At 44.7% G+C, this 71,553-nt stretch overlaps 1 protein-coding gene across 1 annotated transcript; it reads right to left on the bottom strand.

Moving 5' to 3' along the window:
• Nucleotides 1–11,497: 11,497 nt before the first annotated feature.
• mamdc2a (MAM domain containing 2a) lies at nt 11,498–46,688 on the bottom strand. The gene is made up of 14 exons (XM_055887602.1): nt 46,296–46,688; nt 45,627–45,743; nt 34,372–34,622; nt 31,139–31,223; nt 30,490–30,627; nt 29,943–30,199; nt 21,359–21,452; nt 20,124–20,270; nt 19,227–19,492; nt 19,037–19,133; nt 15,692–15,847; nt 15,251–15,510; nt 13,789–13,876; nt 11,498–12,325 (listed from the first exon to the last, which is right to left on the bottom strand). Exons 1-14 carry the CDS (start codon nt 46,324–46,326, stop codon nt 12,264–12,266), a joined length of 2,049 nt encoding a protein of 682 aa, XP_055743577.1. The 5' UTR covers nt 46,327–46,688; the 3' UTR covers nt 11,498–12,263.
• Nucleotides 46,689–71,553: the final 24,865 nt, after the last annotated feature.

Below are 71,553 nucleotides of genomic sequence, written 5' to 3'. Positions count from 1 at the left end.
AGCGTGTTCTGAGCAATAGACTGTATGGGAATATAGCGTGTTCTGAGCAATAGACTGTATGGGAGTATAGCGTGTTCTGAGCAATAGACTGTATAGGAGTATAGCGTGTTCTGAGCAATAGACTGTATTGGAGTATAGCATGTTCTGAGCAATAGACTGTATTGGAGTATAGCATGTTCTGAGCAATAGTATGGGAGTATAGCGTGTTCTGAGCAATAGACTGTATGGGAGTATAGCATGTTCTGAGCAATAGTATGGGAGTATAGCGTGTTCTGAGCAATAGACTGTATGGGAATATAGCGTGTTCTGAGCAATAGACTGTATGGGAGTATAGCGTGTTCTGAGCAATAGACTGTATAGGAGTATAGCGTGTTCTGAGCAATAGTATGGGAGTATAGCATGTTCTGAGCAACAGACTGTATGGGAGTATAGCGTGTTCTGAGCAATATAATGTATTGGAGTATAGCGTGTTCTGAGCAATAGACTGTATGGGAGTATAGCATGTTCTGAGCAATAGACTGTATGTGTCATGCCCTGGCCTTAGTATTCTTTGTGTTCTTTATTATTTTAGTTAGGTCAGGGTGTGACATGGGGAATGTTTGTGTGTTGTTGGTTTTGGGTGTTGTTTATGGTAAAGGGGTTGTTGGGTATAGTATATGGGTTTGTGTGGAGTACATGTGTCTAGTGTTGTCTATGTATGTTTAGTTGTCTAGGAGAGTCTATGGTTACCTGAATGAGTTCCCAATTAGAGACAGCTGATTTCGGTTGTCTCTGATTGGGAGCCTTATTTAGGGTAGCCATAGGCTCTCATTGGTTGTGGGTAATTGTCTATGTCAGAACGTTTGTAGCCAGTGTGTGCACATCGTTATTTAGCTTCACGATCGTTTTGTTTAGTGTTTAAGTGTTTTTGTTTCGTGTGCCTTCTTCACCAATAAAAGGAGATGGCTTATTTTCCAAGTGCTGCGTATTGGTCCGTCAATCCTCCACACGATCGTGACAGAATTACCCACCATAGGACCAAGCGGCATGGAAAGCGGCAACAGGACCTACCTACACAGGATTCATGGACATGGGAGGAGATACTGGATGGTAAGGGGCCGTGGGCTCAACCGGGAGAATATCGCCTTCCTCGTGAAGAGCTGGAGGCAGCTAAAGCCGAGAGGAGGCGATATGAGGAGGCAGCACGGAGACAAGGCTGGAGACCCGTGAGTACAACCCAAAAATTTCTTGGGGGGGGGCCTTAAAGGGAGTGTGGCGAAGTCAGGTAGGAAACCTGCGCCTACTCCCTGTACTTACCGTGGAGAGCGGGAGTACGGGCAGACACCGTGTTACGCAGTAGAGCGCACGGTGTCTCCTGTACGCGTGCATAGCCCGGTTCGGTACATTTCAGCTCCACGTATCGGCCGGGCTAGACTGAGCGTTGAGCCGTATGTCATGAAGCCGGCCCAACGCATCTGGTCACCAGTGCGTCTCCTCGGGCCGGCGTACATGGCACCAGCCTTACGCATGGTGTCCCCGGTTCGCCTACATAGGCCGGTGCGGGTTATTCCACCTCCCCGCACTGGTCAGGCGACGGGGAGCATACAACCAGGTAAGGTTGGGCAGGCTCGGCGTTCAAGGGAGCCAGTACGCCTGCACGGTCCGGTATTTCCGGCGCCACCTCCCCGCCCCAACCCAGTACCACCAGTGCCTCCTCCACGCACTAGCTATATGGTGCGTGTCTCCAGCCCTTTACCACCAGTGTCTAAACCACGCACCAAGCCTCCTGTGTGTCCCCAGAGTCCTGTGCGTCCTGTTGCTGCTCCCCGCACTAGCCCTGAGATGCGTGTCCCCTGCCCGGTGCCACCAGTCCCGGCACCACGCACCAGGCCTACAGTGCGCCTCAGCCGGCAGGAGTCTGCCGTCTGCACAGCGATGACTGAACTGCCCGTCTCCCCAGCGACATCTGAGCCATCCGTCTCCCCAGCGACATCTGAGCCATCCGTCTCCCCAGCGCCATCTGAGCCATTCGTCTCCCCAGCGCCATCTGAGCCATCCGTCTGCAATGAGCCTGCAAAGCCGCCCGTCTGCCATGAGCCTGCAAAGCCGCCCGTCTGCCATGAGCCTACTGAGCCGCCCGTCTGCCATGAGCCTACTGAGCCGTCCGCCAGACAGGAGCCGCTAGAGCCGCCAGCCAGACAGGAGCCGCTAGAGCCGCCAGCCAGACAGGAGCCGCTAGAGCCGCCAGCCAGACAGGAGCCGCTAGAGCCGCCAGCCAGACAGGAGCCGCCAGAGCCGTCCGTCAGACAGGATCCGCCAGAGCCGCCAACCAGACAGGATCTGCCAGAGCCGCCAACCAGACAGGATCTGCCAGAGCCGCCAACCAGACAGGATCTGCCAGAGCCGCCAACCAGACAGGATCTGCCAGAGCCGCCAACCAGACAGGATCTGCCAGAGCCGCCAACCAGACAGGATCTGCCAGAGCCGCCAACCAGACAGGATCTGCCAGAGCCGCCAACCAGACAGGATCTGCCAGATCCGCCAGCCAGCCATGAGCAGCCAGATCCGTCAGCCAGCCATGAGCAGCCAGATCCGTCAGCTAGCCATGAGCAGCCAGATCCGTCAGCTAGCCATGAGCAGCCAGATCCGTCAGCTAGCCATGAGCAGCCAGATCCGTCAGCTAGCCATGAGCAGCCAGATCCGTCAGCTAGCCATGAGCAGCCAGATCCGTCAGCTAGCCATGAGCAGCCAGATCCGTCAGCTAGCCATGAGCAGCCAGATCCGTCAGCTAGCCATGAGCAGCCAGATCCGTCAGCTAGCCATGAGCAGCCAGATCCGTCAGCTAGCCATGAGCAGCCAGATCCGTCAGCTAGCCATGAGCAGCCAGATCCGTCAGCTAGCCATGAGCAGCCAGATCCGTCAGCTAGCCATGAGCAGCCAGATCCGTCAGCCAGCCATGAGCAGCCAGATCCGTCAGCCAGCCATGAGCAGCCAGATCCGTCAGCCAGCCATGAGCAGCCAGATCCGTCAGCCAGCCATGAGCAGCCAGATCCGTCAGCCAGCCATGAGCAGCCAGATCCGTCAGCCAGCCATGAGCAGCCAGATCCGTCAGCTAGCCATGAGCAGCCAGATCCGTCAGCTAGCCATGGGCCGTCCCTCAGTCCGGAGCTGCAGTCCCTCAGTCCGGAGCTGCCATTCCTCAGTCCGGAGCTGCCATTCCTCAGTCCGGAGCTGCCCCTTACCCTGGTGCTGCCCCTTACCCTGGTGCTGCCCCTTACCCTGGTGCTGCCCCTTACCCTGGTGCTGCCCCTTACCCTGGTACTGCCCCTGACCCTGGTACTGCCCCTTACCCTGGTACTGCCCCTTAGTCCGGAGCTGCCCCTTAATGCAATGGGGTTAATGTGGAGGGGGGTCATTTGGAGGAAGCCCAGGAGGTGGTTAGGGACTGTGATGACGTGGGGACCACAACCAGAGCCGGAGCCGCCACCGTGGATGGAAGCCCACCCAGACCCTCCCCTAGACTGTGTAATGGTGCGCCCGGAGTTCGCACCTTAAGGGGGGGGTTATGTCACGCCCTGGCCTTAGTATTCTTTGTGTTCTTTATTATTTTAGTTAGGTCAGGGTGTGACATGGGGAATGTTTGTGTGTTGTTGGTTTTGGGTGTTGTTTATGGTAAAGGGGTTGTTGGGTATAGTATATGGGTTTGTGTGGAGTACATGTGTCTAGTGTTGTCTATGTATGTTTAGTTGTCTAGGAGAGTCTATGGTTACCTGAATGAGTTCCCAATTAGAGACAGCTGATTTCGGTTGTCTCTGATTGGGAGCCTTATTTAGGGTAGCCATAGGCTCTCATTGGTTGTGGGTTATTGTCTATGTCAGAACGTTTGTAGCCAGTGTGTGCACATCGTTATTTAGCTTCACGATCGTTTTCTTGTTTTGTTTAGTGTTTAAGTGTTTTTGTTTCGTGTGCCTTCTTCACCAATAAAAGGAGATGGCTTATTTTCCAAGTGCTGCGTATTGGTCCGTCAATCCTCCACACGATCGTGACAGAATGGGAGTATAGCGTGTTCTGAGCAATATAATGTATTGGAGTATAGCGTGTTCTGAGCAATAGACTGTATGGGAGTATAGCGTGTTCTGAGCAATAGACTGTATGGGAGTATAGCGTGTTCTGAGCAATAGACTGTATGGGAGTATAGCATGTTCTGAGCAATAGACTGTATGGGAGTATAGCGTGTTCTGAGCAATATAATGTATTGGAGTATAGCGTGTTCTGAGCAATAGACTGTATTGGAGTATAGCGTGTTCTGAGCAATAGACTGTATGGGAGTATAGCGTGTTCTGAGCAATATAATGTATTGGAGTATAGCGTGTTCTGAGCAATAGACTGTATTGGAGTATAGCATGTTCTGAGCAATAGACTGTATTGGAGTATAGCATGTTCTGAGCAATAGACTGTATAGGAGTATAGCGTGTTCTGAGCAATATAATGTATTGGAGTATAGCGTGTTCTGAGCAATAGACTGTATTGGAGTATAGCATGTTCTGAGCAATAGACTGTATAGGAGTATAGCGTGTTCTGAGCAATATAATGTATTGGAGTATAGCGTGTTCTGAGCAATAGACTGTATTGGAGTATAGCATGTTCTGAGCAATAGACTGTATTGGAGTATAGCATGTTCTGAGCAATAGACTGTAGACTGGCTTGTGCAAAGGTGGCAACATCAACAATAATTTCACAAAGACAAAAGTACTTGTTTGTAATGTTGCAATATTTTATATCAAAGGTGGCCAACCATCCTCCAGGATAGCGTCTGGGTGTGCAGGCTTTTGTTCCTGCCCTGCTCTAACCACGTTGTATCCATCAGCTGCTCAAAATGACTTTGATAAGCAGACTTGTGTGTTTCAGGGCTGGATCATCATTTTATAATCATATTCTCTAATCCCCAGGCTGGAACCAATATGGCTGAATATCTTTGCCTGGTGAACAAGAGACCCTAACCCTTCGTTCTGACTCTCGGAGACAATCGCTTGGCTCCCTGGCATTCACCGTCATGAAAGGGCAGACTCTGTAGCAGAAGACATTACGTTTCATTGTTTTTGTTGTTTTACATGGATACCTGGTAGGGGTTGGGGGAGTAGAGGGTAAAGGGTGTATTTTCATTCAGCTCCGTTCTTCGGCTTTAACTGGGATTTATACCAAATGGATTGTATGTCTAAAGTTTTAGTTTATTTGTGTGTTTCTTTGCATGATTTCATTTTGTAGCTGAAATTAATATCTGAAAATAAACATTTTGTATTTTATCTACAATTTGGTCATGATTGGACATTTGAAGAATGTCATAGACTGTGTATTAACGTTGTAACAGAGTTTTATTGTTAGAAGTATTTTTACCTTTAGAAAAGTAACAGATTCTGTAATAGAGAGAAGGTGGACATTTTCCCCCCAGCAATAAAGCTAGGAATAACCCACTTCTGGATCAAAAAATACACGAATAACAATAACACAGCATTTAAAAAAAATACATTTAAAAAACACTTTTGGGGTCATTCACGTAACCCAACAGTGGGGGGTCAAAATAACCCAGTGCTGGGTATGTACTATAGAGACCCAGGGCTGGGTATGTACTATAGAGACCCAGGGCTGGGTATGTACTATAGAGACCCAGGGCTGGGTATGTACTATAGAGACCCAGGGCTGGGTATGTACTATAGAGACCCAGGGCTGGGTAGGTACTATAGAGACCCAGGACTGGGTATGTACTATAGAGACCCAGGGCTGGGTAGGTACTATAGAGACCCAGGGCTGGGTAGGTACTATAGAGACCCAGGGCTGGGTATGTACTATAGAGACCCAGTGCTGGGTATGTACTATAGAGACCCAGGGCTGGGTATGTACTATAGAGACCCAGTGCTGGGTATGTACTATAGAGACCCAGGGCTGGGTATGTACTATAGAGACCCAGGGCTGGGTATGTACTATAGAGACCCAGGGCTGGGTATGTACTGTAGAGACCCAGTGCTGGGTATGTACTATAGAGACCCAGGGCTGGGTATGTACTATAGAGACCCAGGGCTGGGTATATACTATAGAGACCCAGGGCTGGGTATGTACTATAGAGACCCAGGGCTGGGTATGTACTATAGAGACCCAGGGCTGGGTATGTACTATAGAGACCCAGGGCTGGGTTACAGAAATGACCAAAATTGACCAATCATTTTTTTGTGTAGTTAACTATAGCTGACTAAGCATTAATGTTGTTATTGCCTTTCCACTGGCCTAAATAAATCTGCACCATTGGAAAGCTGGGATTCCCCTCTATTAAACAATGGCCATGTAATTGCAACAACGTTGAAAATATTCTAAGAATATCATAATTGGCAAATAACTCGCTGTGCATAGATCTCCACTGAAACGTGAATTTCTGAGCCTTATATATAAATATGTCTAGTTAGCAACCTTGCTTTGAAGTAGCCTACCTTATCCATTTGATCCCTGATTCTTTGAATGAGGGAATAATTTCATGAAGACAAAAGTATTTGGTTGTTATGTTGCAATATTTTATATCAAAGGTGGTAACCATCCTTCAGGATAGCTACTGGGAGTGCAGGCTTTTGTTTCAGCCCTGGTCTAACCACACTGAAACCTAAACATCAGCCCTGGTCTAACCACACTGTAGCCTAAACATCAGCCCTGGTCTAATCACACTGTAGCCTAAACATCAGCCCTGGTCTAACCACACTGTAGCCTAAACATCAGCCCTGGTCTAACCACACTGTAGCCTAAACATCAGCCCTGGTCTAACCACACTGTAACCTAAACATCAGCCCTGGTCTAACCACAATGTAGTCTAAACATCAGCCCTGGTCTAATCACACTGTAACCTAAACATCAGCCCTGGTCTAACCACACTGTAGCCTAAACATCAGCCCTGGTCTAACCACACTGTAGCCTAAACATCAGCCCTGGTCTAATCACACTAACCTAAACATCAGCCCTGGTCTAACCACACTGTAGCCTAAACATCAGCTGCTCAACAGGACCTTGATAAGCAGACTTGGGTGTTTCAAGGCTGGATCAAACACCAAGTCTGCACACTCAGCAGCTCTCCAGATGGAGGGTTGACCACATGTTGACAACATGTGACTAACAGTCCAGTTCTACTTTGTGGAGGATTAAGTGCCTTGAGTTGATCAAGGGATCAACGGCAGGAGACGGCAGGCATGCAGGGGACGGCAGGCATGCAGGGGACGGTAGGCCTGCATGGGATCAGACACAGCAGCCTTCCAGTGTCAATAATGGCTACTTTTTCATGTAGGCTATAATAATAGTCATGAAAATGTGGTTCAAACTAATGGAGACATCATGGAAAATGTGTATGAACCCTTAATTAATAGTAAATAACCAGAAATCTTAACGGTAAATAACCAGAGATCTTAACGGTAAATAACCAGAGATCTTAACGGTAAATAACCAGAGATCTTAACAGTAAATAACCAGAGATCTTAACAGTAAATCACCAGAGATCTTAACAGTAAATAACCAGAGATTTTAACAGTAAATAACCAGAGATTTTAATAGTAAATAACCAGAGATCTTAATAGTAAATAACCAGAGATCTTAATAGTAAATAACCAGAGATTTTAACAGTAAATAAATAACCAGAGATTTTAATAGTAAATAACCAGAGATCTTAATAGTAAATAACCAGAGATCTTAATAGTAAATAACCAGAGATTTTAACAATAAATAACCAGAGATTTTAATAGTAAATAACCAGAGATTTTAATAGTAAATAACCAGAGATCTTAATAGTAAATAACCAGAGATCTTAATAGTAAATAACCTGAGATCTTAACGGTTGTCACGCCCTGGCCTTAGTATTCTTTGTTTTCTTAATTATTTTAGTTAGGTCAGGGTGTGACATGGGTTATTTATGTGGGTTTTGTAGTGTTTAGGGTGGTTGTAAGGTTTAGGGGGTTTATTTAGAGTAGTTGGGTTTATGTTTAGTGTAGTTGTCTAGGTGTGTCTATGGTTGAGTGTAGGTGTTTAGGAAAGTCTATGGTTGCCTGAATTGGGTCTCAATTAGAGACAGCTGGATATTGTTGTCTCTGATTGGGAGCCATATTTAAGGTAACCATAGGCTTTAGCTGTTTGTGGGGAGTTGTCTATGTCTAAACGTTAGTAGCTTGTGTGTGCACTTTCGTTTTGTAGCTTTTTTATTTTCACGGTTGTTTTGTTAGTTTGTAAGTGTTTTGTTTCGTTTTGCCTTCTTAAAAAATAAAAGAAGATGGCTTATTTTCCACATGCTGCGTTTTGGTCCGTCTCACTCCCACACGATCGTGACAACAGTAAATAACCAGAGATCTTAAAAGTAAATAACCAGAGATCTTAAAAGTAAATAACCAGAGATTTTAACAGTAAATAACCAGAGATTTTAACAGTAAATAACCAGAGATCTTAATAGTAAATAACCAGAGATCTTAATAGTAAATAACCAGAGATCTTAATAGTAAATAACCAGAGATCTTAACAGTAAATAACCAGAGATCTCTACTGCATAATGTAATTGATGAATTTAGGTGGACATAGTCTAATGGACGGACTTGGAAAGACAGCTCCTGTACTTTCATCCAAAGTCATGCACTGAGAGCAGTGGCCTATTTATTCTGCAACACACTCAACACAAATTGTAAGCATACTAGTTACACTGCCTCCTAAAGACACGATCGACATCAGGTAAAGAGGGTGGACTATCAGCTGATCATTGGTGAGCTCGATTTCTTTTAGTTATTTTGATTTACCTCTCCTTGTCTTTCTGCTGCGCGTATCAGCCAACCAGACCGAATATTGATGATGATGTAGGCTAAATCAAGTGTTAATCAAATGTTATGCTTTTGTAGGAGCTCTGTTGATATTTAAACTAGATAGCTAGCTTACGTACCGGCGCTCTTAAAAATGAGGGGTTAAGGGTTCTTCTAAAATCCTCAAAGTTCTTTGAAAAACCTTTGGTTTCTTGGCACTGAAAATGGCCCCCAAAAAGGTTCTTCCAAGAACCCCATAGGAGGAGGGGTTCATCGAAGGAACCTCCTTAGTTGGTGGGGCTTCTTACAAGAACCTAGCTGCCCCAACTGAAACATTTGGATTTGAAGACAGCTGGTGCAGGCCCTTAAATGAAACATTTTAAGATCTCCTCAATTTAAGGTAAGTTTTGTCCCTAGTATGATCTAAATAGATATTGTTTTATGATACCATCTATCTTTTCATATCTGTGCGAATCTTTCTAAAACAGAAAATTGCCACAATTCAGTGAATATCAATCAACAGAGTTAAAAATATGTAGGCTACAAGAATATGTTGAAGGATAGCTGTATTGGGTGCAGATGATTGAACTACTCACTTTTGTGTCTGTGTCTGCAGGTATACAGCGGCATATAAAGGTATGTTAATTAGTATTGGTATGTTATGCAGATCACATGTACCATCCTCCTCCCTTATCTCTTCAATGAATGGATATCCCAGAGGCCTCTACATTATGGACAAGTGTGTGTATGAAAACCATTATCAAAACAGGTTTTTTCATTTACATTTTCCACAAAAACCAAGGTATGAATACTGTTGTGTGCATGTTTTGTTAATCATCTATATAATTACTATTTTTGGGGATTCACAGACATCACCCTCCCTACAACTCTGATGAATATAACTGGAAACCTGTTAGTGTCACGTTCCTGACCTGTTTTCTCTTGTTTTTGTATGTGTTTAGTTGGTCAGGGCGTGAGTTGGGGTGGGCATTCTATGTTATGTGTTTCTATGTTTAGGTTCATTGTCTGTTAGCCTTATATGGTTCTCAATCAGGGACAGGTGTTATTCATTTCCTCTGATTGAGAATCATATATAGGTAGGCTGTTTCACACTGTTTGTTTGTTGGTTGCTTGTCTTCCGTGTATGTATGTTCGTACCACACGGGACTGTAGCGTTGGTTTGTAGTCTGTACCTGTTTGTGCGTTCTTCGTGTATTTGTAAGTTCTCATGTTTTAGGTCAGTCTACGTCGTTTATTTGTTTTGTAGTTTGTTAAAGAGTTTTCGTGTTTCGTCGTTCTGTTAATAAATATCATTATGTATTCAGCACCCGCTGCGCCTTGGTCCGCTCATTCACCACAAGACTACCGTTACAGTTAGATCACCATGCACTGCAAAATCATTCTGGCTATGGATACGGAGGACATCAACACATTACCATTACCACACCAGAGGATAAACTCATTGGATGTGGGTCTCTGCTGGGAGTTTACCTCATATTTAGATTTTTTTTATTCTGCTTTTCCACTAAAATCACAATAAACACTGACAACTAAAATATTGTTTTAGTGTTATGCTGATTATTATTAATAATAGGGGGGGGGGGGGGGGTAGTTCAAAAATGAACCCTAAAAGTTTCTTCGAGGATCCATTAAAATGGGTTCTTATCGGGGTTCCCTCAGTTTCAATTTGAAGAACCCCTAAAGCCTAAAGGATGCTCCAGGGTTCTTTTCTTTTTACAGTGTGCTCCCTGGTTTTTGGCTAACTGTTTCATTTGTCAGTGTTTTTGGTCAGCTGTGAACTTGGTCAGTCAGTAGCCTTAACTAGTCTGTAGCATTTGACAGAGCCGTCAAGTGAAAGGAACTGAGATATTTGTGTACTCGTGCCACTAAGTTTTACTGTAATCCTATTTCAAACAAGCAAATCTAAACCTGAAATATTTAATACACATGGCTTGTTTTTTTATCTGCTTTGTGACCGTTTCCCTATGAATTCTCCTAGAAACTGATTGTAATTTATGTTACATTATAAATATGCTTTTACAAAAACAAAAATATATATTAAACATCTTGTCATTTTTATTTGTAGTAAAACAGTACTCTATATTTTGCTGCATACATCTGTAAACAAACAGATGGATTGTTTAATCATGTTTCTTGTGTTTGTTAACCAGACTAACTTTTAAACTGTAAACTGGTGACGTCATTAGAAGGCACAACACTGAAAGCAGCAAGTAGGTGAGTTAAAAAGGGACTTTTCTGACCAGCATCCCATTGACAGCCCGACTAGACAAAACCTACAACTGACCCATACCTTAACCCTAACCAAATCCTTAACCCTGACCTGAACCTTTACTGAAATTAAATATTGATTTGCACGTCAGCCACGTTCCTTTAGTTCACGTGTCAAACTCATTCCACAGAGGGCTGAATGTCTGCAGGTTGGCAATCTCCCTTGTACCTGTTTGATGAATTAAGGTCACTGATTAGTAAGGAATTCCCCTCACCTGGTTGTCTAGGACTTAATTGAAATTAAAAATTAAAAAATCCAGCAGACACTAGGCCTTCCATGGAATGAGTGTCACTCCTGCCTTAGCTCTTCCCCGGTGAGGGTACCAAACGCTTCTATTTGCTTTGACTGTCAATCAGACATACTGATTTGGTCAAACAATTCCCCTGACAAGTGTTCTAGGTTCTATTAAAACAAATAATGTGTCTGCATTTAATTCAACGTTTATTTGTAGAGCATCATTTACATACTAAACTTCAGCAGAACATAGCCCTACGTAGAAAAACATGTTTAGAAAAGAAAAGTAAGAAACCTGAGAAAGAGAAGAGTAGCCTATCCCAGTAGACTTTGATATATGAATTGCTGGTTATCTTCTGACTTCAGACCTAAAGCTGGACACAAATCCGTTGTCACAGTGAGGAGTTAGATATCATTGCAATGCATAGTGTAAATGTTAGATACACAATCGATATACAGGTGGGTCAGTGCTTTACAAGTTTAGTCAACATTTTACTATTGCATTTGTATACAGACTATTCATGTATTATTTTAGACAGAATAGAGAATTCTCTGTAGTTATGACCTCCCACCACTAGGGGTCAGACATGAACTATGCAGTAAAAACGTTGAGTTTTTAAAACAATCCATCTTATTTCTGCACTGACAATACGTCAATCGAGGGGAGTAAGAATACATTGACATGCACACATCCAGAAAATATTACGTTTGAACATATTGAATGCTTTTCTACAACAACAAAAAATAAGTTGACTGTACAATGGTCTGTAAGCCTACATTTTATCCTACCTTGTACAAGAAGAAGAAACAGTGGGAAAACTAATGACTGGCACTGAGCATGTCTCTACTCTAGGTAAATGGTCTTGCAGGAGTTACTCCCGTACACACAAGCTCTCACCATTGTCCCCACCCAGTCTTCTATCACAGACAGACACACAGACAATCCAGTGTTTCCCTCAGTACTCAATCTCGTTGAAGTTTTCTGAAAAGCCGGAATATGGAATTGTGTCTCCAGGATCTAGAAGAGAAATTAGAAATATTAACATGCATCCCACAGGAGGTTTGTGGCACCTTAATTGGGGAGAACAAGCTTGTGGTAATAACTGGAGCGGAATCTGTGGAATGGTATCAAATACATCAAACACATTGTTTCCATGGTTTCTATGATTTTGATGCCATTCCATTTGCTCCGTTCCGGATATTATTATCAGCCCGTCTCCACTCAGCAGCCTCCTGTAAATGCATCTGTGAAACAATCTGATGTTGGAAGGGAAGGGAATCGATAACAGTGTCTATCATGATTGGGGTCAATTCCACAAATTCTATTCTAATTCAATTATCTCTCCCTGTATTCAAGTGAATTCAATTAAAATTCTAGGTCAGTCTTTGAATTATCAGAGATAATTAAATTCCTCTTAATTCCGATGTTAGGTCAATTCGAATAATTCAATTCCCAAGTCAATATTATCCCAACAATTCTGCAAACTCCAATTTGAATTAAATTCCCTCCGGTGGATCATGCCACTGTTCAGATAACTTAAGTATACTGAAAATATAGCAGTACAGGTTGCAATGTTTCAAAACCAATATTACAGTACATTTTATATACTATGTTCATTCATTCCATTAACTGGGAAATGTAAAAATATTTAATTTAATTCCATGTCAATTCTCCACTTCATGAGTAAATTTTAAAAAATGAATTGGAATTTCAAATTAAATTGGAATTGACACCTGGTGTCTTTTCTATTGTATATCTGGTCCCCAGCCGGCTCTCACGGAGTAACCTGGGGACGAGGTTATTCTATTCATATTTCTATGTATAAAGAACGGTCTTTTCTATACCTGATAAGTCTATGTACAGGGAATTGTGTATTCTATACATCCTATTTCTATGTATAGAGAACTGTCTTTTCGATACCTGATAAGTCTATGTACAAGGAACGGTGTAATCTATACATCATATTTCTATGTATAGAGAACTGTCTCTATTCTGACTGAGGACCTGTGCTGTACAGAATGCACCAGCCCCTGTCTACACAGCATTACGCTATTCTAACAGGTGCTGTACTATACAGACTGCACCAGCCCCTGTCTACACAGCATTAAGCTGTTCTAACAGGTGCTGTACTATACAGACTGCACCAGTCCCTGTCTACACAGCATTAAGCTATTCTAACAGGTGCTGTACTATACAGACTGCACCAGTCCCTGTCTACACAGCATTACGCTATTCTAACACAAAACAGAAATAGCTCAGTGATTACAATATTAGAGTACAACTTTGCTGTTGATTTAGCCTGTCATTATGATGTCATACTGGTTGTAGTTTCCCCCGATAGAGTATAATGTGTTAACTGTGTAATGTGTGTTCTCAAGTCCTGAAAAACATTTTTCCCCCCCTTTCTTTTTTCCCTTTATCTATTCAGGCGAGTCAATTAAGAACAAATTCTTATTTACAATGACGGCCAGAGAACCTACCTGCTGTGCACGGTCCTTTTTTAAACACAATGTCATCAATTGCGATATCACTTCTTATTGATGGTCCTCGGATCGCTTCGAATATAATCTGGAAAGAAAGGCAAAGAAAATCATCACAAACCCCGTTTCCATCCACAGTTTAAACCCCGTTTCCATCCACAGTTTAAACCCCGTTTCCATCCGCAGTTTAAACCCCGTTTCTATCCGCAGTTTAAACCCCGTTTCCATCAAACCCTGTTTCCATCCACAGTTTAAACCCCGTTTCCATCCGCAGTTTAAACCCCGTTTCCATCCACAGTTTAAACCCCGTTTCCATCCACAGTTTAAACTCCATTTCCAATCACAGTTTAAACCCCGTTTCCATCCACAGTTTAAACCCTGTTTCCATCCACAGTTTAAACCCCGTTTCCATCCACAGTTTAAACCCCGTTTCCATCCACAGTTTAAACTCCATTTCCAATCACAGTTTAAACCCCGTTTCCATCCACAGTTTAAACCCTGTTTCCATCCACAGTTTAAACCCTGTTTCCATCCACAGTTTAAACCCCGTTTCCATCCACAGTTTAAACCCCGTTTCCATCCGCAGTTTAAACCCCGTTTCCATCCACGGTTTAAACCCCGTTTCCATCAAACCCTGTTTCCATCCACAGTTTAAACCCCGTTTCCATCAAACCCCGTTTCCATCCACAGTTTAAACCCCGTTTCCATCCACAGTTTAAACCCCGTTTCCATCCACAGTTTAAACCCCGTTTCCATCCACAGTTTAAACCCCGTTTCCATCCAGCTGTGATGAAAACAGGGAATTTCGGTACAATTTTCTAAATGCTGACAGATCATTTGTTTGGTCGGCATGGCGGGATGTTTTGGAGTCTGTAAAATGTATTATGCGAGAAATGGCGCTGGAAATATCTTAATGCGCAAATATTGACATATATATACACATATAATAACCATCATATCGAAGTAAACTTATCCGCAAAGTCCATTTGGTAGAAACACACCACCGGTGGGAAAATTTGCATATTTTCTTTATGCAGATTTTAGAATATACGCATGAAAATCTGTTGCCAAAACCTAGCAACATTTCTCAAAATAGCATCAATATCAATGAATATGGAATAAAACAGAATATTTATTCCAATGGAGTCTGATGAGACAAATGTGTCCCCATTTCCTCTCCGGAAGTGAGTGAGTGAGTCAGTCAGTCAGTCAGTCAGTCAATGTCACTGTGTGTGTCTCTCTCTGTCTCTCTCTGTCTCTCTGTGTCTCTCTGTGTCTCTCTGTGTCTCTCTGTGTCTCTCTGTGTCTCTCTGTGTCTCTCTGTGTCTCTCTGTGTCTCTCTCTGTCTCTCTCTGTCTCTGTGTCTCTCTGTCTCTTTGTGTCTCTCTGTCTCTTTGTGTCTCTCTGTCTCTTTGTGTCTCTCTGTCACTGTGTGTGTCTGTCTGTCTGTGTGTCTCTCTACCTGGTGTCTGCGGTCACACTCGTAGTCCACCGTTGCCCTCATCCAGGAGATGCTCTGCTCGCCGCGACGTCTCCATAGCAACGCGTCCTGCTCGCTATCGCCGCGGCGCAGGAGTACGCTCAGCAAGCCGGTGCCAGAGCCGTACATGTGGTAGTAGAAGACCAGACACTGTGGCCTCGCGGAGCCCCTCAGGTCAGAAGACAGCAGGCGGGCTGTGTGGCCAGGACGCATCAGGGACGCCTCGACATACATGAAGTACCCTGAAGAGAGATATGAGATATGACAGGTTACTGGTGGAATGTAAACACTCGGGAGGAGGAAGATATCAGGGGTCATACAAAACACGTTGCTGACATACAGTACAGCATATCATCAGCATTACGTGTGTGTGTGTATAACTGATGCTGGGTGTACGGATGAATGAATGAACTGGTGACTCACCCACCCCTGTAGTGTGGTCTCCTCGGGGCCCGGTGTAGGACGTGGGGGTTTGCCCTCGCACCCGGAGCCAATCCCCTTTATCTGTCTCCTTCTCCTGGCTATAGCCACAGTCCCCTGTCTCAAAGTTACACTGGCCAGGCAAGGGTCTCAGCGGCCCTGGAACACACACACACACACAGCTGTTTGAAGGATTCTGACAGCAAAGTTTGATTAAATGTAGATACATGGTAATAACTATCTATGGTCTACATCAGTGTTCTGACTCCCTGGAGGTTGGCAGTTGACCGTGATATTTGAATGATGACTCAAATGATTTCATAACGAGATAAAGAATAACTCCTTTCCCCATTGGGCAAGAACCGGTTGCATCAACATTGTCTCCACGTAATTTCAACAACAAAAATTCGATCTGATGACATTGAATCAACGTGGAAAACGAATTGAATTTGCAAAAAGTCATCAAGGTAAAGGAATTTCGTATTTTTGTCACCTAACTTTTAACCTAAATCCAATGACATGGTAAAAAAATATATATTTCACGTTGAATTCATGTGAGTCGACATCTCAACCAAATGTAAATCAAAACTGACGTCTGGCTGTATTTCCCCATTGCTCTTCACTACCAGGGTCATAGCAGGGTCATAGCAGGGTCATAGCAGTGTCATAGCAGTGTCATAGCAGTGTCATAGCAGGGTCATAGCAGTGTCATAGCAGTGTCATAGCAGGGTCATAGCAGGGTCATAGCAGTGTCATAGCAGGGTCATAGCAGTGTCATAGCAGGGTCATAGCAGGGTCATAGCAGTGTCATAGCAGTGTCATAGCAGGGTCATAGCAGTGTCATAGCAGGGTCATAGCAGTGTCATAGCAGGGTCATAGCAGGGTCATAGCAGGGTCATAGCAGGGTCATAGCAGTGTCATTGCAGGGTCATAGCAGGGTCATAGCAGGGTCATAGCAGGGTCATAGCAGTGTCATAGCAGGGTCATAGCAGTGTCATAGCAGTGTCATAGCAGTGTCATAGCAGGGTCATAGCAGTGTCATAGCAGGGTCATAGCAGGGTCATAGCAGTGTCATAGCAGGGTCATAGCAGTGTCATAGCAGTGTCATAGCAGGGTCATAGCAGGGTCATAGCTGAATCAGCAGCAGTTATGAAAGTCATGAGCAACATCATAACAGCCCTGATGAATGGCAGTTTACTTTGGGACTAAAATAGTCTAAATCCACTGCCGCTTTCAAGGTAACTGTTTTCTTCATAGTTGATAGTCCTTTGTCATTTCATAGATTTAAGAATGACAACATTACAACAAAACCTTACAAGTAGCTTTGAAATGTATTTCTGTTATGCATATGTGAAATAAATTATAATTACAATCAAAGACAATTCATTTGTGACAGTCTCTGCAAGGTTGGCAGTAATATTATCATATGCCATCTAAACCTTTCCGAAGGCCTTATTTTATAGTTTTCACCACAGCGGCATGAGAACGCAGCCCAAACGGCCCAGAGAAACTGCTGTCAAAGCAAAGAAGCCGTCACTGCCCATGTAATTACCATATAACACCATAGACGGCGACACCAGATGTTTGCCACAATGGCTGATCGTCTAAGGCTGTGTTTACTGTTATGGGCAAAGGATCTGATCTGATTGGTCAAAATACCAATTAGTGGTAAAAGATCCGAATTGGGCTGCCTGTGTAAACGCAGCCTAAGAGCTTATAAATAGTAAGAGTTTAACTGAAGGACCCAGCCCAGTCTCCCAGCAGCTGGCAACAAAAACCACATATCCACAGCCGGGGCTTGAGTAGTGGAGAGGAGGAGAGTTGTAGTTGATTTTATTCCAGCTTGAAATATTTTCTCATGCTACTAGCTACTCTGGCTTGAGCAAGGCCAGTGCCAGGAGAACCCTGCTTGCAAGGTAGCCCTGCCTGCGACTTTACAATCAGTGTCAGCCCTTGGCCCAAGAGGGAATTTCCTTTTGTTCTAATGGTTAAGATGTTCGTTTCTCCAGTGGGGTACCCGGGATCACATCCAGCCTGTGACACTTCTTCAGAGCAGGTTATGTAGTGAGGGATTCCTGGCTAAACTACAACACCAAGTCCTGGACTGCTACCAGAGTAGCAGGATGCCACTGTTAAGTAGCACACTCCTAGAGTGGCTCCCGAGTGGGGCAGCGGTCTAAGGCATTGCATCTCAGTGCTAAAGGCGTCACTACAGATCCCGGTTCGATTCCATGCTGTATCACAACCGGCCGTGATTGGGAGTCCCATAGGGCGACGCACAATTGGCCCAACGCTGTCCAGGTTAGAGTTTGGCCGGGGGTAAGAATTTGTTCTTAACTGACTTGCCTAGTTAAATAAAGGTTAAATAAATAAAAATATAACTAAGTTTCGATATGTAACCTAGCCAAACTAGCTCTCTGAGCCAGCGGTGTTAACATAAATAGTAAAGTGTTTTAATAAACACTTCACTTTGGATGGAAACTAAAGAGCTTTGGGCTTGGCAAGCACGGCGTGAGAGGAACACCAACTTAACTTAGAAATAGACTGTTTATTTCTACAAAAATCAACAATGGAGATCATCCAGATCTGTAAATCAGCTGACCCTATACACCTCTCTGTTTCAGTTCTGTTTATAAGTATTGATGTCAATGGGAGAAATAGTTCATAGTTGCATGTGTATCACAAGGCAGGATTCAATCCCATGTGCAGTGGATATCACAAGGCAGGATTCAATCCCATGTGCAGTGGATATCACAAGGCAGGATTCAATCCCATGTGCAGTGGATATCACAAGGCAGGATTCAATCTCATGTGCAGTGGATATCACAAGGCAGGATTCAATCTCATGTGCAGTGGATATCACAAGGCAGGATTCAATCTCATGTGCAGTGGATATCACAAGGCAGGATTCAATCTCATGTGCAGTGGATATCACAAGGCAGGATTCAATCTCATGTGCAGTGGATATCACAAGGCAGGATTTAATCCCATGTGCAGTGGATATCACAAGGCAGGATTCAATCCCATGTGCAGTGGATATCACAAGGCAGGATTCAATCTCATGTGCAGTGGATATCACAAGGCAGGATTCAATCTCATGTGCAGTGGATATCACAAGGCAGGATTCAATCCCATGTGCAGTAGATATCACAGGGCAGGATTCAATCTCATGTGCAGTGGATATCACAAGGCAGGATCCAATCCCATGTGCAGTGGATATCACAAGGCAGGATCCAATCCCATGTGCAGTGGATATCACAAGGCATGATTCAATCTCATGTGCAGTCTCCTTGACATAATGGCGAGGTCAAAGACCTGACGTATACACGCCCAGGCCTGCTGTCTTACCTGCTGTGATTCTACAGTCCCCAATGGTCACTGTGATGTCATCGAGAGCCACTTGGCCACAGTCCCAGAAGTTTTTACAGATGCTGACGAACACTACCTGGGAGAAAGACACAGATATTACCCGGCTATCGCAGAGCAAAAAACTCAACTATTATCCCTCCCTTCCTTCTGTGTACGCATGCGTTGTTACCTTGGTAACCATGGGCTTCATATATGTGACGTCCACCCCTGTCCAGACATCTCTGGTGGTATCAGCCAGGCTCCAGACCTTCTCCTGAGCCACGTTGTGCTGGTCGTAGATGTAGAGAACCAACGCGTTTTCCACTTTCCTGAAGCCGTGAAGGGCGTAGTGGAAACGCAGACAGTACTTATGGTTGCCGGGGAGGAAAGGACCGTGGAGACGACCCACGTAACCCGGCCGCGACGTGAATCGTGTGTTCGCCAGCAGGAACGAGCCTGGAGGGTAGATTTAGGATTTGATATGTTACGTCTCTCTATGCAGTACATCACTTTAACCCCTACCTACATGTTCATATTACCTCAACTACCTCATAACCCTATACATTAACTCTGTACTGCTATTCCTTGTATATAGTCTCCTTACTTTTATTTTATTGTGTTACTATTTTATTTTTTTATTTGCTAATTTCTTACTTTTTAACACAGCTTTGTCAGTCTCGTAAGTAAGCATTTCATGGTAAAGTCTACACCTGTTGTATTCAGCGCATGTGATGAATGAATTAGATTTTATTTCCAACTGACTCTAAATACCTGTTATTTAGTCACAATCATTATGGGGCGAAACATAACTTCCAAGTACATTTTTCACTTAGTTATGTATCGATGTTAATGGGAAACATGAGTTGAAATTCGACTTCAGCGGATGTTAGGATTCAGCCCTACGATAATACATAAAGGGATCATAAATGTTTGTGACAAGTCTTAGGCGTTATAGGGTGCATCCCAAATGGCAACCTAGTCCCTATATAGTGTACACCTTTTAGCCAAGGCCCTATGGACACTGGTCAAAAGTAGTGTACTATATAGGGTGTGATTTGGGACGCGTCCATAGAGTTGTGTAACTCACCAGTCCCTGTGGTGTGGTCTCCTATTCTGTAGGCGTTGGGTTTCACTGAAACTCTGTTCCACACCTTGCTCTCCACTCTTTCCTGGTAGTACTGACACAGATCCTCCTCAAAGTCACAGTTAGCTATGGACGGGTCAACCACGGGCTCTGAAACAAAACAAGCAGCTATCACACTATAGTCATTCTATGCGGGTAGAAGTGAACAATGGTACCTCTTAATTCCATGGGTTAGAATCATTCCAAATGATCCAGATCAAGGCCAAAAACAGGCCATGGAATAAATGTTGCCAGCTACGGTCACTTTAGAAAATGATACTACACCGTAGGGAGCTTTATAAAATGATACTACACCTTAGGGAGCTTTAGAAAATGATACTATACCTTAGGGAGCTTTGGAGACAATACCTTAGGGAGCTTTATAAAATGATACTACACCTTAGGGAGCTTTGGAAAATGATACTATACCTTAGGGAGCTTTGGAAACAATACCTTAGGGAGCTTTATAAAATGATACTACACCTTAGGGAGCTTTGGAAACAATACCTTAGGGAGCCTTATAAATAGAAATAAAAACGTTTCCGCTGCAAGGTCTTTTTCAGGACACAGCAGGATACTTACACATGTTTTGAATGTTTACAATAAAAAAGCTATAGATTGTATGTATTGATATGGCTATGACATCAGAACTGTGTTTAAAATACATGTACCATGCTGTACCATGCTGTATCCTAAGCCCAGGGCTGACTGACACAGTAATGGAACACTGGCTCCTGACAGGTTCTCTCTGGAATTTAGACGGAGGGGCAGAGAGAAGGAGAGCGAGAAAGATACAGAAAGAGAAGAGAGAGACTAGTTCAACTTCAGAGGATAGTGGAATCAAATGAAGGATAATTGATAATCTGCGGTTAATGTTCCAATCGTAATCTAATCAATTCCAATCCTTTTCTTCAAAGGGAACACACACTTCTCTCCCACCTCGCTTGCTAAATCATGTTGTCTGGAACACTTGAGGAAAATGAGAATGGGTTCCATGGTAGAGTAGGGACTATGTGGTACTTCAGGGCTCTGTGGTGGCGGAGTAATGTAGCTAGTAGCTACTGTTTCTGAAACACACTGGGCCAGTTTCCCAGACACAGATTACGCCTGTAGACCTGGACTAAAAAGCATGCTCAATGGAGATTCTCTAGGATTCTCCGCCCCACTGAGTTGATGATAGTAATACTGTACCCTCTCACCTGTCTCTGTGTGGCAGAACTCTGGAGAGAAGGAGATGTCATCAATGGCCACGTATCCTCCACGGGCACTGTTAAAGGCTACCTCATAAACCACCTGGAAAACATGCTGCACTGTTAAAGAATACCTCATAAACCACCTGGAAAACACAGACCAAACCAAGATATAACCAAGATATAACCAATATATAATCAGAAGATAACCATACAGTGTAAACTCAATAGTTAGCTCAACAGTTAGCACAATAAATAGCTCATCAACAGTTAGCTCATCAACAGTTAGCTCATCAACAGTTAGCTCATCAACAGTTAGCTTCTAAAATGGATTAAATAAATGTCCTCAGCAATCTACACACAATACCTGTCACGTTCGTCGTAGTGAGGAGACCAAAGCGCAGCGTGATGTGAATACATATTTTTTAATAGAAGACGACTGAACACGAAGAACACAAACAAAATAACAAAATAACAAAACGAACGTGAACGCTATAACCACGAAGTGCAGACATGCAACATCAACATAGACAATAACCCATAAAACCAAAATGGAAAATGGCAACCTAAATAGGATACCCAATTAGAGACAACGATAAACAGCTGTCTCTAATTGGGAACGAATCTAGCCCACCATAAACCTACATTACCAAGACAAACCAAAACCCCATAGATATACAAAAACCCCTAGACAACACAAAAACACCCATTCCACCTTCGTCACACCCTGACCTAACCAAATAAAGAAAGAAAGCAAAGATAACTAAGGTCAGGGCGTGACAATACCCCATAATGACAAAGCAAAAACAGGTTTTTAGAAATGTTTGCACATAAAAAAAAACGGAAATACCTTATTTACATAACTATTCACAGCCTTTCCTATGAGACTCGCAATTGACCTCAGGTGCATCCTGTTTCCATTGATCATTGTTGAGATGTTTCTACAACTTGATTGGAGTCCTTCTATGGTAAATTCAATTGATTGGACATGATTTGGAAAGGCACACACGTGTCTATATAAGGTCCAACAGTTGACAGTGCATGTCAGAGCAAAAACCAAGCCCTGAGGTTGAAGGAATTGTCTGTAGAGCTCCGAGACAGGATCGTGTCAAGGCACAGATCTGGGGAAGGGTACCAAAACATTTCTGCAGCATTGAAGGTCCCCAAGAACACAGTGGCCTCCATCATTCTTAAATGGAAGAAGTTTGGAACCACCAAGACTCTTCCTAGAGCTGGCCTCTGGGCCAAAATGAGCAATCGGGGGAGAAGGGCCTTGGTCAGGGAGGTAACCAAGAACCCGATGGTGACTCTAACAGAGCTCCAGAGTTTCTCTTGGGACCTTTATGGTAGGGTGGCCAGACGGAAGCCACTCCTCAGTAACAGGCACACGACAGCCCGCTTGGCGTTTGCCAAAAGGCACCTAAAGACTCTCAGACCATGAGAAAAAATATTCTCTGGTCTGATGAAACCAAGATTGAACACTTTGGCCTGAATGCCAAGCGTCACATCTGGAGGAAACCTGGCACCATTCCTACAGTGAAGCATGGTGGTGGCAGCATCATGATGTGGGGATGTTTTTCAGCGGCAGGGACTGGGAGACTAGTCAGGATTGAGGCAAAGATGAACGGAGCAAAGTACAGAGAGATCCTTGATGAAAACCTGCTCCAGAGCACTCAGACTGGTTCAAATTGTATTTGTCACCGAATACAACAGGTGTAGCCCTTACAGTGAAATGCTTACTTATAAGACCTTAACCAAGTTTTAAGAAAATACCTACAAAAAAAGTAAGAGACAAGGATAACAAATAATTAAAGAGCAGCAGCATATAACAATAGCAGGGCTATATACAGGGAGTACCGGTACAGAGTCAATGTGTGAGGGCACCGGTGTCGAGTTAATTGAGGTCATATGTACATGTAGGTTATTTAAGTGACTATGCATAGATAGTGTAGATGGGGGGGGGGGGCAATGCAAATAGTCTGGGTGGCCATTTGATTAGCTGTTCACGAGTCTTATGGCTTGGGGTTAGAAGCTGTTTAGAAGCCTCTTGAACCTAGACATGGCGCTCCGGTACCGCTTGCCGTGCAGTAGCAGAGAGAACAGTCTATAACTAGGGTGGCTGGAGTCTTTGACATTTTTAGGGCCTTCCTCTGACACCGCCTGGTATACAGGTCCTGGATGGCAGGAAGCTTGGCCCCGGTGATGTACTGGGGCATACGCACTATCCTCTGTAGTGTCTTGCGTTCAGAGGCCGAGCAGTTGCCATACAAGGCAGTGATGCAACTGATGCTCTCGATGGTGCAGCTGCAGAACCATTAGAGGATCTGAGGACCCATGCCAAATCTTTTCAGTCTCCAGAGGGGGAATAGGTTTTGTCGTACCCTCTTGACGACTGTCTTGGTGTGCTTGGACCACGTTCGTTTGTTGGTGATGTGGACGCCAAGAAACTTGAAGCTCAACCTGCTCCACTACAGCCCCGTCGATGAGAATGGGGGCGTGCTCGGTCCTCCTTTTCCTGTAATCCACAATCATCTCCTTTGTCTTGATCATGTTGAGGGAGAGGTTGTTGTCCTTGCACCACATGGTCAGGTCTCTGACATCCTCCCTATAGGCTGTCTCAACGTTGTCGGTTCAGCAAACTTAACGATGGTGTTGGAGTCGTGCCTGGCCATGCAGTCATGAGTGAACAGGGAATACAGGAGGGGACTGAGCACGCACCGCTGAGGGGCCCCCGTGTTGAGGATCACCATGGCCGATGTGTTGTTACCTACCCTCACCACCTGGGTGCGGCCCGTCTGGAAGTCCAGGATTCAGTTGCAGAGGGAGGTGTTTAGTCCCAGGGTCCTTAGCTTAGTGATGAGCTTTGAGGACACTATGGTGTTGAACGCTGAGCTGTAGTCAATTAATAGCATTTTCACATAGGTGTTCCTTTTGTCCAGGTGGGAAAGGGCAGTGTGGAGTGCAATAGAGATTGCATCATCTGTGGATCTGTTGGGGGCGGTATGCAAATTGGAGTGGGTCTAGGGTTTCTGGGATAATGGCGTTGATGTGAGCCATGACCAGCCTTTCAAAGGATTTCATGGCTAGAGACGTGAGAGCTACAGGTCGGTAGTCATTAAGACAGGTTAGATTAGTGTTCTTGGGCACAGGGACTATGGTGGTCTGCTTGAAACATGTTGGTATTACAGACTCAGACAGGGAGAGGTGGAAAATGTCAGTGAAGACACTTGCCAGTTTGTCAGCGCATGCTCGGAGTACACGTCCTGGTAATCCGTCTGGCCCTGTGGCCTTGTGAATGTTGACCTGTTTAAAGGTCTTACTCACATCGACTGCGGAGAGCGTTATCACACAGTCGTTCGGAACAGCTAATGCTCTCATGCATGTTTCAGTGTTACTTGCCTCGAAGCGAGCATAGAAGTGATTTAGCTCATCTGGTAGGCTCGTGTCACTGGTCAGCTCGCGGCTGTGCTTCCCTTTGTAGTCTGTTATAGTGTGCAAGCCCTGCCACAAACCCGACGAGCGTCAGAGCCGGTGTAGTTCGATTGGATCTTAGTCCTGTATTGACGCTTTGCCTGTTTGATGGTCCGTCGGAGGGTATAGCGAGATTTCTTATAAGCTTCCGGGTTAGAGTCTCGCTCCTTGAAAGCGGCAGCTCTAACCTTTAGTTCAGTGCGAGAATGTTGCCTGTAATCCATGGCTTCTGGTTGGGGTAGGTACGTACAGTCACTGTGGGGACGACTTCCTCGATGCACTTATTGATAAAGCCAGTGACTGATGTGGTGTACGCTGCAATGCCATTGGAAGAATCCCGGAACATATTCCAGTCTGTGCTAGCAAATCACTCATGTAGTTTAGTATCTGCTTCATTTGACCACTTTTTTATAGACCGAGTCATTGGTGCATCCTGCTTTAATTTTTGCTTGTAAGCAGGAATCAGGAGGATAGAATTATAGTCAGATTTGCCAACTGGATGGCAAGGGAGAGCTTTGTACGCGTCTCTGTGTGTGGAGTAAAGGTGGTCTAGAATTTTTTCCCTCTGGTTGCACATTTAACATGCCGATAGAAATTAGATAAAACTGATTTTAGTTTCCCTGCATTAAATTCCCCGACCACTAGGAGCGCTGCCTCTGGATGAACGATTTCCTGTTTGCTTATGGCGGTATACAGCTTATTGAGTGCGGTTTTAGTGCCAGCATCGGTCTGTGGTGGTATGTAGATACCTACGAAAAATACAGATGAAAACTCTCTATGTAGATAGTGTGGTCTATAGCTTATCATGAGATACTCTACCTAGAGCTGCCGCTTTCAAGGAGCGAGACTCTAACCAGGAAGCAAAACCTTGAGACTTCCTTAGAAATTGTGCACCAGCTGTTGTTTACATACAGTTGAAGTCGGAAGTTTACATACACTTAGGTTGGAGTCATTAAAACTCATTTTACAACCACTCCACAAATTTCTTGTAAACAAACTATAGTTTTGGCAAGTCGGTTAGGACATCTACTTTGTGTATGACAGAAGCAATTTTTCCAACAATTGTTTACAGACAGATTATTTCACTTATAACTCACTGTATCACAATTCCAGTGAGTCAGAAGTTTACATACATTAACTTGACTGTGCCTTTAAACAGCTTGGGAAATTCCAGAAAACGATGTCATGGCTTTAGAAGCTTCTGACAGGCTAATAGACATCATTTGAGTCAATTGGAGGTGTAACTGTGGATGTATTTTAAGGCTTATGTTCAAACTCAGGGCCTCTGTGCTTGACATCATGGGAAAATCAAAAGAAATCAGCCAAGACCTCCACAAGTCTGGTTCATCCTTGGGAGCAATTTCCAAACGCCTGAAGGTACCACGTTCATCAGTACAAGCAATAGTATGCAAGTATAAACCCCATGGGACCACGCAGCCGTCATACCGCTCAGGAAGGAGACGCGTTCTGTCTCCTAGAAATGAACGTACTTTGGTGCAAAAAGTGCAAATCAATCCCAGAACAACAGCAAAGGACCTTGTGAAGATGCTGGAGGAAACAGGTACAAAAGTATCTATATCCACAGTAAAACGAGTCCTATATCAACATAACCTGAAAGGCCGCTCAGCAAGGAAGAAGCCACTGCTCCAAAACCGCCATAAAAAAAGACAGACTACGGTTTGCAACTGCACATGGGGAAAAATATCGTATTTTTTGGACAAATGTCCTCTGGTCTGATGAAACAAAAATAGAACTGTTTGGCCATAATGACCATCATTATGTTTGGAGGAAAAAGGGGGAGGCTTGCAAGCTGAAGAACACCATTCCAACCGTGAAGCACGGGGGTGGCAGCATCATGTTGTAGGGGTGCTTTGCTGCAGGAGGGACTGGTGCACTTCACAAAATAGATGGCATCGTGAGGAAGAAAAATTATGTGGATATATTGAAGCAACATCTCAAGACATCAGTCAGGAAGTTAAAGCTTGGTCTCAAATGGGTCTTCCAAATGGACAATGACCCCAAGCATACTTCCAAAGTTGTGGCAAAATGGCTTAAGGACAACAAAGTCAAGGTATTGGAGTGGCCATCACAAAGCCCTGACCTCAATCCCATAGAACATTTGTGGCCAGAACTGAAAAAGTGTGTGCGAGCAAGGAGGCCTAAAATCCTGACTCAGTTTCACCAGCTCTGTCAGGAGGAATGGGCCAACATTCACCCAACTTATTGTGGGAAGCTTGTGGAAGGCTACCCGAAACGTTTGACCCAAGTTAAACAATTTAAAGGCAATGCTACCAAATACTAATTGAGTGTATGTAAACTTCTGACCCACTTAGAATGTGATGAAAGAAATAAAAGCTGAAATAAATCATTCTCTCTACTATTATTCTGACATTTCACATTCTTAAAATAAAGTGGTGATACTAACTGACCGAAAACAGGGAATTTTTACTAGGATTAAATGTCAGGAATTGTGAAAAACTGATTTTAAATGTATTTGCCTAAGGTGTATGTAAACTTCCGACTTCAACTGTATATGTATAGGTCCCCGCCCCGTGTCTTACCAGAGGCTGCTGTTCTGTCCTGCCGATAGAGTGTACAACCCGCCAGCTGTATGTTCTTAATGTCGTCGTTCAGCCACGACTCGGTGAAACATATGATATTACTGTGTTTAATGTCCCGTTGTTAGGATATACGTGCTTTTAGTTCATGCCATTTATTTTCCAGTGATTGAACATTAGCTAGCAGGATGGAAGACAAAGGCAGATTAGCCATTCGTCGCTTGATCCTCACAAGGCACCCTGATCTTTTTCAGCAAAGTCTCAATTTCCTTCTCCAGCGAATGATGGGGATCTGGGCCTGGTCGAGTGTCTGTAGTATATCCCTCCCGTCCGACTCATTGAAGAAAATCTCTTCGTCTAATCTGAGGTGAGTAATCGCAGTTCTGATGTCCAGAAGCTCTTTTCGGTCATAAGAGACGGTAGCAGCAACACTACGTACAAAACAAGTTAGGAACAACGTGAAAAAACTAACAAAATAGCACGGTTGGATAAGAGCCAATAAGACGGCAGCCCTCCCCTCCGGCGCCATCATGACCTTCTTCTCACATCTGCTCCGACTACGCCTGGTGGTGTTCATTCGGTGTTGTTCTCTCTCTCTCTCTCTCTGATTGTGTGGTTGGAAACAGGTGTGCTGGAGTCAGAGCTGATCCCTACCAGCTGCAAATCATTCCATAAATCAAGACCTCTACATATACTCATCCCTGCCACCTCCACTCTGGCAGATCGTAATCTCTGCTCAGTCAGTTATCGCTCTAGCCTTATGTCTATTCTCAAAATCGTGTTGCTCTGCTGTACTCGTTTTTCCTGCCTTACACCATTTTTGTCCTCTCCTTGCAGTTACCGCTCTGTCTCTGGCTCCTGTCTCCTGTTCCACATCTCGCCACCAACCACCTTGCTCTGGATATCATTCACCACCATTACCTCGGATTCCCCTCAGGACCTGTTCCCCAGTTCTACTCAACTCCAACCTCACTCTACACTCCTGGTTTTTGCAACTCATCTGACCTATCCCGGTTCTGCACTCCCCAGTTCTCTGTGTTCAATAAACATTTTGGTGCATTCATCCCGGCTTCCTCTTCCTCTTCCGCTCTTGGGTTCCCCCCCTTCGCTCAACGTAACACTTCCAATCATGACCTTCCAACATGACAACGATGCCAAGACAAAGCAGGAGTGGCTTCGGGACAAGTCTCTGAATGTCCTTGAGTGGCCCAGCAAGAGCCCGGATTTGAACCCGATCAAACATCTCTGGAGAGACCTGAAAATAGCTGTGCAGCGACGCTCCCCATCCAACCTGACAGAGCTTGAGATGATCTGCAGTGAAGAATGGGAGAAACTCCCCAAATACAGGTGTGCCAAGCTTGTAGCGTCATACCCAAGAAGACTCCAGGCTGTAATCGCTGCCAAAGGTTTGTCAACAAAGTACTGAGTAAAGGGTCTGAATACTGATGTAAATGTAATATTTCAGTTTTTTTTTTTTTACATTTACATACATTTCTAAAAACCTGTTTTTGCTTTGACATTGTGGGGTATTGTGTGTAGATTGATATGGAAAAAGTCAAGGGGTCTGAATACTTTTGGAATGCACTGTACACTTCACAACAGAATCTGACAGGAAGTCACCAGTCTGCTGTAAGATACATTATAACACTACAGCAGCAGCAGAGAACGAGACCAAACATTTCCTCTCTTTTCAATCTATTCTCTTCCAACAAGAGATTCCTAGGAGAGGAGCTGATGGGGGAGGGCTGTCTGTGTGAAATGTGGTTGAGAAGGGGGAGGAGTGGAGAAGAAGAGGAGGGGGAGGACTGGGAGGAGGAGAAGGGGGAGGACTGGGAGAAGCGGGAGGATTGGGAGGAGGAGGAGGAGAAGAGTCATACAAACTCTTCCCTGGATCTTCTTTGTGGTGTTCTACCCTTGAAGGAACTCAGTCAGTCTCTGGCGCTATGACAACAGTAATTAATAACACCCTTCTCCTGTCTGGCTATTTATATCTGTCCAGAGAATCCACAGGGAAGAACACTGCACAGACCAAAGATCTCTAGTGTGTGTGTGTCTGCCTGCCTGCCTGCGTGCGTGCTTGTGTCTGTCTGTCTTTACCCTCTGACCCTTGAAATCTAAGGTGTGTAGGGCCAGTACTGACCTCCAGGCATGTGTTTGTTTGTCAAGCAGGTGTGGTGTAAAACCATTACTGACCTCCAGGCATGTGTTTGTTTGTCAAGCAGGTGTGGTGTAAAACCAGTACTGACCTCCAGGCATGTGTTTGTTTGTCAAGCAGGTGTGGTGTAAAACCAGTACTGACCTCCAGGCATGTGTTTGTTTGTCAAGCAGGTGTGGTGTAAAACCAGTACTCACCTCCAGGCATGTGTTTGTTTGTCAAGCAGGTGTGGTGTAAAACCAGTACTCACCTCCAGGCATGTGTTTGTTTGTCAAGCAGGTGTGGTGTAAAACCAGTACTGACCTCCAGGCATGTGTTTGTTTGTCAAGCAGGTGTGGTGTAAAACCAGTACTGACCTCCAGGCATGTGTTTGTTTGTCAAGCAGGTGTGGTGTAAAACCCGTACTGACCTCCAGGGGGTGTGGGGCCTTAATATCCACGTTGACCAGCCTCCAGGACGTTGTAGCGTAGACCTCAGGCCTCCAGATCTCCTCGTAGTGTCCCAGCGTGTCTCTAGTGAACACAGAGAAGATGTTCCCTCTCTCTTGGTCCCGCTGGTAGTAGAAGGACAGGCAGCCTGACACCGGTGTGGTCGTCATGGGAGACGTCAGCTTGGCCACTTCCTGGAACCGCTTGGCATAGACTGAGTCCACATACATGTAGTGGCCTGGAGAGAGATGAGAGAGGTGAGACAGGTGAAGTGTAGAAACATGACAGCAATATTGGGTTATCGTATTGTATAGAACAAAAACTAGTACACATTCACCAATGAACAGAACACACACTCAGGTCAGGCCAGGCCCCTCAGGTCAGGCCCCTGGGGTGATCTTTGTGTGTGTGTGTGTGTGTGTGTGTGTGTACCTCTCTGGTTGCCCAGTGTGTGTGTGTGTGTGTGTGTGTACCTCTCTGGTTGCTCATTGTGTGTGTGTGTGTGTGTGTGTGTGTGTGTGTGTGTACCTCTCTGGTTGTTTATGGTGTGGTCATCAGGCAGGTTGGACTGGGGGTCTCTGGCTAGACTCCCTCCAACATACCAGTTGACATTAGGGTTCCAGTGGTTACTGTAGCCACACAGGTGGTGCTCCTCAAAGTTACACTCTGACAACAACAACAACAACAACCGTTATATCTCTTGGTATAAAAGTCATGAAATCTGCACATGTGCCACGTATAAGGCATATTTTTGACTTCAATATTATGTTTTCTAAATATAAACAGGCATCAACAACATGTTGTGAGTCTTAACAGTTGTCTTAACATTCTCCTACCCTGAGAACTGTTGTAAGGCTTAACAGTTGTCTTAACATTCTCCTACCCTGAGAACTGTTGTGAGGCTTAACAGTTGTCTTAACATACTCCTACCCTGAGAACTGTTGTGAGGCTTAACAGTTGTCTTAACATTCTCCTACCCTGAGAACTGTTGTAAGGCTTAACAGTTGTCTTAACATTCTCCTACCCTGAGAACTGTTGTGAGGCTTAACAGTTGTCTTAACATTATTCTACCCTGAGACTTGTTGTGAGGCTTAACAGTTGTCTTAACATCTCCTACCCTGAGAACTGTTGTGAGGCTTAACAGTTGTCTTAACATCCTCCTACCCTGGGAACTGACCTATGCAGTAGCCAGGCACGATGTGGATTTCGAAGATCGCCACACTGTTGCCTGCTTCCTCACTGGGTCGACCCTCCAGCAAAAGCTTGGACAAACAGAACGATAGAGATAGAACAAGAGAAAGGAGGAGGGGAAATGGTGGAAGAGAACAAAAACAAATAAGCCATTATATCAGACAAGCACTGTTATGAAGTTTAGTTTTCAGTAAAACGTCTCCATCTCTACTCTAAAAGCAATAAAACCATAACAGATGACGTCCCCCTGTGGGATGAGGAGTGGAGACGGGTGTGGGATGAGGAGTGGAGACAGGTGTGGGATGGGGAGTGGAGACAGGTGTGGGATGGGGAGTGGAGACAGGTGTGGGATGAGGAGTGGAGACAGGTGTGGGATGGGGAGTGGAGACAGGTGTGGGATGGGGAGTGGAGACAGGTGTGGGATGAGGAGTGGAGACAGGTGTGGGATGGGGAGTGGAGACAGGTGTGGGATGGGGAGTGGAGACAGGTGTGGGATGAGGAGTGGAGACAGGTGTGGGATGAGGAGTGGAGACAGGTGTGGGATGGGGAGTGGAGACAGGTGTGGGATGGGGAGTGGAGACAGGTGTGGGATGGGGAGTGGAGACAGGTGTGGGATGGGGAGTGGAGACAGGTGTGGGATGGGGAGTGGAGACAGGTGTGGGATGGGGAGTGGAGACAGGTGTGGGATGGGGAGTGTAGACAGGTGTGGGATGGGGAGTGGAGACAGGTGTGGGATGAGGAGTGGAGACAGGTGTGGGATGAGGAGTGGAGACAGGTGTGGGATGAGGAGTGGAGACAGGTGTGGGATGGGGAGTGGAGACAGGTGTGGGATGGGGAGTGGAGACAGGTGTGGGATGGGGAGTGGAGACAGGTGTGGGATGGGGAGTGGAGACAGGTGTGGGATGGGGAGTGGAGACAGGTGTGGGATGGGGAGTGGAGACAGGTGTGGGATGGGGAGTGGAGACAGGTGTGGGATGGGGAGTGGAGACAGGTGTGGGATGGGGAGTGGAGACAGGTGTGGGATGGGGAGTGGAGACAGGTGTGGGATGAGGAGTGGAGACAGGTGTGGGATGAGGAGTGGAGACAGGTGTGGGATGAGGAGTGGAGACAGGTGTGGGATGGGGAGTGGAGACAGGTGTGGGATGGGGAGTGGAGACAGGTGTGGGATGGGGAGTGGAGACAGGTGTGAGATGGGGAGTGGAGATGGGATGGGGAGTGGAGACATGTGTGGGATGGGGAGTGGAGACAGGTGTGGGATGGGGAGTGGAGACAGGTGTGGGATGGGGAGTGGAGACAGGTGTGGGATGGGGAGTGGAGACAGGTGTGGGATGGGGAGTGGAGACAGGTGTGGGATGGGGAGTGGAGACAGGTGTGGGATGGGGAGTGGAGACAGGTGTGGGATGGGGAGTGGAGACATGTGTGGGATGGGGAGTGGAGACAGGTGTGGGATGGGGAGTGGAGACAGGTGTGGGATGGGGAGTGGAGACAGGTGTGGGATGGGGAGTGGAGACAGGTGTGGGATGGGGAGTGGAGACATGTGTGGGATGGGGAGTGGAGACAGGTGTGGGATGGGGAGTGGAGACAGGTGTGGGATGGGGAGTGGAGACAGGTGTGGGATGGGGAGTGGAGACAGGTGTGGGATGAGGAGTGGAGACAGGTGTGGGATGGGGAGTGGAGATGGGATGGGGGGTGGAGACAGGTGTGGGATGGGGAGTGGAGACAGGTGTGGGATGGGGAGTGGAGACAGGTGTGGGATGGGGAGTAGAGACAGGTGTGGGATGGGGAGTGGAGATGGGATGGGGAGTGGAGACAGGTGTGGGATGAGGAGTGGAGACAGGTGTGGGATGAGGAGTGGAGACAGGTGTGGGATGAGGAGTGGAGACAGGTGTGGGATGAGGAGTGGAGACAGGTGTGGGATGGGGAGTGGAGACAGGTGTGGGATGGGGAGTGGAGACAGGTGTGGGATGGGGAGTAGAGACAGGTGTGGGATGGGGAGTGGAGATGGGATGGGGAGTGGAGACAGGTGTGGGATGGGGAGTAGAGACAGGTGTGGGATGGGGAGTGGAGATGGGATGGGGAGTGGAGACAGGTGTGGGATGGGGAGTGGAGACAGGTGTGGGATGAGGAGTGGAGACAGGTGTGGGATGAGGAGTGGAGACAGGTGTGGGATGAGGAGTGGAGACAGGTGTGGGATGGGGAGTGGAGACAGGTGTGGGATGAGGAGTGGAGACAGGTGTGGGATGGGGGGTGGAGACAGGTGTGGGATGGGGGGTGGAGACAGGTGTGGGATGGGGAGTGGAGACAGGTGTGGGATGGGGAGTGGAGACAGGTGTGGGATGAGGAGTGGAGACAGGTGTGGGATGGGGAGTGGAATATAGAGGCTCGAATATAGAGGCTGAATATAGAGGAATATAGAGGCTGAATCCCATTTATAGAATATAGAGGCTGAATCTCAGTTATAGAATACAGAGGCTGAACCCCAGTTTTTTAATATAGAGGCTGGGTGTTTGGGGGTGTAGTCTGCAAGCTTACCTGCTAGGTGTGTGTGTGTGTGTGTGTGTGTGTGTGTGTGTGTGTGTGTGTGTGTGTGTGTGTGTGTGTGTGTGTGTGAGATAAAATAATGAATATGTTGAAAGATAATGATTATAATTCCACTCTGAAACCATATAATTATATGAAATTGATTAGAATCATAAATCTATAATCTGATGATGTGTGTAGTTTTAGTCAGAATTAGAACAAGGACCTTTTGTTACTTTTTAGTATGTGAGCAGGGTGCAAGTGTGAAACAAATGATAAGAGGAGCTATCGACAGACAAGTTGTACTACTGTGTTCCTTACAGGACATTCTTTCTCCACCCGTGGAGGGGAGAAACTGTTAGGTTTGCAGAAGAGTATGAAACATGTTGTAGATTAAACAATGTATCTGTGTAGTGGAAAAACACAGACTGTCTGAGCAAGGAGTAGTTTAAGATTTGAACTTGTTTGTGTGTGTTATAAAGACTGGGTTTGCATTTTTGATGTTAGGACGTCCTCGTGAATAAACATTTTGACTATTGTAAGCTGAGAAATCGGTCTGTTTCATTTAAACCAGAATCTTACAAACTCTGGGTTGCAGACTGAGTAGATTAATTGAAGTTTATGAACATTGATAACAAAATTCTCATAACAGTGTGTGCGTGTGTGTGTGCGTGTGTGCGTGTGTGCATGTGTGTATACCTGGTATGCGTCAGAGGTGTTTCTCAGGTCAATGCTTGCGATGAGCCAGCTGTCCGAGGGCTTGTCTGCGCTCCACAGTGTGTAGTCAAAGTTGTCTCCGTCCGGTCTGAGGTGTAGCTGCAGAGCGCCTTCTCCAGTGATCTGGTACACCAGCCTCAGACAGCTCCAGTCCAGCAGCTCTAACACTGGGCTCACCAGGACAGCCTTCTCCCTCCCGTCGATGAAGGACGAGTCTGCCGTGATGAAACGCCCTGTGGAGAATGACAAAAGGAATAAATAAATAGTGTAGCTTGATATTGAAGTCGTAAATCATTACTTAATATTATTATGTTGATTTCTTCTTAATCTTTTCTAAATATTTTGGTTTGATACGGAGTCAAAGGGGGATATTACTCTGCTGAGGATGTGGGGGAGGAGGGTGTGTGTGTGTGTGTGGTGTGTGTGGTGTGTGTGTGTGTGTGTGTGTGTGGTCATGTTGTGTAGTTACACAGTGCATCGCCTAGTCTAAACAAAAAGTCAAAAATACCATACAAGCACACCAAAACCTGACATCAGCATACGAAAGAAGCTGACTTCAATCAGAGAGTTAATCAGATCAAATCAGCTATTAAGAGTAAGTTCCTACAGCATCAAGTACATCGAGTCATTAAGACAAACAGAAAACTGTTGGTCGCCGAACCAAGGAGGACGATGGAAGAAAAAAAAACTCTCTGTACAAAGGGAAAAAGGAGGTCTGACAAAAACCAAAGCAATAGAGTCTGGAAACAAAAAACCTAATGACCCTGGTCACCTTTCCCCTGCACTGCACCCTGGTCACCTTTTCCCCTGCACTGCACTGTGGGTGGTAGAGAGGGAGAGAGAGGAATGAGAGAGAGACGAGAGAAATGATTAAAATCCCATGGGTTAGGGTGAAAAATCACCCTCTTCTTTAAACTGTTTAAAGACAGTTAATAGATCAGATAAATCTTGCTGGAGAGTCAACTCCTTGGTTAAACCCAAATGTTGTTGAGCAATGGCAGGCTGTGCTATGCATCATAAACCATGAGTATGGACTGGATTCTTCTGGTCTCTGTAGAGGAAGCAGATCAGACAAGCCTCATGTTCAATAAGCAGCAACTGTAGATAAACAATATGGAGATGGCTGTACTGTAGTGCTGTAATGTTTTATAAGCACCAACTGTAGATAAACAATATGGAGATGGCTGTACTGTAGTGCTGTAATGTTTTATAAGCACCAACTGTAGATAAACAATATGGAGATGGCTGTACTGTAGTGCTGTAATGTTTTATAAGCACCAACTGTAGATAAACAATATGGAGATGGCTGTACTGTAGTGCTGTAATGTTTTATAAGCACCAACTGTAGATAAACAATATGGAGATGGCTGTACTGTAGTGCTGTAATGTTTTATAAGCAGCAAGTTGGCATGGAGACAGTTGTTGTCTGTAGTATATAATTATAATGGTGTCCGTTACTCTGTCCACTTTTACGACCTGGCCCAAACTATATGCTCTGACAGACAGACAGTGGACATGATTCCTTCCAGATACCATGTGGATCATCTCTCTTCCTCTCTCTTCTGTCCTCCCCTCTTTTTCAAAGCCCATCTTTCAAAGCCCATCCTTTCCCCTGTTCTTCTCCCTATTTCTACCCCTATCTCTTCCCCTCTCTCTTCTGTCCTCCCCCATGTTCTTCTCCCTATTTCAACCCCTATCTCTCCTCCCTCTCTCCTGTCCTCTAACCAAAACAATGCTCTTCCCCTGTCCCGCTACCTCCTAATATAACACCAACACTTCTGAGTTAGACACTCTCCCTGTCCCAAAGACAGTCTCCTAACATCAACACTACTGAATTAGACTCCCGCTGTCCCAAAGACAGTCTCCTAACATCAACACTACTGAATTAGACTCTCCCTGTCCCAAAGACAGTCTCCTAACATCAACACTACTGAATTAGACTCCCGCTGTCCCAAAGACAGTCTCCTAACATCAACACTACTGAATTAGACTCTCCCTGTCCCAAAGACAGTCTCCTAACATCAACACTACTGAATTAGACTCTCTCCCTGTCCCAAAGACAGTCTCCTAACATCAACACTACTGAATTAGACTCTCTCCCTGTCCCAAAGACAGACTTCTAACATCAACACTACTGAATTAGACTCTCTCCCTGTCCCAAAGACAGTCTCCTAACATCAACACTACTGAATTAGACTCTCCCTGTCCCAAAGACAGACTCCTAACATCAACACTACTGAATTAGACTCTCCCTGTCCCAAAGACAGACTCCTAACATCAACACTACTGAATTAGACCCCCCCTGTCCCAAAGACAGACTCCTAACATCAACACTACTGAATTAGACTCTCTCCCTGTCCCAAAGACAGTCTCCTAACATCAACACTACTGAATTAGACTCTCTCCCTGTCCCAAAGACAGACTCCTAACATCAACACTACTGAATTAGACCCCCCCTGTCCCAAAGACAGACTCCTAACATCAACACTACTGAATTAGACTCTCCCTGTCCCAAAGACAGTCTCCTAACATCAACACTACTGAATTAGACTCTCTCCCTGTCCCAAAGACAGTCTCCTAACATCAACACTACTGAATTAGACTCTCCCTGTCCCAAAGACAGTCTCCTAACATCAACACTACTGAATTAGACTCTCTCCCTGTCTCAAAGACAGTCTCCTAACATCAACACTACTGAATTAGACTCTCTCCCTGTCCCAAAGACAGTCTCCTAACATCAACACTACTGAATTAGACTCTCCCTGTCCCAAAGACAGTCTCCTAATACCAACACTCCTGATGAAACCCTATTCCCTACAAAGTGCACTACTTTTGACTAGGGAATGGGTTGTCATTTGCCACGCAGTCTTAGACTCTTCCCCTAACGTCAACACTCCTGACTGAGTTATACTGGTCTCCTCAGAAAAGGCCCCAGAGTGATCCTCGAGACTGTAAACAGCTCCACATGTTAAGGCCAAAGAGTAAATGAAGAGATATTGCAATGTGCACTGCAGTGTTCAAGCTGGATAACAGAAGGATGGACTCTCTTGGAATAATAAACATCTTTGGTTTCAGCACAAAACTTTTCATTTTTTACTGTTTGTCATATTCTAACATCTAAATAAAACAGTTTAAAATATGGAAATAATCATTGGATTGAATGTCTAAATCTTGAAGATAAACACGTCTGTTTGGTTGGCTTGGAGCCTAATCCTAGTCTGTCTGACCAGAGCTGGCTGTGATGTACATGATACGGATAATCCACGTAACCTGCTTATCTACGGACTACAAACGCCACAAAATCATGGTACCAATGTTAGCATTTTTAGCACATAATATTCATATCATACAAAAGTATATAAAATTGATTGCGAAGCTCAACAAAGTCACTTGAACATGTTGCACGAAAAATGGTAATATCGGAACCACGATGTTGTTGCATTTGTGGCACAAATCCCATCCAAATCCTGGTACAGATATTAGCATTTTTGCACATCATGTTCCAGTCATCTAAGTGACTTTGCTGGGTTCACAATATATTTGAGATACTTTAGGATGATTTGGACAAGATGTGCGAGAAATGCTAATATCGCTACCAGGACTTGGATGTGATTTGTGCCACAAATGATAAAACGCTAGTGCTAGGGAAACTACTGTGTCAATAGACTGCTTACAGGGTGAAGAAACCAATATGTAATTCAGTAATTTGAATGAACTATCCATTTAGCACTAATTTTCTGCAGATAAACTGCCTCTGGCCCTGAGCTCCTTAATACGAGGGTGAGAAAGGTCATTTGTAATGTGATACAAGTGATACAAGGGAAAGGGGGATACCTAGTCAGTTATACAACTGAAAGGGAAAGGGGGATACCTAGTCAGTTGTACAACTGAAAGGGGGATACCTAGTCAGTTGTACAACTGAAAGGAGGATACCTAGTCAGTTGTACAACTGAAAGGAAAGGGGGATACCTAGTCAGTTGTACAACTGAAAGGAAAGGGGGATACCTAGTCAGTTATACAACTGAAAGGGGGATACCTAGTCAGTTATACAACAGAAAGGAAAGGAGGATACCTAGTCAGTTGTACAACAGAAAGGAAAGGAGGATACCTAGTCAGTTGTACAACAGAAAGGAAAGGGGGATACCTAGTCAGTTATACAACTGAAAGGAAAGGGGGATACCTAGTCAGTTATACAACTGAAAGGAAAGGGGGATACCTAGTCAGTTATACAACTGAAAGGAAAGGGGGATACCTAGTCAGTTGTACGAACTGAATGCCTTCAACTGAAATGTATCTTCCGCATTTAACCCAACCCCTCTGAATCAGAGAGGTGCGGGGGGGGGGGCTGCCTTAATCAACATCCAAGTCATCGGCGCAGTGGGTTAACCGCCTTGCTCAGGGGCAGAACGACATATTTTTTACCTTGTCAACTCGGGGATTCGTTCCAGCAACGTTTCAGTTACTGGCCCAACGCTCCTACCCAGATACATGTTAAAGGTATAAGCAGGGCATATTTAACCACACAACACAGACAACACTGGATGTGGACGACCTATTTACATTTTTGTCATTTAGCAGAAACTCTTATCCAGAGCTCCTTAACCTCTCTTGGGTAGGGGGCAGTATTTTGACATCCGGATGAAAAGCATGCCCAAAGTAAACTGCCTGTTACTCAGGCCCAGAAGCTAGGATATGCATATAATTGGTCGATTTGGATAGAAAACACTCGAAAGTTTCTAAAACTGTTAAAATTATGCCTGTGAGTGTAACAGAACTGATATGGCCGGCGAAACCCCGGGGACAAACCATCCTAAAAAGAAAAAAATCAGCCTACCACTATTTTCAATGGCTGTCACTTATATTATAAGGCCAAGTCCTCCTAGATTGCAGTTCCTAAAGTTTCCACTAGATGTCAACAGTCTTTAGAAAGAGTTTCATGCTGGATTTTGGAAAAATTTGCCAGAAATTGTAGTTTTGCTAGGTGGCTCCCATTTTGTCTGTAGTGTTTCCAAGCGCGTGGAAGAGAACGCGTTCTTTGGTATTTTTCTCCGGTAAAGACAATAACGGTTCTCCGTCTTAAATTTTATCATTTATTTACGTATTAGGGTACCTAAGGTTTGATTATAAAAGTTGTTTGACTTGTTTGCAAAAGTTTATTAGTAACGTTTGGGATTAATTTTGTTTGCATTTTGATGGAGGGAAACTTGGTGGATTATTGACTGAAGCGCCCACTAAACTGAGTTTTTATGGATATAAAGAAGGACATTATCGAACAAAAGGACCATTTGTGATGTATCTGGGACCTTTTGGAGTGCCAACAAAAAAGAAGATCATCAAAGGTAAGGCATTTATTATATCGGTATTTCTGACTTTTGTGGCGCATCTGCCTGGTTGAATTTTGTTTTCATGCTTTTGTATGCGGGGCGCTGTCCTCAGATAATCGCATGGTGTGCTTTCGCCGTAAAGCCTTTTTGAAATCTGACACAGCGGCTGGATTAACAAGAAGTTAAGCTTTATTTTGATCTATCACACTTGTGATTTTATGAAAGTTAAATATTTATAATTCTGTCGTTTGAATTTCGCACTCTGCAATTTCACCGGATGTTGGCCACGTGGGACGCTACCATCCCACCTGCCCATTAAGAGTAGCGAGTGTTTACATTTTCCTACTGGTCCTCCATGGGAATCGAACCCTCAACCCTGGCGCTGCAAGTGCCATGCTATACCAACTGAGCCACACGCAACCTATGAACCCCAAAGAGCAAAGGGATTTCTGTTACAGAGTTGTTGCATGCTGGGGCCCTAACCTATTAATCTATTATACTGAACTTTAAAACATTGCAGTCCATCTATGTATACCAACTGTATGTTTGTAAAAAGGACTGACTAAGGAGAGTGATGCCCATGTATGCAGGTCATATATATGAGTTAGTAGCAGCAAGCTAACCCTGATGTAGAGTATGGCTAGCCTCCAAATCCCATTATAAACAGGTTTATGACTGACACACTTTAATTACGTTTATAGTGAGACAAAGCCCTGGGATAACCCCTGACCTCAAAGCTCTGGGATAACCCCTGACCTCAAAGCCATGGGATAACCCCTGACCTCAAAGCCCTGGGATAACCCCTGACCTCAAAGCCCTGGGATAACCCCTGACCTCAAAGCCCTGGGATAACCCCTGACCTCAAAGCCATGGGATAACCCCTGACCCTCAAAGCCCTGGGATAACCCCTGACCTCAAAGCCCTGGGATAACCCCTGACCTCAAAGCCCTGGGATAACCCCTGACCTCAAAGCCATGGGATAACCCCTGACCTCAAAGCCATGGGATAACCCCTGACCTCAAAGCCCTGGGATAACCCCTGACCTCAAAGCCATGGGATAACCCCTGACCTCAAAGCCATGGGATAACCCCTGACCTCAAAGCCATGGGATAACCCCTGACCTCAAAGCCCTGGGATAACCCCTGACCTCAAAAGCCTGAGATGAACTTTGACCAATGGAGGTCCTCCTGACATGCAGGATTAGCGTCTGGGTGATTGGCTAAGGTCCAGGCGAGTTGTCCTGGTGAACATAACCCCGGTGAGTAATGGAGAGCTTTGTCTCTATGGGTTTAACAAAACAAAGGGTCAGTGTCTGGCTGATTGGTTTAGCTGAGTTATTTGGGTGTGTAAGGGTCCTTTGTGCCTCTGTGGGTTTGATCGACCTATAATATCCCTGCTTTTTTTGATAGATCTTAGATGTCTGCTTTACCTCCTGACCCCTGTATGGAGTGGAAGTAACAAATTACAAATACTCTCGTAAAAGCCGCTCCATGGTCAATCCGTCGTCTACATTGGCCGTGCAGCATTTATGGTGATACGGCCTCTGCAGAAGTCAGGGCATTCATAGAATAGGGGGGGGAAATGTAGTCCATCCGGGATGGACATTTTTCTTTAAAAGGATCACATGCACATACATTCTCACATCATAAACATTTAAATTCATACTTATTGTGCTTTACGGAGCAGCGCAGAGTTGTTGAGCAGAGCTGTTGTGAAGGAAGTTGTCAAGGACGTGAGTTTGTGTTTATACAGGACCTCCCGCCGCCCACTTTCCGTCAACCAATCATGTCAATGCGGAGCCCTCTGCATTGTTACAAAATCTGTGAGGCGCACGGCGATGTGGTGCGAAGCTAAGCTCAATTTGGCTTCTGCGTGCCTCCGGAGGCTCCGCAATTGCGTCACACCCTCCATGCGGAGTCTCCAACCACATGTTTGGATCAAGCATAAAGTGGCTTTTTCTGTAATCGAGTAGCTTTTCTGAGTACATGTACTTTTTTGAGTATTTTTCAGTCAGTCATTTTACTTTAGTATTGTACTGCGCTACCTTTCTAAAACCATCCATTACAGAGTACAATTTTGTAGGCTAATAATAATACTAATAATAAGTAGGTCAAGTTTGCGAAAGCTCCTCCGAGCCACAAGAAAACTGCTCATTGTTCTTTAGTCAGTCACCAATCAAATCAAATTTCACGCATCGCGCCAACGCAGGCCACCACCTGATGATGATAGCTGTTATAGCTAGCACTTTGATGTCACTATGTGTGGTGGTGACTTGCTAGCTAGCTAGCCATGCAAGTTATCTGGGCTAGCTAACAACATTAGGCTAATGTCAGCAAGTGAGCTAGCTAGCTAATGTTAGTTAGCTGGGTCAAAACATACAGTGTTACTGAATTTTAACAATGTACTGTAGTTTGTCTGTGTAAAGTAGGACATCTTTCATCTAAAAGCTCAGTAAGTCTAACTGTGATCATAACTGTGATTTTATTTGTGATTATAACTGGGTTTATAACTGATTATAACTGTGATTATAACTGTGTTTATAACTCTGATTATAACTGTGATTTTATTTGTGATTATAACTGGGTTTATGACTGATTATAATTGTGATTTTATTTGTGATTATAACTGTGTTTATAACTGTGATTTTATCTGTGATTATAACTGATTTTATCTGTGATTATAACTGATTTTATTTGTGATTATAACTGTGTTTATAACTGTGATTTTATCTGTGATTATAACTGTGATTATAACTGTGATTTGAAGTGTGATTTTATCTGTGATAACTGTGTTTATAACTGTGATTTTATTTGTGATTATAACTGTGATTATAACTGTGATTTTATTTGTGATTATAACTGTGATTTTATTTGTGATTATAACTGTGTTTATAACTGTGATTTTATTTGTGATTATAACTGTGATTTTATTTGTGTTTATAACTGTGATTTTATTTGTGATTATAACTGTGATTATAGCTGTGATTATAGCTGTGATTTGAACTGTGATTATAACTGTGTGAGTCTACACAATAGGTACACCTTAGCCCAAAGGCCGACGGATGGTGATATTGACTGTTTTCATCGTACTGTCCAAACGCATTGTATGCTGACGGCGATACACTTGTATCCCCCGTGGACCAGTTTGTACCAAAAACCTTCTCCATTTAGGCTGCAAAGGCATTCATTTCCTCCTTATCTACATTTAATGGTGAGAAAGGCTGAAAAAAAACTGTGAAAACATGGGTACTTTCTTTATGAAACACCATTTTCCACCACCATTCTAGAGTGGCTATGATCTAGCAGCTCCTATGAGGCCTTCTCTCTCTCTCTCCCGTCTCTTTCTAATCTTCCTAAAAAACTAAACTAATACACCTGAGGGATCGCCCGGAACGGACACCAACCCACCTACAGACCAGGTTCGGGTTTCTTGGAACTTAGGCTTACGAATGTTTTTAAGAGTGTTTTAACGATGCATCGTTCCTACAACTGCCGAAGACGTAACATGCGTTTCCCATAACGCAGAGAGAAATGTTCGCCAAGTGCGTCGTTGGAGCATGTGTCAATACATCTAACAACGAACTTAGCTGTTCTAGGATTGGTCGGTAAATAACGAGCCTTTTCAAGTGCAGCTCAGAAATCTAACGATGCTCCTACGAAGGTTTTAAAGATGAACTTTGCATTAAAAGGAGAAGTTAACCCAAAATCCCAAAACTCCCATGTGATTCCACAGGGGCCAGGCACGGCGCAAACCAAAAACAAAGAAGAAAAGACTGTGGTAGTCCAAGATGGATAACATCTGAGTTAATGGTTATAGTTGTGAATTTGAAGCCAAGTGGATGATCGACCAGTTGTATAAATTTAGAATATATACAGTAAGATGAAAGAAAGGATGAATTTACATCATCTTTGTCCTCATTTCACAGACTGACCACCCAGAGGGACACAAATTATTCTCTGTCCCTAAACAGTTTAACACTCATGGGCCGGTTTCCCAAAAAGCATCTTAAAAGAGAAGTTAACTCAAAATCCTGAAACTCCCAAGTGATTCCATACATTGAACCTATACTGAACAAACTATAAACGCAACATGGAACAGTATCTAAGATGTTACTGAGTTACAGTTCATGTGAGGAAATCAGTCAATTTAAATAAATAAATTCGGCCCTAATCTATGGATTTCACATGACTGGGAGTACAGATATGCATCTATTGGTCACAGAAACCTTAAAAAGTAAAAGGTAGGGGCATGGATCAGAAAACCAGTCAGTATCTGGAGTGACCTGGTTTATTTTTATTTTTTGGTAAGCCAGGCCTGGCCCCTGTCTGATCCAGTGTTGCTGTGGAAACCAAACAGAAAACACAGCCGTCGTGGCCCAGTCTTTTGGTTTTATGGCTGTATTTACCGACCCAGTGGGAGGAACGAAACCGCTGGTCGGCCCACCACGATTCACAAGCCACTGAGTCCGACTTCGCCAAGGTTGTGTCGGTTCGCCGTCAGGGGACTGTAGATCCATGTTTGGCGGTTATTCCATTCTCTCGGCTACATGGTCTGCTCTGTTTTCTGTCAGCCAGGGACTGCTCTTGTAACGCCTCAGCAGTTCAGTGTGAAGTGAAGGTTTCTGTTGTTCAACCACTTCAAAGCCTGAACCGTGCTGGATGTCTTCTGGTTGACAGATGGGCCCACCCAGCACGTCCTAGAGTGAAGCTGGCTGCAGACACACTATAACTGCATCCCAAATGGCACAAACAGCCTATAGTGTCAGTCAGGCCATCTGGCTTGGCAAGCAGCGATGGCACAGAGACGCTAGGCTACAACACCAACACTTATTTTTAGAGGGGGTAACATCAACTCCAGAGACAGATTATTATAAACCAGGAGCCCTTGTTGTTGGAGGCTGCTTCTGTCCTCAAGAGCCGCAGAGAGAGAGAGAGAGCCCAGAGACTAATTTAATGTAATGTTAGAGTTGTCCAGTGGGAAACAGAAAGCCTGCTGGGAGTGAAGTCTTACTGTAGAGAATGTGTGGCTGGGCATCAGCAGCTGGTGGTGACATACAGCACCTCAACTGCTTCTTTAACTCTCTCTCTCTCTACCCCCTCTCTCTACCCCCTCTCTCTACCCCCTCTCTCTACCCCCTCTCCCTCTCCCTCTCCCTCTCCCTCTCGCTCTCCCTCTCCCTCTAGCTCTAGCTCTAGCTCTAGCTCTAGCTCTAGCTCTAGCTCTAGCTCTAGCTCTAGCTCTAGCTCTAGCTCTAGCTCTAGCTCTAGCTCTCTCTCTCTCTCTCTCTCTCTCTCTCTCTCTCTCTCTCTCTCTCTCTCTCTCTCTCTCTCTCTCTCTCTCTCTCTCTCTCTCTCTCTCTCTCTCTCTCTCTCTCTCTCTCTCTCTCTCTCTCTCTCTCTCTCTCTCTCTCTGTCCCCCTCTCTCTCTGTCCCTCTCTCTCTCTCTGTCCCTCTCTCTGTCCCCCCTCTCTCTCTTTCCCACTCTCTCTGTCCCTCTCTCTCTGTCCCTCTCTCTGTCCCCCCTCTCTCTCTGTCCCCCCTCTCTCTCTGTCCCTCTCTTTCTCTGCCCCCCCTCTATCTCTCTCTGTGACTTTTTTAGTTCTCCCCCATCCTCTTAAAGAGGCCCTCCTAATGTAACCAGTCATGCATAAATAGACAGGGTCATGGTCAAACACAGTATGGACAGACGATAGACAGACACAATGTATATATATATACATGCTGCTCTGACCATCTTTACCATCTAGCCTGTATAAAGTCCTGATAATGTAAAAGTAGCCCTGGAAAATCTCTAAACATGTTGATGTCAATGAAGGCAACCTGCAACTGAAGGGCAGCATGACTTTTCTACCTTCCATTCTATATTTGCATTTTGTGTTACAGCATTGATTACGGAGTAAGTGAGTTGTCCAACCTTCCTCGTTCCTGGTCCATCTGGCATAGGCAAGGTCGGAGGTGTAATCGCATGTACCGGTATCGAAGCTACAGGAGCCGGGTAACAGCTGCTGCTGCGCCCCAACAAGCACAGGGACTGGAGGACAAGGAGAGGAAGAACAATATTTACAGCGATGTAGTTTTTGGTACGCGTAGGCCATTGGCTTGCTGCAAAAGGTGTGGGCTTCTGTTTTATAACATGCACACAGCTAATGGCTCTTTCAAGGCAGAGCATGCTGCACTACAATTAATCATTCATTTAAACCACAGGTGTCAAACTCATTCCACGGGGGGCCGAGTGTCTGCGGGTTTTCGCTCCTCCCTTGTACTTGATTGATGAATTAACATCACTAATTAGTTAGGAACTCCCCACACCTGGTTGTCTAGGGCTTTATTGAAGGGAAAAACCAAAAACCTGCAGACACTAGGCCCTCCGTGGAATGAGTTTGACACCCCTGATTTAAACTGTCATGAGCGTCTACTGCGCCCAGAAAGAAAAACTCTAAACTAACGGAATCAGAACTTAAAGATGAAATCAAATAGGCTTTGTGGCACGGACACAGCCAACATTTGAGTGTTAGAAAAATAACGGTGCAATTTATTTGATTAACTTTTAAAATAATGTCAAAAGAAAAAGGCTGCAACTTACCCAGAAAAACGAGATGGAAAATGCTGTTCATATTGAAGCTGCAGCGAGACTCAATCACTTCTCACTCGTAGATTCCAGAGGGGGATACGACCACAAAACGACGCGATCTATCTTCTGGACTGCCAGGCTCGTCTACAGTTCAAGTTCAACCACCAACTCTCACAGCAACAGGGCACGAGCAGTCGCTCAGCTGTTACCGGTCCGTTTACATGGCTTAATCCAACTGGAAAGACGCTTGGCACTCGGGGCGGGTGAGGTGGATAGAGGACAGGAGGAGAGTGAGGAAGCGCCTGACAGTAATGCAGTCCAGATTCTAACGGCTAGTGGACGCATCGCCACAGGGAATCTGTGTAGGCTACTCCGCCTCCTGCATCTCTTTTTCTTCCTAGCGCTGTGGATGAAATCACAGGCATTCCACCTCATACTGCTCCGGCCCAAATACCCCCCTCCTTTCAGAAGTAGCCATACTTTATGTCACACTTCATTAAGTTGCACAGATACTAAGTAGTTACATGTAGTCTCATTTTATTTATTAGTTTAATTTCAAGTAATTGCTTAGGATATGTTCCGGGGAGCTTGTGAGAATAACATTGATGTATACACGGAAACTGTGGATTCGTTTGAAACTTAAAGTAGACAGCTCTCAGCACTAAACCCTCAGGCCTATGCCCTTAGGGGCATCCCCGCGGCCATATTTGTCGTCGGGCCAAGTGATTAGCCAAGCAAGGGAAGTTTGCAATTTAAGCCTCTCACCCATAGGCGGAAATCCCAGGGGGGACTTGGGAAAAATATGGGAAAAATATGATTTGTCCCCCCCAATATATCACTGTAAACATAACTATGTAATTTCAATAATATTAATAATACGCAATGAAAGCACTTGTGCTGATTATAGACACTTAATAGCGCATTTAAATTTCAAAAGATTGCGACCCCCCCCCCCCGCCCTTTGCCTCACAATGGTTTGATCCACTGCCAGTTCTTTAGCTGGCAAGGTAATAGAGAGTTCGTATCTACTGTCCGAAAGGGACATCTACGTAACTGACGCGAGGTTAATCCAGTCAATCCATAGCAGGTCCATAGCAATGTTATTTATTTATTTTTATGTTGGCAGGGTTCACACACTAGGGGAATTTGCAGAGCTAGCGCGCAAACTAAAGCAAACATTAACTATCAAGCTAGCTAGTACCTATTCCATTTATGTGGCGTCGTCAAAGATGGAATCTTTGCTATCGTCAGTTTATTCCAAGATCAGCATGCAGCTGTAGTGCTTCGACGTCCCTGTGATAAGGTTAGCAATAAACTGAAGTCCAAACTGAACAGAACAGAACTACACTCTCTTCTACCATTGTCTTAAATATATATAATGGTCTCGTTGCAAAAGATAAATTGACGCTAGTGAACTTTTTTTATTTTATTTTATTTCACCTTTATTTAACCAGGTAGCAAAGATTATAGCAAACACACAGAAACGGAATTGGTGCTCGCTAGTTTTACAAATTCAGCTATTGTTGGAAGCCAGCCAATATGAAACAAACTATTTAAATTACAAAAGGTTGCAGCATGTGTTGTGTAAATGTGTGTGTGTGCAGCTAGGCCAGCCAGCCAGCCAGGTAGAAAAATGTCAGAAAAAAGTAAGAAGACGGACATCAGAGTATTTGTCAGTACACCAAAACGCATAGTAAGAACTCTAGTATCCTAATATCTCAAAGACTAGTTGATAAAATGTTCATAAGAAAGAAGTGAAATGCTAATGGAAATGTTTCACAATGATGTCATTAGGCAGAGCAGGCAACAGATGGCACACAGACAGCAGAGCTGGGGACAGACTGGCAGAGACAGGGAGTCTCAGGTAAGTTTGTTGAGTCTTTGTTTGGCAACATTATGAAAGGTTCTCAATTTTTTTGACTTGTAAAATAGGGACATAATTGGAAAATGCCATGGATACCCCCACTCTCAACTTAAACTGGTGACTAAACTAAGATTTGTTTACGGCAATGGTATTGCTGTTGTGATTAATTGTGTAGTTTTGGGTACCGGCAGTTAGGAGTAAGGCAAACACCTTATTTATTTTCTAGGAGACCGGCTGAGTCAGTTAGGGGGGTGAAAGGGAAAGAGCCAGGAAGAGAGACTTCAGAGGACAGTGTCACAGCCACGGCAGGACCAAGTGTCACCCTTGTTGCCAGCAGCACCAGTATAGGGGACAGTGGCACAGCATTGTCCAGTTACCACAGTGATGGCACAAAACCATATCAGCCACACCCACAATTTATAGAACCGCAAACTCTTGCCAACAGAGTGTTGACGTTTCAAGAGAGATGGTTTCGCGATTTCCCCTGGCTACATTATAATCCATCAATAAAAGGAGTGTTGTGTTTTCACTGTAGCCAAGGGTTTTCAAGCCAGCCATCTTTTGGCCAAAGAGCTGATGCTGCCTTCATTAGTGCAGGATTTAGGAACTGGAGAAAAGGCATTGAAAAATTCACAGCACATCAAAATTGCCAAACCCACCGCCACTTTGTAATTGTAACAGCACACCAGCTAAATCCAATCAGTGTCCAGTTATGTCCAGCGCGTGGGTTAAACAGCTGGATGACGCAAGGCATTGCTTGATGAAAATTGTTAGTTCGGTGCGGCATGTAGTAAGACAGGGACAAGCCTTTAGAGGCCACACGGATGACAGTGGGAATTTATACCAGATTTTGAAACTTAGGGCAGAAGAGGATGATCCCATTTTACTGAAGTGGTTAACAGAGCGTACCACAATGTACACAGGCCCCAAAGCACAGAATGAAATTCTGAACATCATGGCCAATAGTCATTCGAGGCATTGCAGCTGAGATTAGGTCTCTTCCGATTGTACAATTTTCATTAATTGTTGATGGTACTCAAGATGTCTCTGGTGCTGAACAGGAGAGTGTCTGTCTGCGTTATGTTGACCATGACCATGTCCCTCACAAGGAGTTTATTGGGCTATACAGGGTGTCGGAGACAACAGGCGAGGGCATTGCGAAAGTGCCAACTGATGTGTTGTTGAGGAAACCCGCAAACATATGCTCGGTTCTTTTGTTCAGTAGTGTGTATAGCAGTGGTTCTCAACCTTTTTGGGGTACTGGAACCCCTGCATATTTTGAGGCAAGGCAGGCAAGGTTTTGAGCAGTCCTCAGGGACCTCCACCCCCTCTATATTATATGTAAACTTACTGGAAACCTTGTGGTACTGACTACATTCATTACACTTTTTTATTTCACGGACCCCTTGCAATTAGTCCATGGCTCCCTGTTTGAGAACCCCTGGTGTAATTGATATTTGTTCTTTTGTTTAGTAGTTTTCAGGACACTTACAAATGATTTATTTCATGTTATTTTATTTAAAATGGCCTACTTTGTGCGACATACTTGTCCATAGCTGCTGTTTGAAGAGTTGAGACACTGACTGAGTTGAGACACTGACTGAGTTGAGACACTGGCTGAGTTGAGACACTGGCTGAGTTGAGACACTGGCTGAGTTGAGACACTGGCTGAGTTGAGACACTGGCTGAGTTGAGACACTGGCTGAGTTGAGACACTGGCTGAGTTGAGACACTGGCTGAGTTGAGACACTGGCTGAGTTGAGACACTGGCTGAGTTGAGACACTGGCTGAGTTGAGACACGGGCTGAGTTGAGACACGGGCTGAGTTGAGACACGGGCTGAGTTGAGACACGGGCTGAGTTGAGACACGGGCTGAGTTGAGACACGGGCTGAGTTGAGACACGGGCTGAGTTGAGACACGGGCTGAGTTGAGACACGGGCTGAGTTGAGACACGGGCTGAGTTGAGACACGGGCTGAGTTGAGACACGGGCTGAGTTGAGACACGGGCTGAGTTGAGACACGGGCTGAGTTGAGACACGGGCTGAGTTGAGACACGGGCTGAGTTGAGACACGGGCTGAGTTGAGACACGGGCTGAGTTGAGACACGGGCTGAGTTGAGACACGGGCTGAGTTGAGACACGGGCTGAGTTGAGACACGGGCTGAGTTGAGACACGGGCTGAGTTGAGACACGGGCTGAGTTGAGACACGGGCTGAGTTGAGACACGGGCTGAGTTGAGACACGGGCTGAGTTGAGACACGGGCTGAGTTGAGACACGGGCTGAGTTGAGACACGGGCTGAGTTGAGACACGGGCTGAGTTGAGACACGGGCTGAGTTGAGACACGGGCTGAGTTGAGACACGGGCTGAGTTGAGACACGGGCTGAGTTGAGACACGGGCTGAGTTGAGACACGGGCTGAGTTGAGACACGGGCTGAGTTGAGACACGGGCTGAGTTGAGACACGGGCTGAGTTGAGACACGGGCTGAGTTGAGACACGGGCTGAGTTGAGACACGGGCTGAGTTGAGACACGGGCTGAGTTGAGACACGGGCTGAGTTGAGACACGGGCTGAGTTGAGACACGGGCTGAGTTGAGACACGGGCTGAGTTGAGACACGGGCTGAGTTGAGACACGGGCTGAGTTGAGACACGGGCTGAGTTGAGACACGGGCTGAGTTGAGACACGGGCTGAGTTGAGACACGGGCTGAGTTGAGACACGGGCTGAGTTGAGACACGGGCTGAGTTGAGACACGGGCTGAGTTGAGACACGGGCTGAGTTGAGACACGGGCTGAGTTGAGACACGGGCTGAGTTGAGACACGGGCTGAGTTGAGACACGGGCTGAGTTGAGACACGGGCTGAGTTGAGACACGGGCTGAGTTGAGACACGGGCTGAGTTGAGACACGGGCTGAGTTGAGACACGGGCTGAGTTGAGACACGGGCTGAGTTGAGACACGGGCTGAGTTGAGACACGGGCTGAGTTGAGACACGGGCTGAGTTGAGACACGGGCTGAGTTGAGACACGGGCTGAGTTGAGACACGGGCTGAGTTGAGACACGGGCTGAGTTGAGACACGGGCTGAGTTGAGACACGGGCTGAGTTGAGACACGGGCTGAGTTGAGACACGGGCTGAGTTGAGACACGGGCTGAGTTGAGACACGGGCTGAGTTGAGACACGGGCTGAGTTGAGACACTGAAGGATATTTTGTTTGATTTATTTGGGTTTTTCATTGAAGTAGTTATTTTGCTTTTAGAACTACTTATTTTAAGCTTTTTGTTCTTGCAAAGATATTGTAGACTCAGGCCAGGTGGACATATTTAATGACTATATAAATGTATCAGAAAAAGTCCAATTAAAAGGTCAATTCAATACGGAGACCAACTTTGTGATGGTTCTCAATGGAAATTCTTTTAGATGTGATCACACCATGGTCATTGTATTTATGAAAACTACACCCATACAGTGTACAGTACCATTGTCACCTACTGACCTTTCTTGATATTGCTGGTTGTAAGTACGAATACCTGCATACATACTGGACTGGTAAGGAGCACTGCTATAACTATTATTAGTAGTAGAATTATAATGATTTAAACATTTGAACAAGTTGGGAAAACCCTTCAGTTAACTACTGTACCTATCAATTATCCAGTTGTAGGAATTATGGTTCCTCAATATACATTTAACAACGTATGCTATGTGTTACAGCACTACTTTTGGTGTCCCCCTCAGGAATTGCTCTTGAGAAAATTGAATGTAATTGTCCCCTCCAAGGTTGATCTCAGATTTTCGCCCCTGCTCTCACCGCTCGTTTTTAATGGCGTTTGCGTGTGTATAATTATGTTCACTTCGGGACCTGAAACGCTCGCGATGATTGTTCATCCGCTAAGAAAAGTCTGCCAAAACTTAAAACCTCAACATTAATATGTAGTCAACATACAAGTGTAAGTAAAAACAATATGTAAACATTCCAGGTGTCCTGGAGTGCAAACTACCTGCCCCCCAGGACACCTACACCACCCGATGTCACAAGAAGATCATCAAGGACAACAACCACCCGAGCCACTGCCTGTTCACCCCGCTATCATCCAGAAGGCGAGGTCAGTACAGGTGCATCAGAGCTGGGACCAAGAGACTGAAAAACAGTTTCTATCTCAAGGCCATCAGACTGTTAATAAATAAGGCCATCAGACTGTTAATGAATAGCCATCACTAGCCGGCTCCCACCCTGTTACTCTACCCTGTACCTTAGAGCCTGCTGACCCATATACCTAGACATGGAATCACTGGTCACTTTAATAATGTTTAAATAATGTTTACATACTGCTTTACTCATCTCATGTATAAACTGTATTCTATTTTACTGTATTTTAGTCAATGCCACTCCAACATTGCTCTTTCTAATATTTATATATTTCTTAATTCCATTCTTTTACTTTTAGGTAGTGTGTATTGTGGTGAATTGTTAGATTCTACTGTACTGCTGGAGCTAGGAACACAAGCTTTTTGCTACACCCACAATAACATCTGCTAAATATGTATATGTGACCAATAACATTTTGATTTGATTTGATAACTAGGCTATTTGTCACTTATTTGGAAAACATTTGTCCAGTTCACTTTTGCAATTTAAGCATTTAAACAACCTTTATTACCCCATGTTGTTATTTGAGTCCTGTTCTAGCCTAGACTGTAATTGTACACTAACAGACAGTGATACTGTAGGTTTTCTACAAGGCTTTTTTGGTTTCTGGAAACGGAACATATTTTCTGGGCAGGTTGCTCACAGAGAGAGACGTTGGTATTTACCCAGGAAAATGTTATGCCATGGCCGTGGGGCTATGTTTGATTTTTCCTCCATAGTTTGTGTAGTTTACACTCACTTCTGCCTTGTTCCTGTACTGTATGTGAGCATCTGAAACATCTGTGGCCCTTTTTTCATTTACACTTCAATGTCTGTCAGTTTGTCTATGTAAGAAACAAGTGATGAATCGGTGTCCTTGGTGTCTGTCTCTGTCCGTCCGTCCGTCTGTCTGTTTGTCTATTTGTCGGTCCATCTGTCTGTCTTTCAGTCTGCCTGCCTGTCTGTCTGTCTGTCTGCCTGTGTATCTGTCTGTCTGTCTCTTTGTCTCTGTGTACATATCCATGTGTCACTCTGTACATCTAACTGTTGTTGTACAGAATGTGTTGTCGTAGTTACCACCACTGCCTGAGGTACCCAGTACTGTCCCAGTTAGAGAGAGGTAATGTGTCTGTCTGTCTGTCTGTCTGTCTGTCTGTCTGTCTGTCTGTCTGTCTGTCTGTAGTGCCCAGTACTGCCCCAGTTAGAGGTAATGTGTCTGTCTGTAGTACCCAGTACTGTCCCAGTTAGAGGTAATGTGTCTGTCTGTAGTTCCCAGTACTGTCCCAGTTAGAGGTAATGTGTCTGTCTGTAGTTCCCAGTACTGTCCCAGTTAGAGGTAATGTGTCTGTCTGTAGTACCCAGTACTGTCCCAGTTAGAGGTAATGTGTCTGTCTGTAGTACCCAGTACTGTCCCAGTTAGAGGTAATGTGTCTGTCTGTAGTACCCAGTACTGTCCCAGTTAGAGGTAATGTGTCTGTCTGTAGTACCCAGTACTGTCCCAGTTAGAGGTAATGTGTCTGTCTGTAGTACCCAGTACTGTCCCAGTTAGAGGTAATGTGTCTGTCTGTAGTGCCCAGTACTGCCCCAGTTAGAGGTAATGTGTCTGTCTGTAGTACCCAGTACTGTCCCAGTTAGAGGTAATGTGTCTGTCTGTAGTACCCAGTACTGTCCCAGTTAGAGAGAGATAATGTGTCTGTCTGTAGTACCCAGTACTGTCCCAGTTAGAGGTAATGTGTCTGTCTGTAGTACCCAGTACTGTCCCAGTTAGAGGTAATGTGTCTGTCTGTAGTGCCCAGTACTGTCCCAGTTAGAGAGAGGTAATGTGTCTGTCTGTAGTACCCAGTACTGTCCCAGTTAGAGGTAATGTGTCTGTCTGTAGTACCCAGTACTGTCCCAGTTAGAGGTAATGTGTCTGTCTGTAGTGCCCAGTACTGTCCCAGTTAGAGGTAATGTGTCTGTCTGTAGTGCCCAGTACTGTCCCAGTTAGAGAGAGGTAATGTGTCTGTCTGTAGTACCCAGTACTGTCCCAGTTAGAGGTAATGTGTCTGTCTGTAGTACCCAGTACTGTCCCAGTTAGAGGTAATGTGTCTGTCTGTAGTACCCAGTACTGTCCCAGTTAGAGGTAATGTGTCTGTCTGTAGTACCCAGTACTGTCCCAGTTAGAGGTAATGTGTCTGTCTGTAGTGCCCAGTACTGCCCCAGTTAGAGAGAGGTAATGTGTCTGTCTGTAGTACCCAGTACTGTCCCAGTTAGAGGTAATGTGTCTGTCTGTAGTACACAGTACTGCCCCAGTTAGAGGTAATGTGTCTGTCTGTAGTACCCAGTACTGTCCCAGTTAGAGGTAATGTGTCTGTTTGTAGTGCCCAGTACTGTCCCAGTTAGAGGTAATGTGTCTGTCTGTAGTACCCAGTACTGTCCCAGTTAGAGGTAATGTGTCTGTCTGTAGTACCCAGTACTGTCCCAGTTAGAGAGAGGTAATGTGTCTGTCTGTCTGTAGTTCCCAGTACTGTCCCAGTTAGAGGTAATGTGTCTGTCTGTAGTACCCAGTACTGCCCCAGTTAGAGGTAATGTGTCTGTCTGTAGTACCCAGTACTGTCCCAGTTAGAGGTAATGTGTCTGTCTGTAGTACCCAGTACTGTCCCAGTTAGAGGTAATGTGTCTGTCTGTCTGTAGTTCCCAGTACTGTCCCAGTTAGAGGTAATGTGTCTGTCTGTAGTACCCAGTACTGTCCCAGTTAGAGAGAGGTAATGTGCCTGTCTGTAGTACCCAGTACTGTCCCAGTTAGAGGTAATGTGTCTGTCTGTAGTACACAGTACTGTCCCAGTTAGAGGTAATGTGTCTGTCTGTAGTACCCAGTACTGTCCCAGTTAGAGAGAGGTAATGTGTCTGTCTGTAGTACCCAGTACTGTCCCAGTTAGAGGTAATGTGTCTGTCTGTAGTACCCAGTACTGTCCCAGTTAGAGAGAGGTAATGTGTCTGTCTGTAGTACCCAGTACTGTCCCAGTTAGAGATAATGTGTCTGTCTGTAGTACCCAGTACTGTCCCAGTTAGAGAGAGGTAATGTGTCTGTCTGTAGTACCCAGTACTGCCCCAGTTAGAGGTAATGTGTCTGTCTGTAGTACCCAGTACTGTCCCAGTTAGAGGTAATGTGTCTGTCTGTAGTTCCCAGTACTGTCCCAGTTAGAGAGAGGTAATGTGTCTGTCTGTAGTACCCAGTACTGTCCCAGTTAGAGGTAATGTGTCTGTCTGTAGTACCCAGTACTGTCCCAGTTAGAGATAATGTGTCTGTCTGTCTGTAGTACCCAGTACTGTCCCAGTTAGAGGTAATGTGTCTGTCTGTAGTACCCAGTACTGTCCCAGTTAGAGGTAATGTGTCTGTCTGTCTGTAGTACCCAGTACTGTCCCAGTTAGAGGTAATGTGTCTCTCTGTAGTACCCAGTACTGTCCCAGTTAGAGGTAATGTGTCTGTCTGTAGTACCCAGTACTGTCCCAGTTAGAGGTAATGTGTCTGTCTGTAGTACCCAGTACTGTCCCAGTTAGAGGTAATGTGTCTGTCTGTAGTACCCAGTACTGTCCCAGTTAGAGGTAATGTGTCTGTCTGTAGTACCCAGTACTGTCCCAGTTAGAGAGAGGTAATGTGTCTGTCTGTAGTACCCAGTACTGTCCCAGTTAGAGGTACTGTGTCTGTCTGTAGTACCCAGTACTGTCCCAGTTAGAGGTAATGTGTCTGTCTGTCTGTAGTTCCCAGTACTGTCCCAGTTAGAGGTAATGTGTCTGTCTGTAGTACCCAGTACTGTCCCAGTTAGAGAGAGGTAATGTGTCTGTCTGTAGTTCCCAGTACTGTCCCAGTTAGAGAGAGGTAATGTGTCTGTCTGTAGTACCCAGTACTGTCCCAGTTAGAGGTAATGTGTCTGTCTGTAGTACCCAGTACTGTCCCAGTTAGAGAGAGGTAATGTGTCTGTCTGTAGTTCCCAGTACTGTCCCAGTTAGAGAGAGGTAATGTGTCTGTCTGTAGTACCCAGTACTGTCCCAGTTAGAGGTAATGTGTCTGTCTGTAGTACCCAGTACTGTCCCAGTTAGAGATAATGTGTCTGTCTGTCTGTAGTACCCAGTACTGTCCCAGTTAGAGGTAATGTGTCTGTCTGTCTGTAGTACCCAGTACTGTCCCAGTTAGAGGTAATGTGTCTGTCTGTCTGTAGTACCCAGTACTGTCCCAGTTAGAGAGAGGTAATGTGTCTGTCTGTAGTGCCCAGTACTGTCCCAGTTATAGGTAATGTGTCTGTCTGTAGTACCCAGTACTGTCCCAGTTAGAGGTAATGTGTCTGTCTGTAGTACCCAGTACTGTCCCAGTTAGAGGTAATGTGTCTGTCTGTAGTACCCAGTACTGTCCCAGTTAGAGGTAATGTGTCTCTCTGTAGTACCCAGTACTGTCCCAGTTAGAGGTAATGTGTCTGTCTGTAGTACCCAGTACTGTCCCAGTTAGAGGTAATGTGTCTGTCTGTAGTACCCAGTACTGTCCCAGTTAGAGGTAATGTGTCTGTCTGTAGTACCCAGTACTGTCCCAGTTAGAGGTACTGTGTCTGTCTGTAGTACCCAGTACTGTCCCAGTTAGAGGTAATGTGTCTGTCTGTCTGTAGTTCCCAGTACTGTCCCAGTTAGAGGTAATGTGTCTGTCTGTAGTACCCAGTACTGTCCCAGTTAGAGAGAGGTAATGTGTCTGTCTGTAGTACCCAGTACTGTCCCAGTTAGAGGTAATGTGTCTGTCTGTAGTACCCAGTACTGTCCCAGTTAGAGGTAATGGATGTCTGGGATGAGGTAATGGAACTTTGTGAAGCAGCACTCTGGTTAGTTTTACTGGTGAAACTGAGCCAGGTTGTTATAACAGGGTAAGCAGGAGTCTGAGCAGCTGATATACCGCTATTATGAATTCAACACACACACACACACACACACACACACACACACACACACACACACACACACACACACACACACACACACACACACACACACACACACAACGTTCTGTACCACCAGTGTGTATGGAGTATTGTAAGTGATGGTTGTGTGTGTGGCTGCCTGCACACGCATGTGTGCGTTTGTATGTAGGGTGAGGTTCCTATTTGGGAAGGGTCCGTCCTGCCCCTGGGTTAAAGTGATCTGGACTTAGTGTGTCATGCAGAGAGCAGAGGAGTGACTGTTTGTGTACATGTAATCCACCTTGAGATAGGTCCTCTTCTTATCTTACAAGAATCCCCAGGAAACAGAAATAAACACTATCTCACCACCGTTGCCTTTGTCCTGCTGTCCGTCTGTGGAGTCGCATCTGTTAAAACATCTGCTTTTTATTGTAAGGAAGGGAACAGAGTTTGGGATCCTCACAGTGGCAGCTCTATATAGATAATAAAGTTTGGGATCCTCACAGTGGCAGCTCTATATAAATAATATGGTTTGGGATCCTCACAGTGGCAGCTCTATATAGATAATAGAGTTTGGGATCCTCACAGTGGCAGCTCTATATAGATAATAGAGTTTGGGATCCTCACAGTGGCAGCTCTATATAGATAATAGAGTTTGGGATCCTCACAGTGGCAGCTCTATATAGATAATAGAGTTTGGGATCCTCACAGTTGCAGCTCTATATAGATAATAGAGTTTGGGATCCTCACAGTTGCAGCTCTATATAGATAATAGAGTTTGGGATCCTCACAGTTGCAGCTCTATATAGATAATAAAGTTTGGGATCCTCACAGTTGCAGCTCTATATAGATAATAGAGTTTGGGATCCTCACAGTTGCAGCTCTATATAGATAATAAAGTTTGGGATCCTCACAGTTGCAGCTCTATATAGATAATATGGTGTCATTTGGGACACAGAGTGTTTCCACTAGACCAAACCAGACCGGAAATTAACATTCCACGTCCTTCTAGTGGAGAACAGGAAAACCACTTGTTCCTCCGTCCATCCATACCTCCTGTTTGATGTATAAAGAAGTATTGTCTCGGTACTGATACCATATGGTCCTGTCTCCTCTCTGTCTCCTCTCTGTCTCCTCTCTGTCTCCTCTCTGTCTCCTCTCTGTCTCCTCTCTGTCTCCTCTCTGTCTCCTCTCTGTCTCCTCTCTGCCTCCTCTCTGCCTCCTCTCTGCCTCCTCTCTGTCTCCTCCCTGTCTCCTCCCTGTCTCCTCTCTGCCTCCTCTCTGTCTCCTCTCTGTCTCCTCTCTCAATGTCAGCTTGGGTTCCTCTCTGTCTCCACTCTGTCTCCTCTCTCAATGTCAGCTTGGTCTCCTCTCTGTCTCCTCCCCCAATGTCAGCTTGATCTCCTCTCTGTCTCCTCTCTGTCTCCTCTCTGTCTCCTCTCTCAATGTCAGCTTGGTCTCCTCTCTGTCTCCTCTCTCAATGTCAGCTTGGTCTCCTCTCTGTCTCCTCTCTCAATGTCAGCTTGGTCTCCTCTCTGTCTCCTCTCTCAATGTCAGCTTGGTCTCCTCTCTATCTCCCTCTCATAATGTAAACATGGTGTAGGGCCCCAGAGACACCCAGTCTCTACGTAAAGCTGAGGTGTTGTTGAGATGAAGGGGCCAAATCCCCCAAACCACACACTTCTTTCAGTGAGTGGAAAAGTGTACCCCTGTTTCTATTAGAGCCAGGAGTTCTCTCTCTTTCTTTCTCTCTCTGAGGCTTTGGTGCTTTTTTCATTAGTGGCTGACCTGACCTCTTCCCTCAGTGGACATAGAGTACAGTCCCAGCAGAGCAGTGGAAACTTTAACAAAACTCTCTCTCTCATGTACGTTGGGCTGGCTGCAATAGTTTTAGTTTCTTTGGCTTTCTGGAAGAAGTCGCTCATACTATCGATCTGTATGTGTGTGTGTGGGTGGGTGGGTGGAGTAGGAGAGGATCTGGATTCCAGTTTCAACTGTTCTGCCTGCGTTTACGGAATCCCTACCTGTCCCAGACCTGCTGTTTTCAACTCTTAATGATCGGCTATGAAAAGCCAACTGAGATTTATTCCTGATTATTATTTGACCATGCTTGTTCACTTATGAACATTTTGAAAATCTTGGCTCTCTCTAATTTTCTCCTTCTCTCTTTCTTTCTCTCGAAGGACCTGAGCCCTAGGACCATACGTTGGGACTACCGGGCGTGGTGACTCCTTGCTGTCCCCAGTCCGCCTGGCCTTGCTGCTATTCCAGTTTCAACTGTTCTGCCTGCGGTTATGGAACCGCCACCTGTCCCAGACCTGTTGTTTTTCAACTCTTAATGATCGGCTATGAAAAGACAACTGAAAATTATTCATGATTATTATTTGACCATGCTTGTCACTTATGAACATTTTTGAACATCTTGGCATAGTTCTGTTATAATCTCCACCCGGCACAGCCAGAAGAGGACTGGCCACCCCTCATAGCCTGGTTCCTCTCTAGGTTTCTTCCTAGGTTTTGGCCTTTCTAGGGAGTTTTTCCTAGCCACCGTGCTTCTACACCTGCATTCTAGCTGTTTGGGGTTTTAGGCTGGGTTTCTGTACAGCACTTCGAGATATTAGCTGATGTACGAAGGGCTATATAAAATAAACTTGATTGATTGATTGATCTGCAGACCAGCTGTATGGTCTTCCACTCTGATCCTCAGCCTGACTTCTGACTAGAGATAAGTTCCTCTCTGATCCTCAGCCTGACTTCTGACTAAAGATAAGTTCCACTCTGATCCTCAGCCTGACTTCCGACTAGAGATAAGTTCCTCTCTGATCCTCAGCCTGACTTCTGACTAGAGATAAGTTCCACTCTGATCCTCAGCCTGACTTCTGACTAGAGATAAGTTCCTCTCTGATCCTCAGCCTGACTTCTGACTAGAGATAAGTTCCTCTCTGATCCTCAGCCTGACTTCTGACTAGAGATAAGTTCCACTCTGATCCTCAGCCTGCCTTCTGACTAAAGATAAGTTCCACTCTGATCCTCAGCCTGACTTCTGACTAGAGATAAGTTCCACTCTGATCCTCAGCCTGACTTCTGACTAGAGATAAGTTCCACTCTGATCCTCAGCCTGACTTCTGACTAGAGATAAGTTCCACTCTGATCCTCAGCCTGACTTCTGACTAAAGATAAGTTCCACTCTGATCCTCAGCCTGACTTCCGACTAGAGATAAGTTCCTCTCTGATCCTCAGCCTGCCTTCTGACTAGAGATAAGTTCCACTCTGATCCTCAGCCTGCCTTCTGACTAGAGATAAGTTCCTCTCTGATCCTCAGCCTGACTTCTGACTAGAGATAAGTTCCTCTCTGATCCTCAGCCTGACTTCTGACTAGAGATAAGTTCCTCTCTGATCCTCAGCCTGACTTCTGACTAGAGATAAGTTCCTCTCTGATCCTCAGCCTGACTTCTGACTAGAGATAAGTTCCTCTCTGATCCTCAGCCTGACTTCTGACTAGAGATAAGTTCCTTACACACAGCTGGAGGCAAAAGAGAGGGATGGAGATGGATGGGGAAAGAGAGAGAGAGATAAAGGAAGAGACTAATGGAGGTGGAGAGAGAGATTGTTTATTTCTCTTATTATATATTTCACTTGCTTTGGCATATGTTTGCCATGCCAATAAAGCCCTTTGAATTGAGAGAGAGAGACATATGGGAAGAGACAGATTAATGTGTATGTAGGAGAGAGAGAGAAATGGGAAGAGACAGATTAATGTGTATGTAGGAGAGAGAGAGAGATGGGAAGAGACAGATTAATGTGTATGAGAGAGAGATGTGTGGGGGGTGAGACAGATTATTGTGTATGAGAGAGAGATGTGTGGGGGGTGAGACAGATTAATGTGTATGAGAGAGAGATGTGTAGGGGTGAGACAGATTATTGTGTATGTAGGAGAGAGAGAGAGATGGGAAGAGACAGATTAATGTGTATGAGAGAGAGATGTGTGGGGGGTGAGACAGATTATTGTGTATGAGAGAGAGATGTGTAGGGGTGAGACAGATTAATGTGTATGTAGGAGAGAGAGAGAGATGGGAAGAGACAGATTAATGTGTATGAGAGAGAGATGTGTAGGGGGTGAGACAGATTATTGTGTATGAGAGAGAGATGTGTGGGGGGTGAGACAGATTATTGTGTATGAGAGAGAGATGTGTGGGGGGTGAGACAGATTAATGTGTATGAGAGAGAGATGTGTAGGGGTGAGACAGATTAATGTGTATGTAGGAGAGAGAGAGAGATGGGAAGAGACAGATTAATGTGTATGAGAGAGAGATGTGTAGGGGGTGAGACAGATTATTGTGTATGAGAGAGAGATGTGTGGGGGGTGAGACAGATTATTGTGTATGAGAGAGAGATGTGTGGGGGGTGAGACAGATTAATGTGTATGAGAGAGAGATGTGTAGGGGTGAGACAGATTAATGTGTATGAGAGAGAGAGAGATGTGTAGGGGTGAGACGGATTTATGTGTATGGGAGAGAGAGAGAGAGAGAGAGAGATGTGTAGGGGGTGAGACAGATTAATGTGTATGAGAGAGAGAGATGTGTAGGGGGTGAGACAGATTAATGTGTATGAGAGAGAGAGATGTGTAGGGGGTGAGACGGATTAATGTGTAAGAGAGAGAGAGATGTGTAGGGGGTGAGACAGATTAATGTGTATGAGAGAGAGAGATGTGTAGGGGGTGAGACAGATTAATGTGTAAGAGAGAGAGAGAGAGAGATGTGTAGGGGGTGAGACAGATTAATGTGTATGAGAGAGAGATGTGTAGGGGGTGAGACATATTAATGTGTATGAGAGAGAGAGAGAGAGATGTGTAGGGGGCGAGACAGATTAATGTGTATGAGAGAGAGAGTGATGTGTAGGAGGTGAGACAGATTAATGTGTATGAGAGAGAGAGATGTGTAGGGGGTGAGACAGATTAATGTGTAAGAGAGAGAGAGATGTGTAGGGGGTGAGACAGATTAATGTGTATGAGAGAGAGAGAGAGATGTGTAGGGGGTGAGACAGATTCATGTGTATGAGAGAGAGAGAGAGATGTGTAGGGGGTGAGACAGACACAGAATTTGTATTACATCTATTCATCCAGTTGGCCTATAGAAAGCAGTCACAATATCCATCAAAATAGTCATTCAAAATCCATAGTCTTTAATTAAGAAATTGAGAGAAATAATCTGACAACCACAAATATCCAGTGAAATTTCAACCTGTGACAAGATTTTCTGTAGGCTTTGAGAGGAGTAGGAGACTGAGACACTCAGATAGCTGGCAGCTGGGAGGGATGTCTGCAGCGTGAGCCGAGAATAATCAATCATCTTTGATAAACAAAGATTTCACACATACTGTAATTCCATGACTGTGTATCCTCAATTGCTGTTTTGTTTACTATCCGTTAAAATCCCAAATTAATGATTTGAGTTGTTTTATTGCTGCGTCTACGGCAACATTGTATTGGCTGTGAATGTGTTCTGTCAGGCCAATAAAGACAGTTCAACTCTGCCGGATGGAAAAAGAGACAGTCAGTACACGATTTCAGTGACTAGCTCTGAGTTGTGCTGCGGGTAAAGAGCATCATTGCACTGCTATTTATTACTGAATGCTCAAATGTCTTGCAGATGCCCCCTGAGGCAGCTCTGTTTACTGAGCTCTAACTGGCTGGGCTTCACAGCAGCATGACGGAGAGCCTGTGGGTAGTTATGCCCCGTGGCAGCGGAGCCAGGCATCAGGCAATGACGATATCTGGTCTCCAGGACCCAATGGATCAGTGGATGCTCAGGCACAACAGTGGTGGAAACCCTTTTATATGGGAGAGAGCGAGAGAGAGAGAGTTGGGATAAAGAGAATGATGGAGAGAAGGAAAGAGAGAGAGAACATTGATGTAAAAGTAGTTTTCCAAAAAACAGAAATACCTTATTTACATACAGTACCAGGTCAAAAATTTGGACACACCTACTCATTCCAGGGTTTTTATTTATTTTTACTACTTTCTACATTGTAGAATAATAATGAAGACATCAATACTATGAAATAACACATATGAAATCAGGTAGTAACCAAAAAGTGTTAAACAAATCAAAATATGTGTTATATTTAAGATTCTTCAAAGTAGCAACCTTTTGCCTAGATGACAGCTTTGCACATTCTTGGCATTCTCTCAACCAGCTTCATGAGGTAGTCACCTGGAATGCATTTCAAGTAACAGTTGTGCCTTTTGAAAAGTTCATTTGAGGAATTTATTTCCTTCTTAATGCATTTGAGCCAATCAGTTGTGTTTTTTTCAGGTAGGGGTGGTATACAGAAGATAGCCCTATTTAATAAAAGACCAAGTCTTATGGCAAGAAGAGCTCCAATAAGCAATGAGAAACGATAGTCCATCATTACTTTAAGACATGAAGGTCAGTCAATTCTGACAATTTCAATAACTTTGAAAGTTTTTTCAAGTGCAGTCGCAAAAACCATCAAACGCTATGATGCAACTGGCCTCCACAATCACCCAACCTCAACCCACTCATGAGGACCGCCAAAGGAAAGGAAGACCCAGAGTTACCTCTGTTGCAGAGGATAAGTTGATTAGAGTTACCAGCCTCAGAAATTACAGATAAATGCAGACAAATATAGGTAACAGACACATCAACAACATCAACTGTTCAGAGGAGACTGCGTGAATCAGGACTTCATGGTCGTATTGCTGCAAAGAAACCACCAATAAGAAGAAGGGACTTGCTTGGGCCAAGAAACACGAGCAATGGACATTAAACCGGTGGAAATCTGTCCTTTTGAGAAGTTTGGTTCCAACCGTCGTGTCTTGTGAGACGCAGAGTAGGTAAACAGATGATCTCCGCATGTGTAGTTCCCACCGTGAAGCATGGAGGAGGAGGTGTGATGGTGTGGGGGTGCTTTGCTAGTGACACTGTCAGTGATTTATTTAGAATTCAAGGCACACTTAACCAACATGGCTACCACAGCATTCTGCAGCGATATGCCATCACATCTGGTTTGTGCTTAGTGGGACAATCATTTGTTTTTCAACAGGACAATGACCCAACACACCTCCAGGCTGTGTAAGAGCTATTTGACCAAGAAGGAGAGTGACGGAGTGCTGCATCAGATGACCTGGTCTCCACAATCACCCAACCTCAACCCACTTGAGATGGTTTGGGATGAGTTGGACCGCAGAGTGAAGGAAAAGCAGCCAGCAAGTGCTCAGCATATGTGGGAACTCCTTCAATACTGTTGGAAAAGCATTCCAGGTGAAGCTGGTTGAGAGAATGCCAAGAGTGTGCAAAGCTGTCATCAGGGCAAAGGGTGGCTACTTTGAAGAATCTAAAATATAATAACACTTTTTTGGTTACTACATGATTCCATATGTGTTATTTCATAGTTTTGATGACTTCACTATTATTCTACAATGTAGAAAATAGTAAAAATTAAGAAAAACCCTTGAATGAGTGGGTGTGTCCAAACTTTAGAGTGGTACTGTAAGTATTCAGACCCTTTGCTATGAGACTTGAAATTGAGCTCAGGTGCATCCTGTTTCCATTGATCATCCTTGAGATGTTTCTACAACTCGATCGAAGTCCACCTGTGGGAAATTCAATTGATTGGACATGATTTGGAAAGGCACACACCTGTCTATATAAGGTCCCACAGTTGACAGTGCATGTCAGAGCAAAAACCAAACCATGAGGTCAAAGGAATTGTCTGTAGAGCTCTGAGACAGGATTGTGTCCAGGCAAAGATCTGGAAGGGTAGCAGAAATGTTCTGCAGCATTGAAGGTCCCCAAGAACACAGTGGCCTCCATCATCCTTAAATGGAAGAAGTTTGGAACCACCAAGACTTTTCTGAGAGCTGGCTGCCCCGCCAAACTTAGCTATCGGGGGAGGGAAGTGACCAATAACCCGATGGTCACTCTGACAGAGCTCTAGAGTTCCTCTGTGGAGATGGGAGAACCTTCCAGAAGGACAACCATCTCAGCAGCAATCCACCAATCAGGCCTTTATGGTAGAGTGGCCAGACGGAAAGGCACATGACATTCCGCTTGGAGTTTGCCAAATGGCACCTAAAGTCTCTCCGACCATGAGAAACAAGATTATCTGGTCTGATGAAACCAAGATTGAACTATTTGGCCTGAATGCCAAGCGTCACATCTGGAGGAAACTTGGCAACATCCCTACGGTGAAGCATGGTGGTGGGGATGTTTTTCAGAGGCAGGGACTGGGAGACCAGTCAGAATCGAGGGAAAGATGAACGGAGCAAAGTACAGAGAGATCCTTGATGAAAACCTGCTCCAGAGCTTAGACTGGGTCGAATGTTCACCTTTCAACTGGACAGCGACCCTAAGCACATAGCCCAGACTTCTCAGGAGTGGCTTCATGGCAAGTTTCTGAATGTCCTTGAGTGGCCCAGGCAGAGCCCGGACTTGAACCTGATCGAACATCTCTGGAGAGAACTGAAAATAACTGTGCAGCAACGCTCCCCATCCAACCTGACAGAGCTTGAGAGGATCTGCAGAGAAGAATGGGAGAAACTCCCCAAATACAGGTGTGCCAAGCTTGTAGCATCATACTCAAGAAGACTCGAGGCTGTAATCGCTGTCAAAGGTGCTTCGACAAAGTACTGAGTAAAGGGTCTGAATACTAATGTAAATGTGTTATTTAAGTCATTTTTAAAAATAAATAAGCAAAAATGTCTAAAAACCTGTTTTTGCTTTGTCATTATAGGGTATTGTGATGTCATTATAGGGTATTGTGATGTCATTATATTATATTATATTGTGTGTAGATTGATGAGGGGATAATAATAACTATTTAATCAATTTTAGAATAAGGATGTAAGGTAACAAAATGTGGAAAAAGACTTACCGAAGGCACTGTATATGTACCCTTGCATTGGATCTTTAGCAAGGGTTTGTGGGTATGCCAACATGCCATGCCAACAATCACATCTCACTTTTATTCCTCAGGACAGTCAGACAGACAGAACGACAGGGAGACAGACAGACAGGGAGACTGACAGGGAGTCAGACAGTCAGACAGACAGACAGGGAGACAGACTGTCAGACAGACAGACAGAAAGACAGACAGTGAGACTCTACAGGTGGAGGCATGATGACATGATGACATAGTGGTTAGAAGACAGAATAAAGGGCTCACAGGAACTACTGTATATATCAGATTACTCTGATTGGTCCAGGGCTGGTCTAGGGCAGGCTTCTGTGTTTTGCAAGTTTTCCACTGTACTGTTCCGTGTGTGTGAATGTGCATGCGCGTGTGTCTGTACTTAGTTTCAGACTGAGTGACTTTTCCCAGACATATGTTTATTTTCTCTCCATCTGCATTAATGGAAATGGTTTGTGCAGAAAAGAGTTGAACTGAATCTTGTTAGTTAAGTTTAAGTCTTCAGGACAACTGTCCAGACCAAGTGAAATGAATTATTGCACAATGTAGTAATACACATTTGTTGAATGTGATTTCTGTGGAACTGGGGGAAACAGTAGTGAGCACGGTTTCATGCACAGATTACTATAATAGTTTAAAGTGTCTACATGCTTTGCAAGAAGAATTATAATTAATTAAATAATTATCCTGTTTATAAACCGAACATTAAGAACACCTTCCTAATATTGAGCTGCACCCCCCTTTTTCCCTCAGAACAGCCTCAATTCATCAGGACATGGACTCTACAAGGTGGTGAAAGCGTTCCACAGGGATGCTGGACCATGTTGACTCCAATGCTTCCCGCAGTTGTGTCAAGTTGGTTGGATGTCCTCTGGGTGGTGGACCATTCTTCATAAACACGGGAAACTGTTGAGCGTGAAAAACCCAGCAGTTCTTGACACAAACTGGTGCGCCTGGACACCTACTACAATACCCCATTCAAAGACACTTAAAACTTTTGTTTTGCCCATTCACCCTCTGAAGGGCACACATTCACAATCCATGTCTCAATTGTCTCAAGGTTTAAACATCCTTCTTTAACCTGCCTCCTCCCCTTCATCTATGGATCCATTTTCAGGATCCATTTTCAGTTTGAATTATATCTTAACCCAAACAATTCAACAAGGCTGACCTGACTCCGTTCCAGCAGATTTGGTATTTGGTATTTTATTAGGATCCCCATTAGCTGTTGCGAAAGCAGCAGCTACTCTTCCTGGGGTCCACACAAAACATAAAACATGACATAACACAGAACATTAAATGACAAGAACAGCTCGAGGACAGAACTACATCAATTTAAAAAAGGCACACGTAGCCTACATATCAATACATACACACAAACTATCCAGGTCAAATAGGGGAGAGGCCTTGAGGTGTTGCTTTATCTGTTTTTTAAACCAAGTTTGCCGTTCATTTGAGCAATATGCGATGAAAGGGAGTTCGATGCAATAATGGCTCTATATAATAATATTGAACGCTTTCTTAAATTTGTTCTGGATTTGGGGACTGTGAAAGACCCCTGGTGGCATGTCTGGTGGGGTAAGTGTGTGTGTCAGAGCTGTGTGTAAGTTGACTATGCAAACAATTTGGAATTTTCAACACATCAATGTTTCTTATAAAAATAAGTGATTGCAGTCAGTCTCTCCTCAACTCTTAGCCAAGAGAGATTGGCATGCATAGTATTTATATAAGATCTCTGATTACAATGAAGAACAAGACGCTCTGTTCTGGGCCAGCTGTAGTTTAACTAGATCTTTCCTTGGAGGACTCGACCACACGACTGGACAATAATAAAGATAAGACAAAACTAGAGCCTCTGGCTGGGCCACTCAAGGACTTTCAGAGACTTGTCCCGAAGCCACTCCTGTGTTGTCTTGGCTGTGTGCTTAGAGTCGTTGTCCTGTTGGAAGGCTGAGGTCCTGACCACTCTAGAGCAGATTTTCATCAAGGATCTCGTAGTACTTTGCTCCGTTAATCTTTCTCTCGATCCTGACTAGTCTCCCAGTCCCTGCCTCTGAAAAACATCCCCACAGCATGATGCTGCCTCCACCATGCTTCACCGTAGGAATGGTGCCAGGTTTCCTCCAGACGTGACACTTGGCATTCAAGCCAAATAGTTCAATCTTGGTTTCATCAGATCAGATAATCTTGTTTCTCATGGTCTGAAATCTTTAGGTGCCTTTTGGCAAACTGCAAGTGGGCTGTCATGTGCCTTTTACTGAGGAGTGGCTTCTGTCTGACCACTCTACCATAAAGGCCTGATTGGTGGATTGCTGCAGAGATGGTTGTCCTTCTGGGAGATGCTCCCATCTCCACAGAGAAACTCTGGAGCTCTGTCAGAGTGACCATCGGTTTCTTTGTCACCTCCCTGTCCAAGGCCTTTCTCCCTCGATTGCTCAGTTTGGCCGGGCGGCCAGCTCTAGGAAGAGTCTTGGTGCTTTCAAAATTCTTCCATTTAAGAATGATGGAGGCCACTGTGTTCTTGGGGACCTTCAATACTACAGACATGTTTTGGTACCCTTCCCCAGATCTGTGCCTCGACACAATCCTGTCTCGGAGCTCTACAGACAATTCCTTTAACCTTATGGCTTGGTATTTGTTTCTGACATGCACTGTCAACTGTGGGACCTTATATAAACATGTGTTTTGACCATGGCAGTTTACAATCTAAGGTAATACCAAGTAATTTAGTCTCCTCAACTTGTTCAATAGCCACACCATTCATTACCAGATTCAGCTGAGGTCTAGAACTTAGGGAATGATTTGTACTAAATACAATGCTCTTAGTTTTAGAGATATTCAGGACCAATTTATTACTGGACACGCATTCCAAAACAGACTGCAACTCTTTGTTAAGAGTTTCAGTGACTTCATTAGCTGTGGTTGTTGATGCCTACATACATGGACACACATGCTTTGTTTAATGCCAGTGGCAGGTCAATGGTAAACATAGAAAAGAGTAGAGGGCCTAGAGATTTGCCTTGCGGTACACTGCCCTTCACATGTTTGACATTTAGAGAAGCTTCCATTAAAGAAACCCCCTGAGTTCTATTAGATAGGTAGCTCTGAATCCACCGAATGGCAGAGGTTGAAAAGCCATAACACATATGTTTTCTTAACAACAGATTATGGTCAATAATATGAAAGGCTGCACTGAAATCTAAACTAGGAAGTGCTCCCACAATCTATTTATTATTCATTTCTTTCCACCAATCATCAGTCATTTGTGTCAGTAGGGTACATGTTGAGAGCCTTTCTCTATAAGCATGCTGAGAGTCTGTTGTTAATTTGTTTACAGAGAAGTTGCGTTGTATTTGGTCAAAACACAAATGACTTTGGCTTCCTTCCAGGCCTGAGGACAAAGACATTCCTCTAGGCTCAGATTAAATAAACTCAGCAAAAAAGAAACATCCCTTTTTCAAGACCCTGTCTTTCAAAGATAATTCGTAAAATTCCAAATAACTTCACAGATCTTCATTGTAAAGGGTTTAAACACTGTTTCCCATGCTTGCTCAATGAACCATAAACAATTAACGAATGCGCACCTGTGGATGGTTGTTAAGACACCAACAGCTTACAGACGGTAGGCAATTAAGGTCACAGTTATGAAAACGTAGGACAGTAAAGAGGCCTTTCTACTGACTCTAAAAAACACCAAAAGATCGATTCCCAGGGTCCCTGCTCATCTGCGTGAATGTGCCTTAGGCATGCAGCAAGGAGGCATGAGGACTGCAGATGTGGCCAGGGAAATAAATTGCAATGTCTGTACTGTGAGACGCCTAAGACAGCGCTACAGGGAGACAGGACGGACAGCTGATCATCCTCGCAGTGGCAGACCACGTGTAACAACACCTGTACAGGATCGGTACATCCGAACATCACACCCTTCAGGACAGGTACAGGATGGCAACAACAACTGCCCGAGTTACACCAGGAACGCACAATCCCTCCATCAGTGCTCAGACTGTCTGCAATAGGCTGAGAGAGGCTGGACTGAGGTCTTGTAGGTCCTCACCAGACATCACCGGAAACAACACAAACCCACCGTCGCTGGACCAGACAGGACTGGCAAAAAGTGCTCTTCACTGACGAGTCACGGTTTTGTCACGGTTCGGGTAACACAACAACCTTTTTTATATCATTGATCTTGGCTTCATAATATAGTTTCTTCTTCTTTTTGTTGAGTTTAGTCACAAAATGTCTCAATTTGTAGTAAGTCAGCCAGTCAGATGTGCAGCCAGACTTATTAGCCAGTCCTTTTGCCCCATCTCTTTCAACCATACAGTTTTTCAATTCTTCATCAATCCATGGAGCCTTAACAGTTCTAACAGTCAGTCTCTTAACAGGTGCATGTTTATCAATAATTGGAAGAAGCTATTTCATAAATTCATCAAGTGCAGCGTCTGGATGCTCCTCATTAATTACATCTGACCAACAAATATTTTTAACATCATCCACATGAGAGTCACAGCAAAATCTTTTGTATGATCTCTTATACACTATTTTAGGCCCAGCTGTTGGAACTTTGGCTTTCCTGGATATAGCCACTATATTCTGATCACTGCATCCAATGGGTACGGATACAGCTTTAGAACAAAGTTCTGCAGTATTAGTAAAAATGTGATCAATACATGTGGATGACCTGAACCAGATTACAGGCACTGGTTACAGCGAAAAGCTTCCTCTTGAGTGGACGGTCCCCAAGATAGGTCTGTTTACATCACATACACTATCAATCATTTCACACATATTATTTAGATACGGACTGTTAGCACTTGGTGGCCTATAGCAACACCCCAAAATAAAAGGCTTTAGATGTGGCAAGTGAACCTGCAACCACAACACTTCAATAACACTTGACATTAGATCTTCTCTAAGCATCACAGGGATATGGCTCTAAATATATACAGCAACATCTCCCCCATTAGAATTCCTGTCTCATCTATAGATGTTATATTCTTACATTTACATTTACATTTAAGTCATTTAGCAGACGCTCTTACCCAGAGCGACTTACAAATTGGTGCATTCACCTTATGATATCCAGTGGAACTTGTATTGCTACAGCTGTATCATCAAATGAATGATCTAAGTGAGTCTCAGAAATGGCTAAAATATGAATGTTATCTGATGTTCGTAAGTTATTAATTTCATGAACCTTATTATTATTTATTCTTTATTTAACTAGGCAAGTCAGTTAAGAACAAATAATTATTTACAATGACGGCCTACCCCGGGCAAAACCCTAACCTGGACGACGTTGGGCCAATTGTGCGCCGCCCTAATGGGACTCCCAAGTACGGCCGGTTGTGATACAGCCTGGAATCGAACCAGGGTCTGTAGTGATGCCTCTAGCACTGAGATGCAGTGCCTTAGACCGCTGCACCACTCG

The sequence above is a fragment of the Salvelinus fontinalis genome, chromosome 28, assembly GCF_029448725.1.
Source record: "Salvelinus fontinalis isolate EN_2023a chromosome 28, ASM2944872v1, whole genome shotgun sequence".
In the NCBI taxonomy this organism is placed as follows: Eukaryota; Metazoa; Chordata; class Actinopteri; order Salmoniformes; family Salmonidae; genus Salvelinus; species Salvelinus fontinalis.
The sequence above is the reverse complement of the archived record's forward strand: the minus strand, read 5'-3'. Positions and strand labels throughout refer to the sequence as shown.

Bases quoted from the DNA above. Each gene is read 5' to 3' on its own strand.
- mamdc2a (XM_055887602.1), bottom strand. From the start codon at position 46,326: ATGAACAGCATTTTCCATCTCGTTTTTCTGG. The intron at 20,271-21,358 runs GTGAGAGGGTAC...GTTTTGTTTCAG, and splicing joins GTTCTGCCACACAGAGACAG to AGCCCGTGGTTGACCCGTCC. The intron at 12,326-13,788 runs GTAGGTTCTCTG...TTTCTCTTCTAG, and splicing joins AAAAGGACCGTGCACAGCAG to ATCCTGGAGACACAATTCCA.